This window comes from Delphinus delphis, chromosome 4 (assembly GCF_949987515.2).
Source record: "Delphinus delphis chromosome 4, mDelDel1.2, whole genome shotgun sequence".
Taxonomy (NCBI): domain Eukaryota; kingdom Metazoa; phylum Chordata; class Mammalia; order Artiodactyla; family Delphinidae; genus Delphinus; species Delphinus delphis.
In genome coordinates, this window is record NC_082686.1 from 64,532,682 (window position 1) to 64,604,770 (window position 72,089).

General features: G+C 40.4%; 1 pseudogene; it reads left to right on the plus strand.

Moving 5' to 3' along the window:
- The first annotated feature begins 36,221 nt into the window (after positions 1-36,221).
- LOC132424086 (glycine cleavage system H protein, mitochondrial-like) lies at positions 36,222-36,921 on the plus strand (annotated as a pseudogene).
- Positions 36,922-72,089: the final 35,168 nt, after the last annotated feature.

The following is a 72,089-nucleotide window of genomic DNA, read 5'->3' on the forward strand; positions in this document are numbered from 1 at the left end:
TGTGCTCTCTCTCTCAGATGCTTGTTCTTGGACCCCAGTCACCATGCTGTGAAAAAGCTGAAGCCACATGGAAAGGCCCACAGGAGAGATTCTGAGACCCTGGCCCTCATCCCTAGCTGAGATCCCAAATAGTGATATCCTGTTAAATGTTGAAACATTGATTCTCTGGAGGTTGAGTGGGAGCTCTGATTTGTAGTATTTGCCAATTGCCATGGTGTACATACTCCCACTATAACTGGATTTGAGAAACGGATACACACAACTGGCTCTGCAACTCAATACAAGCGGCTGCCAGTAGGGCACTGCTCCCAGGCCTCAGCCTGCACCCACTTAGCCCCCATGAGACTGAACCACTTCTTAAGCAAACACTCCAGCCCTCAGTCCAGCTGCCCCAGCTGACGCCAGTTAGAGCACACACTGACTTCCCCTCCAAAGCCCTACCCAAATTTCAGGTTTATGAGTAAGTGATTGCTGGGTTTTGGTAAGCTTTTAAGCTACCAAGTGCTGGAATGGTTTGTTATAAAGCCTGAAACTAGCAAAACAAATGAATAAATGTGAAGGAGAGGAAGACCACAAGATGATTCTGAGGTTGTAAGCCCAAAAGATTGAAACAGCAATTATATAGTTGAAGCTAAGGATTCTGCAGCTAAAATTTATGTTTGAAAATCGCAATTGTAGACTCAAGCAAAGCAAATAGATAACAGAGCAGCTGATATTGGCTAGACATTAGGTGATTATCTGATTAAACTAAGATGTTACTGGAGCCCAGCTTAACCTCTAAGGGTATGTTTATATTTTAAAAGAAGAAGCTACAGAACAAATCAGTAGTCCTCCATCCATGCTAGTCAGAGGTGTTCTGTTGCTAAAATCAAATAACGGTAGTTGTTTGTACCTGAATTCACAAGGAAAAGACATTTCAATGAATACAGTTTTCTCAGTTTAAAATGTCCCATTAGAAAACCGAAGATCTTAAATCTTTCATGACCACTACAGTTTTGCTGTTGCTGGGTCCTAGCAAATAAGATAAATTATTTAAGTACTACATTGATGTGACCAAAAAATTTAGAAGTGTCCATAGTTCCTTGGCATATGTGATTATGGGAGTGATTTCATATTGCAGCATACAATACAGTCATATTTTCTGCTGGTTAGACGTTCTTAGCTTGTAAATGGCATTAAGTATATCAATAGTTCGTGGAGTTCTTCTCAGAAGATGACTTGCTCTATAGGTGTTTTGCCAAGTGAACAAGACTGAGAACCACTAACTTAAATGAATTTGTCATTCGTGGAACGTAAGAGACGATATTTTTTAACAGGTTGGGAAGGCTAGCTGTACCGTCCTTGCTCCGAACGACTGCCAGGCCTTCACCACAGGACAGAGAGAATAGTAATCAGCAATTTGCATCTTATTTCTGAATGGCTTACTACTCTGGCCTTAAGGCAGCGGAAAGAAGCCAGAAGCTTTCTGAAGGCAAAGTTAGCTTGAAGACACAGAACCATATGGTGGTCCAAAGAGACTTGTGATTATAAGATCAGACTGCATAAATATAAAATGAAAATTGTAACCAAATCTAGGGATGAAATCAAGGTGATTGAAAACAATTAAGGAAAGTGAGAAGGGACCTAACATGAGTAATCCTAGTTCTACCATGCTTAGTTGCTTTGAGAAAGTGTGTGTGTTACATCAAAGTCCTAAGAACTGTTTCTCAAGCAAGACTATGTAATAAAATAATCTATCATCAATAGATAAAAAAGCCCAGCCAATTCCAGAAAAAAAATCATTCCTAAAATTTATGCTTTTTATACAAAAAGTATAGAATGAAAACGAAAGGTGCAAAACACTGAACAGTGTTATGGACCTCAATATAATCACTCTGATATTCAAAATTGTGATGGCTGAATTTTCCAATATTTGGACCTCCTAATAAAAATACTAGTTAGCCAGAGGATTCTGAGTTTATATAAAATACAGTGATAATTATTTATTGATATTCTTTGTGGTTTACATTTCACTCATTTCCAAAATGGATTTGAGGCAGCATTCTTTTTTAGATCAAAATTGACTCTCAATCTCTCTCTCTCCTACTCTCTGTCATTATAAGATTAATAGGTCTTGATAGCTTCTTTTCTTTATGGTCACTTGACACTTCTTAATCATTTAAAATACTGAGGAAATGAAACTCCTCTGAGTTTCTTAATCAATCCTATTGCAGCACATATTCTTGCTAGAGCTATCTTCTTTCTAACACTGGCTGGGGCAGAGAGGTGCGGAGTGGGGAGGAGATTGGTACCCCCTGCCTTCGAAGGAAGCCCCTGTCAAAGACTTTAAAATAAAACAAAACTCTTTGCTAGCAAGGGTGTGATAAATTCATGTGCTTATACTACTATTGGTCTAAATGTGACAGAGCTTCAAAATTGCCCTTATTCTTTGACCCAATAATTCAAGTCAAGGAATTTGGTCTGAAAAAATTTCCAAAAAAATCTTAAAAATTAAAGTAAAAGCATATTCATCTTATTGCTAGATATAATAGAATTTTAAAGTGACATAAATGCCAATAATACAAGAAGTTTAAATACATTCTAGTATATATCTATACAGTGTAATAATTTACAGCACTCACATGCAGTATGATTTCATTTGTGCGTGTGTTTGTGAGTATATGTGTACACGGATCAAAAAGGAAATAAATAAAAATCCTAACAACAGTTATTTCAAGTATAAGAATTACGTTATTACTATTTTCTTCCTTACATTTTTCTATGCTTTCTAAATGTTCTGTAGAATGGACAATATTTTCATAATCATAAACAAATGATACTATAAGCAAGTTGCCCATTCCTATCCTTAAAAAATCAATCAGAATTATTCTCTGAATAATTCTCTGAATTATTGCAGACAGTCTGATGCTGGCCTAGCTTATTTCCTTTTTTATTGGGTGTGCTCTGCCAGGACTTTGCTTCAGCTTGGTTCTCCCTTCATCACACCTGCCTGAGTGCTGCCTGCTCCAGAGGCCGCAGCCCTCTGTGTACCAAGTAGGGCAAAAAGTGTATGGCTTTCTCTCTCCCATCCACACTGCTACTCTCTACTTTCTGCCTTTGCTCCAGCTTTGCAAGCCAGGAACTCGGCATCTTACTTGTTACTTCTGAATGGCTTACAACTCTACTTGCTTTTCCTCTCCCTTTGTCCAGGGCTCGCCCTAGCAAACATACTGGCTTTAATAACGTTCTTTCTTTTTTTCTCACTGTCATGAACAGGCTGAGAGTCAATTATCTTTCTGGGTTCACACACAAGTAGAAACTGTGGGCCCTCACAATTATTTAATTAAGAAAGAAATCTGTCAGAACTCTGAAGTTTGATTCAAACTGTCCTTCTTGTTTTTATCTTCTTTGACACCTTTATGCAAAGATCTGCAGAAAAACATTCGTCCTTTGAGGTTTCTGGGCCTCTCATATGTATCAAGAGGCCATGAATATTTATATTCTCTAACCCAATATTCCATTTCTGGGAACATAGCCTCCCACCCCAAATCCAAAACTTGTGGGGAGGATAGGCTATGAGATATTCACTGTAGTATAATTTGCAATAGCAAAAATGAGATGTAACCCAAGTGACCAAAATTGAGAAATAATTAAATAAAATGAGGCACATCCATAAAATAAAGGGTTTTTTTTTTTTTTTTAGTTATAGCCATTAAAATTAATGACTAAGACTAGGTAGCAATGGGCAAACATTTAAATATAATTTTAATGTTTAAAAAAGCAGGACTTAAATAAATTATAATCTAAGTAAAAGGGTACAAGCAAATCTGGAAGGACAAGCAGAGATTGCAAAGAAAAGCATCATTTTTTTCTCTCCAGTTAGTTACTTTCATTAGTTTGGAATATATTCAAAGCCCAATAAAAAGGTACATATTAACAGGTCTAAAACTTCCAGTATTGTAGGATCTTACTACCCACCTGTGGATTGAGGTGAAGTTTCCTTCCTTCCCACTTACCCCATCCCAGCAGGGCAATGGTGACCTCCTTCTAGAGAACACAAAGTTCCGTGTCACAAACCTGGTGAAGCATTTCACTTTCCTCCCACCCAAATACCTCTGCTTTGAACAAAGTGAACTGAAGACCAAAGTTTCCCACTGTCCCACCAATCATTTGTGATCCAGTGTCTCTCCCTAGATCTGCTGGTGCCTCGGGCTCTATTCCTACCATGGCTGTGTCTTGTACAATGGAGTTATTAGCAAGTCTGCAGGGAGGGACCTCTAAGTGCCAACTGGGCAGTCTTGAGGGAAGGGATTTCCCATTACCTTTTGGAGCTAATACGTCTGGTCTAGCACTGCTAGAGGCCAGCCCCCAGGGAGTGGAGGCTACACTCACCTTTACTACTGCTGGAGGGGATGCTTTAGCCCTCCTGTGACCCATGTGACTCCTGCCAGACCTACTGCCTCCTCTGTTCTCCACTTGCTCCTTAGCTTTGCGGCTCTCTTCTGCCTTCCACTAGAATGTTCCTAACACCTCTCATTAAGTCAGCTAACCATTTTTCTGTTTCTCAAGGTGCTTGTATTAGGTTGGCCAAAAAGTTCGTTTGGGTTTTTCCGTAACATCTTACAAACCCCGAACGAAATTTCTGGCCAACCCAATACTTGAGGCTTCCCCCCGGGGTGTTCAGCTGAAGAAAGACAGTTCATTCATCCTGATAGAACTCAGAACCTGCTGAGGCTCCAGCGGTGCCGGTTCCCTCTCGTTCCCATTCTGTCAGTGCTTCTGGGGAGCACAGAGGACCCAGGTAGGAGCAGGTCCAGATTTACACTTAGACAACCAAATCTATATGCATCACCACAAGGTCATTTTCCAATGCTGCACAAATTCCCCAGCCTTCCAGCAAGAGGAAAATCCCTCATTAATCAGAGTGTTTTAAACTCCCAGGAGAACATATAGAAACTGTGCTGAACGTATTCACTCCTAACTCCGCTTGCCTTTTTCCCAGCCCTCCTTGGGCCCAAGCCACGATTTTCCTAAAGTCCTGAGTTGTGGGTTCCCAGGTCCCTTATGTGCACATTTTGTTTTGAACTTTAGAAAATGACATGTATGTTTTTAAAAAATGACTTGGAAGAAATACATCCAAGTGATCACTATAAATGTTAGTGTGGTGGAATTATAGATGACCTATTTTTCTAAATCCTTATTTTCCAAATTTTTGTTTTACATTTTTCACCCTAAAACATAGAGGGCAAATAACACAAGAATATTTCAAGATCTTCACCACTGATCAAAACTCCTTACAAAACCAGAATATTTCTTTTATTTGATCTTTGTTTTGTTTTCCCCAACTTCTTCTATCCTTCTCCTCTCTGGTAGGGATACCTAATTGTGGTCTCATCCATCCATCCATCCATCCATCCATCCACTCACCAATGCATCCATCCATCCCTTTTCCATTCCTGCTTTAGCACAACCAAGTAGGGAAGCCATGAGCTGCCTTTTAAAAAAAAAAGAAAGACAAACACTCAGTGGCAGCCACAGGCACTAATGTGAGAAGCTGGAGAAGGTGTCATTTTTCACTCAAACTGACATTTAAGCTGTTTCATAAATATGAAATCAAACTTGAGGGTCCAGATGGGCTGCCACCCCCTCTGCCTTTTGCTGGAATGACATGCTATTTACCAGCCTCAGAAAGGGGGATTGAGGAATGAAACTTTCAGAAGATGAGTCACTGAGGGAAATGACTGATGAGTGATGAATGAACTGGTGATTTTTTCATACAGAAATCAGGAGAGAGTCACTGCACGATGGACAGCGGTCCCCAGTGCGGACTACAGCCACAGTCGAACTGTGACAAGGAGCAAGGCAGTCACATTTTCCAGGAGCTGCACAGAGAACAAGTCAAGATTATCCCCGAGGTACATGGAGACATTTCCAAGAGAAGAGGGTCATGTTTTTTGTGGATGATCCCATAGCAGCAGCTGTCCCATATCATACATGCATCATAAGAAGAGCATCACATGAAGTCACATATAAAATTTGAGTTTTGGGGCTTCCCTGGTGGCGCAGTGGTTGAGAGTCCGCCTGCCGATGCAGGGGACACGGGTTCGTGCCCCGGTCTGGGAAGATCCCACATGCCGCGGAGCGGCTGGGCCCGTAAGCCATGGCCGCTGAGCCTGCGCGTCCGGAGCTTGTGCTCCGCAACGGGAGAGGCCACAACGGTGAGAGGCCCGCGTACCGCAAAAAAAAAAAAAAAAATTCTTTGGAGATACCAGCTTTGTATGTATATGAGCACCCAGGGGGAAAGAGTCTTGTTATATTTCGATAGATCAGCAATACCATAGAGCTGCTCTACCTACCTCTTCCAAGCACTCTTCCGCAAAACAAAGTCCTCCAGAAGGGGCCTTAACGTTAGCACAGTGTTAAGATAGGAAAAATTCTCTCCCTCTGCTCCTCCCTAGACCAACAGCACCATAATATAATCCTTGCCAAAGCAGTACCAATGTCTCCACCCTGCTCCAACTCCAAACTGCCCCACCCCATATGCCACCATTGGGGGTCTGATCAGGGACAGCGTGCACTTACCTAAGAGCAAACAAGGGGGAGAGTAGCTACTGTGTCACCTGAAGAAGGATTAAGAAAATCTACAGTGAGAATCTATGCTAGTAAAATAAGAAAATTTGTAGGAGAAAGAAGGAGGCCAAGAGGTAGAGACAGAAATATCTAGCCAAACCTGTGACACGCTTCATTTCTCTCTAAGGTCTTCGGTTTTTAGTGTGTCAGTGGTTTACTTGCAGATAAGTGTCTTTTGTCTTGATTGAGTTTAGTGGCAAAAATAAATTTTCATACATACATATATTTCATATATGGATATATTTCATATATATATAGTGGTATGAAAATTTACTTATATGTATATATAAAGTTAACTCAGAAGGTATTTATTGTTTAGATTGATTTGATATGATTTATACAACTTTCAAGTTGTTCTAAATGAAAGTTTCCCTTGAATGGGCCATTTGGCTTTCCAGCTGCCAGGATTATTAATTCCAGACACATTGTCTTATGCTCACATGCAGATGTCTGTGGCAGGGGTCCCATTACGGCTATTTGAGAGAATCACTCAGGCATGTTTGGACTAGAATATCAGTAGTTTCCATTACAAAGATGGGAAGATGTGCACCAATTCAGGGCATATAGAACCCAAATGTAAAGCTGGTATAAAGAAAACGTACCACTTAAAGAGAACTAGTCTCTTTTCTACTATTTAGGATCCTAATCGTTTCATTGAGATACTGGGCCATATGCTGGCAACTTCCACACTGGAAGAAATTCAAAGGTTTAGCAAAAGAAAGTTTTATCTCAAGCTCACCGGTAAATATTAAAATCTACATTCAATTTATTCAGAAAGCATATCTTATTTGAATACTATGTGCTTAATCCTGTGCTAGGCATTGAACAGGGTTTTTTAAAACATTGGGTTTTTTCCTACATCTAATGGCATAATATGTTTGCTATGAAAAAAATAAATAACAGTAAAAGGCAGTAAATAAAGTACTCAGCCAGTTCACACTGTAGAAAAATTCTGTTTTGTTTTCATAGCGATTGTATGATCTCCTACGAAGGACAATGGAAGTAAAGTAGGGGTTGGTGGGCAGGCATTGAGGTCAAAGTTGCTACCATAAGATAAAAGAAAATGACTAGGAATGGTCCCACCAAACACACCCAAAATATCAGGATTAGCTACAGTGGAGAAACATCTAAAATTAAGTACTTCTCCAGGAAGTATCAAGTATCCACAGAAGATGCAGTAACAGACAACAGGTGGGAGCCAAGACAAGCAAATGGCCTCAGAGTCCTGCAATTTCAAATGTATCAGTGGGACAATGGAACAGAATGGTGGCAGTCCTAGGATGAAGCAAAATGCAGAAACGCCAACAGGCAGTATCAGGAAAATCTGAAAGCAGGAGGCAAAACCTCAGCCATAGGGCTGGTCTACAAGGCCGCTGGGGAAGACAGGAAAAGCAAAGGTCTTAACCGTAAGAAATTGGGCATGACAGGGCTTCAAGACAAGGCATAAGATTTGAGAGAACAAGATAGGAACCTAGCCACCAACACAGGGGTCCAGAGGCAGGAAGCAGTCTCAGGAACCAAAGGACACAGGATGAGAGCCAGGCAACAACACTAACTAATATTAATACACTGCACTGAATAGTTTCGAAGTATTTTTACTTTCAGTATCACATTGTACGGGTTCCCAGGTCTTCTGTTTAATAAATTCACCTAACATGTGCCAGGACCCATGGCAGGGATGGAGCACCTACAAATAAGGAACTTAGAGATGAAGAAGGCACGACCCCAAGACTTAGGGGACTATCGTCAAGTGTGAAGTACTGATGGATGAAAATGCAGTCCCTCCTGAGCGTCACAGAGTTCAAAAGGAGAAGGAAGGCATCGTGTCCTCTGTCCTTTTTCTTACTCTTGGTAATTGAATGAAAAGTTCACAGTGACAGCCTTGGATCTAATGGTAATGACTTAGCAACATTACACATACCAAACAACTAGAATTTAAATTTCCATACAAGTGAACATTTAATTTTTGTCCCACAGGGCTGCACTTAGAGCAAGGGATCATTTTAAAATTCCACAGAATATGCCCTGCCATGCAGAGCACCAGAGAACCTTGAGGTGGACAGTGGGCTGCCATGTGACTTGGGTAATGTGGAGTTCTGAGAAAAGACCTCTTACAAATGTTGGGTAATGAAATTTAGAAAATAACATGGAAACCTCAGCTTCAGTGAGTGAGGGAAGACTAAGAGAGTGAACACATGGGGTTCAAGCCTGGGAGTACCCTAGGATCTGGGGAACTTTGAATAATATGAACCCAGTTTCCCTCTTCCCCCAGTCCTCCACCCAACTGTTCTGTTGCTAAGACAACAGGATGCTGGCAGGCATATGCATGTGTCTGCTCCTTGCATGCTGTTGCCTAGCAACAGGACTCTGTAGAGCTTGGGCTCTTGCTCTTTACACCTACCCGGCTCCATCCATTGCCTTGACTTGCCAGTTGCTTTCCCAACCCCCCAAGGCAAAGAAACAAGAAGCAGGAGAGTGCTAGAGGCTCAGGATCTGATCTTCTCGTCAACAGCCTATTATCAATACCAGGAGAAAACCCAACCCGGGCGTCACTCAGCTTAACCCCTACATCATGAAGTTATCAAATGTAAACTGACAATTATAGCTGAATGAAATCAAAGGATGATTTGATATTCTTTGTACTTGAAATCCCTTTATGGAGTCCTAGTCTGTAATAACCAAAGGGATGAGTCCTAGTCTGTAATAACCAAAGGGATGTTGTGATAAGAAAAATACTAAACCACTGGGGCAAAATTAACAGAAGGATTTTACATCTGGAATGAGACAGGAGAAGGTGGAAGATAAAAAAGGAAGAGAGGGAAGGGGGAAAAGAAAGAAAGGAGGAAGAAATAAAGGGTGGAAAGGAGGAGCAAGAAAGAGATGTGGGGCTTTTAACTCACAATAAATAATATCCCTTTGGAATATGTCAAGTGTGTAAACTGGAAAAAATCTGCAGCAGTGTGTGGAGTAGGATCTGATGCCTAAATGAGTAACAACAGAGCTTTCTGAGCTTCTTTTCAGTACCAGGCATTACGTTAAGTGCTTTACATAGATCACTTCCGTCTTCATAATAACCCTGCAAGATGGATGTAAAGGAAAATAATTTTGTAGTTCAGTGACTTGACCAAGGCCACACAGCTAGTAAAAATGCCAAAGCTAGTAAAAATAGAGAGTATTCAAACCAAAATTAGTATGACTCAAAATTCCACATGCTTTCTCGACAGGTATTACAATAAATATCTGGGAAAGTATGCACAAAACTTGTGAAATCACACAAATTTGTTAAATTGGGGACCTTTTAAAGGAGCTATAAATATGCTTTATCTAACATTAAAGGAATGGCTTTTTCTTCAAAGCTTCAATGCAATAATTTGTGAAAAGAAAATTATCTTACCAAGTGGGAAAGAAAAAGTTGATCCTTTAACATAGTGCTCAGTGAAGAAGTCTAGACTCTTTTGGATGAAGCTGGAGAAAGGAAACTCCTGGGTTTACTCCCATTGAAAAGAAAGTCCGAATTTTGGAAATGCTATGGAATTATGGGAAACTTTGTGTACAGCAACCAGTATATACAGAAAAGCAATTGCTCCAGGAAATCAAATATAAACAAAAAATAAAGTTCCGCTAAAACCTTGGTGACCTCTGCTGTGGGTCTTCTTCCTAGCAGCAACACGACACCCTTGGTTGGTGAACAAGGAACAAAGCACTGACAGCAGGGATGGACACACACATATTCCTTTTCTCAGACCCTCAAACCTCCATGAAAATAGAAGGCATATGGCACACTGGTCCCATCATTCTGGTAGCTGTCCCCAGGCTTACCTGGCCTAGGCTTAAGCAAGTAACCACGCCAAAGACATTTATTTCTCGTTCTGAAGGGTGAGTTCAGGCATGCTCAGAAAATTCTTTTGTTATATTCATTAATTCCCATGATAAAGAACCCTCTCTAAATATTCATAGGAACCAGGTCAACCCCACTGGACTATTACTCTCAAGATCCTGGTATCCTAAGTGCATAAAATCAGGTTCACAGGTTAGTAGCCCCATCCATCCCCAAATGTAAAGTGTTGTTGTTATTATTTTATCACATATGACAGCTATTCTCCAGAAATAACTTGGCTTTTCTTAGGGATTAGGGCCAAACATGAAACAGGCTTTCCTGCTTTCCTACACGGAGCTATATGAGTAACTATGCCGCAGAGCTCTGAAGTAATAAACTACGTAATTTGTAATAAAGGAATGCTTATCATGGATAACAACACAAGGTGCAAAGACTAGTGTTTGTCCCACAATATCCATTCTGTCTTTCTTTCCTAGCCACAGGACTTTTAGCCCAGCATACAGCCACTCAGGCCAAAGTCTGGCCAATAAGATATAAGTACATTTGTTGTGTAGCAGTTTTTGAAACTTTGAGGAAAAACTATTGCACAAACTCTGCCCCTCTTCTGTTCCTTTCCCTTCTCCACCTTCTGGAATGTGGAGGATGTCATCTGGGAGCAGGAGAAAGAGAGCCACACAAGGGATGGCAGAGTAGGAGCTAAAAGGAGCCTAGGTCCCTGGGGACAGAGTGGAACAAAGCCACTACAGCACCTCGGGACTCATCCCACCACATTTTATACAGGAGAGACGACATAAGCTTCTATCTTTTTAAAGTCTCTATTTGTTGGGTTTTATTGTTTCCTTCAGCCAAATCCAATCTTAAGTAATACACAGAGATTACAGCATAGCTCTTATAGCCTAATTGGCTATCTAGGCAGGTAATAATGCGAATGACCCATAGCAGAGAAGCAATCTTGAATAGAAATGAGGATCTCAGCTGTCCCAAGGGGAGACTCTCTCCTCCTTCACTGGTAATCCAAGGAATTCTTAACGTTTTCATTAAACACGTAATTTTTCTTGTAGAATGCAAAATATGATGCTCTCTTCCAAAAAAATAAAATTTTATCCACAGACAAAAACTCGCCTTTCGAAGTTTCTATGCCACTCCCTAGAGGAAGGAAATCCCCAACAAATCCTCCTGAGCAAATACCTAAAATGCACACCCAGTAGGTGCTGTGTCTCCAGACATTTCCAAGAAATGACATCCAAGAGGCCTGTCACCAGAGCTCTTGTACAGATAACAAAGCAAACTTTGGGGGTAATGATGAAACTCATCCAGCCAAATGGATGAATACAAAATATGACTTAATGTCTTTTCAATGTTTAAAGAAAATCTGTGCACTGAAAGTGTAGGATTCACATCAGTCCTGTCCAACAGAAATACAACACCTGCCACAAATGTGAGCCACATATGCAATTTTAAATTTTCTAGAAACCACATTGAAAAAAAGGAAAAGAAACAATTGAAAATAATTTTAACAGTATGTTTTATTTAACCCAATATGTCAAAAATATTATAAACATTATATATTATAATCTATATTAAACAAAACAATATATTTGATGTTCCTTTTTTTTAACAAAGCCTTCAAAACCCAGTGTGTATTTTATACCTATAATGTATTTCAGTTTGGGCTAGCCACATTTCACATGCTCAGCAACCACTGCGGCTAGTGGTTACTGTACTGAAAGGTATAGATCTAGACTATGCCATTCACTGATTAGTAGAAATAATAACATCAATGAAGTGACTTGGGCCTCTAAAGTTTTCCAATGCCAACCAAATCCCCTGCCTTCCAGTCATAATTTTATGTAACCATAGATAATGAAGGAGATTCTTTGTAAACAGCTACTGAAATGGTTATGCTCTTACTACCACTCACAATCATTTATTCAAATCTTACCAGTCATGAGGTTCTCCTTCTATGCTAATCTTATGTCTACTGCTGCACTTAACCTTATTCTTCTGATTCTGTCTTCCACAGAGGAGAGACACAGTGACACAAATCTCCCACATAATAACCCTCCATGTTAGGAAGCAGAAAACTCCAAGGGCAATTTCAACTTACCTCCCAAAGGAGGCGGCAACGTAGAAGAGCCACATCCAAAGCCCAAAGCATTCAGTCTCAGAGTTCCTTTCTGCCAACTTGCTCACAACTACCACCATTTTCCAGTCTAGTTCTAAGACCAAGGCCACTCTGAAAGCTTTTCCTTTAACCACAAGGCGATACTGAGTATAGCTTCTGACTCCAGGGTCTACCCAGATCTTTAAAAAGAAAAATCTGAAGAAAAAAGGGAATAGAAGGAGGAAGAAGAAGGAAAGGATACAGAAGAAGCAGCAGAAGAGAAAAGAGGAAGGCAAAGAAATGTGCTATGTCCAGTCACATGATTTGAGGGCTGACACCAGAACATAAACCTGAGAAAAATATCTACCTCACCTACTTGCCTGGTTGGAAATTCAAGCATCAATAATTTATTTCCTTGAGCTAAACCAAGAGTCCATGCATGCCCAGTTAAAGTGAAAATAACCCTAGAAAGTAAAATACCAAACCTTCAGGTCTTACTACAGTTTTAATTCATCAAATATAAGCAATTTGGTCAACCAAGCAAGCCCTGGTCAGGCAGGCACAAGTCTGGTGAGTATGACATGTGGGGTGGGAAAGAGCCAGGAAATGGGAGCCAAGCCTCCAGGTCTTAGTGTGACAACCTGGGAGACCTGAGGGGAGGGGCCCCAGCAGCAGCAGAGGATGCCCTCACAACCATCGAGGACCGAACCCTGACCCTTTCCACCAGCCAGAGCCAGCCCTGCATGGGACCTCTACTACTTCACTAATCAGTAAAAATACAACAGTTCTCCCTTCTTTTTCCAAACTCCTGTTTGATCTTTCATCACTTTACTATGAATTGGCTGCTTTGGGTGATCTATATTTACATCTTGAAAATATAAACAATGTAACATGTCACTGTCACTTCAATTCTCATGTTTTATTAAGATCAGCATCTCTTCCTTGAGCCCAGTGAGCTTCTGGTCTTCCAGTTTACTTGACCCAGTAATAATGAAATAAAACATGAGATCTTTGGACTTTTAAAATTCAACTGCACAGTCACTTGAAAGCTAACACTTGACGACAGAGCTCAGAAATTTAAGAATACCTGGAAAGGTCCAACAGTCAAAATTTTTGAAAAAGGATGTCTATCACTTCATAGTCATAAGAGGTTACTCATTCAGTCATTCAACAGCAATGGCTCAGTAGCTACCATGTACCTGGCACTGTGCTCAGAGAACCGCAGTTAGTAGACAGGATAACACACACCTGTGTTGGGTGCCATCAGATACGTCCCCAAGGAGAAAGGGGGAACAGAGGAAGATGCCGGTTCAGGAAACTGGTTGGCCAAGGGCTTGGTCCCTTCCTTTCTCACAAGTCCAGTGTCTCTCTCTCCCCAAGCTGCCTTCTCAGAGGAACAATGTTCACCAGCCATGAATATATAAACAGCTGTACTTCCCTGTTAGCAAGCAAAGAATGAGGACAGAGAAGATAAAAGAGGGGAAGAACTAGAGTCAAAGCTCCTTCTAAGTTTTCTTTTCCAGTTATTATCAAACAGTGAACATCCCAGAGGTAAAATTAGTTCAATTCAGCTTTTTGGTTCCATGTCTTTGCCAATCTTCCTCAAGCAAGTGCAATGGAATAAATAGGACCAGTCTTAAGGGTAGGCACCCCACCCAGTGTCAGTACAAACTTAGTGTCATCCTCAAGCATCCCTAGAGTTGGGGGCTCTGGCAGTAACCTCTGGACTAACAAGAAGATACTGGGATGGTCTCAAATGTACCCAGTAGAGGAAAAGGTCCTCTGTATGCTAGTCCTGTATCTAATCAGATTTTTTAAGTGATTTCTACCTTCAATTCCAACACATGTTCTTGAGAGAAATAAGGAAAGGGGATAAAAAGCTCCAGTGCATTACAAAAATCACATTCAAGAATCCTAATACCCACTTCAAGGTGTATTCCTCTCTGGTAAACATGCCGTCTGTTTGCATTTAATTCTTCTACACAAGCTCTGCAAGAAAGTTAGCCAAATTGATAATCGATTCACATGATCTTTGCTCACTCACTTATTAAAATACACCAAACAGTTAATTCCCTTCTCTGTTGGGAGCTCTCACTGGTTCCATGCAGTTTGAATGTTAAACAGCCACTCAGGGCTCCAGGAATATAGTAGAGCCATTAGGTGGTAACTATTTCAAACCACTCAAAGCAAGTCTCTGAAATGAAGGGCCTCGCCGTCCCTTCAATGAAATCTTTAGTGAATCTTTATTGATCTGATGACCAGCAGATGAAAAAGAAGACCTAAAGATCTCAAAAGGACCTGATTTAGTTGACCAATCCATCTTCCGCCTCTCACTCCCTCTTCTTGAATAAGGGGAGAGAGAAGAGTTTTTGAATACACTTCACTCCTCCAGCTGCAATATAAGACCACTAAACACAGTGGCCAGTATCTTACCAATACACTGTGAAGAGCTTCTCTCAATCATCCTCCTGTTTATCCTGGTCCAGGGGCTGATTATCACATCAGAAACTGTAAGTACACTGCAGTGCTAGAAGGAAGCCAACAGATTATATAGGCAAGTACCTTATCTTTACAAAGGAGAACCCTTGGGCCCCAGCAGTGATTTGGTGGCCAAGCTGTGAGTATTAGCTAAGCTCCTCAACTCCTAGGGTGATACACTAGTCCCTCTAGCACTTCGGCCTGCATACAGTATTGAAGGCATAACCTGGAACCTTTCTGAAAATCTTGGTTTAGTTTTCCTACCTTAGAGTGTGGTACAAATGTTCATGTTAAGCTTTTTTCTGACCTCCGCTCATTCATTCATTGGACAGTCACTAATGGAGACCCCATCAGGGACAACGTGCTGTGGTAAGTCCTAGGGTATATCCAAAATGAATGAAAACTTTCCAGTATGTGGGGAATGTAGATAGATAATGAAATAGTTAAATTACAATTCGATAAGTGATAATGGAGATGTTTACAAACAATAAAAATGCATAGATATGATAACCAAACAAGGGCACCCTAAAGCACGCAGTAGGTGCCCCATAATGCAAGTTCATCTCCTCTATACAATAGTTAACCTTTAGGTTAGTTTGTGAACACCTGCCTCAGGATTTTCTGGGGAGCTTCATTAATATACTGGAGTGTAGCTCTAGAATCTATATTTTTAATTATTCCCTAGGATGTTCTAATACACAGTAAGTTTTAGAACTACTTGCCTGTAGTAATAAGGGAGAAGAAACAATTCCTGGGGAGCTTCACAGAGACTTCACAGAGGAGATGATGTTCAAATTAAGTTTTTAAAGATAAGCAGGGGCTCCAGACAATTATTTGCAGGATTATAATGTAAAAAGGAATTACAATTCTTCCATAGTTTTTCATATGGTAGAATTAGGACCAGTGTATAAAAGTTAATATTTAATAAGAATTTTTAGGGAGCTGTTTTAAAATGTATGGCTCACTCTGGGAGGTAAAGAGCAGCCCATCACTGGAAGCATTCAAGCCACATTGGTTGATTAAAGTCCCCAGTTCTTTTCTACTGGTCTTCTCCATTATCTACTGTGCCTGTCACATTATATGCTCAACTGATTTTGTCAGTGAGTGAATCATATAATGAGTATATGAATAAATGAATAAATAAGTATAATTTTTTCTTTTGTAATATTGAAGCCAGTCTATATCTACCCCTATTATTTCTTAAGAAACCAACACCAAGGACTGAGTCTTATGCACTGTTGCAAACTCATTCTCAACTAGCTTTTCACAAAGGACACATTCAAAAAAATTTAATAGAATGTTGACTGAATCCCAATTAAACCCCACCTTATTAGTTTTACCCATTGTTTCTAGATTTTGAGACTCTTCTTAGCTCAGTTCTGAAGGCAAGTTTAGAGGAACTGAAGTCCAAGATCTCTTCAAAGGCTGAAATTGATGATGTTATGAATGGACAGCATTTCTATGAATTTATTAAAATCAAATTAGGCCTACTGAGTACCTTAATAACTGTCCACTTATCCTCAGAGTGAAGCTTCAGGGAATGAAAGAGAAGTTGCCCTTCGAGGTGCAGACTTCAGCTCAATAACCAGGTACCGAGTATCTCTTCTGTGCCATGAATGAAGACTCACAGACATAAGCAAGGCACAACCTGCCTCAAAGAGTTCACTTGTCTAGTTTCCACGATAACTATCTTCCATGAGATATCTATACCTTTAGCAACCAAACACAGGTCACATCCTTTGAAACTAAAGGAAAGATGATTCCATTGTTAACTTCTCAGAGTTATTATGTGCCAAAACGGTGCAGAGAATAAATGATATAACAAACAAATAAATATTGACTATTTTCCATTCAAGAGAATAATATTTTTTCAGTGTCTGCCAGATTCCTATCAATCAGTCCAAGACCTACCCAAAGCAAAAAGAGGGAAATGAAATAGACACAACTGAGGAGCCCTTTCTCTGTAAGTCACAATAGTAGACATATAAGAAAGTGATTGGGGGATGAGGAGAGAAAGTATTAAGAGACTCAGGCTCTGCACTCCTGACACAGAAGCAGGTGGATGCAAACACACCTGCCCGTCAACTTTTGAAGCAGTAGCCATTCAGCATCCTCCACTCCACCTCCCAACCCCAGGACCACCACCAAACACCACCGACAAACAGTGGCCTGATGTCCCCGATATTTTTTCTGCAAATAAAAAGGCTTTGGTCCTTTCCTTGTGCACGTGTCTACTGCCTACCTGAGCCCCAAAATATATAACTTAAAATGAGATGATTTTGCACAAAAATAGTAAAGACCAAGAAAAAGTTTCAAAGAACTGCCTTTTCAACTCAATGGGGAAGATGAGAATAATGTCTTCATTAAACAAAATTAAATATTTTCCAAGCTCTTATCCTTTTCACTTTAACCCCCTTCAGGTTCAAATCTAATATTTTTTAAAGAGCCACCAAATTGATTGTAAGAGAATAATTGCTAAGGCGTGAAAGTACCACCCGTAGCCTGGAGACAAGCTGTGCCAAGAGTTGTTTCTTAATTTTCACTCTATTAGGGTAACTTCCTGCCACTCTGGGGTTTTTCCTGTGGCAGTTCCTGCACACTGGCTTCCTGGCTCCTTCACAGCTGTTTTGTCAAAGCAGAGGGAAAGGAGACCACTGACATCTTTCTGGAAATAGATGCAACAAATGTCAGTGTCCTTTTAGCCTACAACAGGGGAAGGACAGGGAAGGAACCAATATTGTAACATGGGAGGGCTTGTCCCCTTCACGAACTTGGCTGCTGTGGTTATTTGACCTGCAGTGACACAATTCATAAATCCACTGTCCTAAAATAAAACAGACAATTCTCAAATAAAACTAGAAAACACAATTTGCAAAAATGTTCACCTTTCCCAATTTAAGCAACAAAATACAAGTTTAAAAAAAAAAATCACAGTATCATTTTTCGGCCTCTTAGCATTTTTTTTTTTTTTTTTTTTTTGCGGTACGCGGGCCTCTCACTGTCGTGGCCTCTCCCGTTGCGGAGCACAGGCTCCAGACGCGCAGGCTCAGCGGCCATGGCTCACGGGCCCAGCTGCTCCGCAGCATGTGGGATCTTCCTGGACCGGGGCACGAACCCGTGTCCCCTGCATCGGCAGGCGGACTCTCAACCACTGCGCCACCAGGGAAGCCCTTAGCATTTTGTAAATGATAAAATCAGGTACAGATGAGGGTCCAGTAAAATTGATATTTTCCTACAATACTGATAGCATTGTAAATTTAAACAGCCTTTCTGAAAAGCAATTTAGCAATAAGTACTAATGACCATAAAAATATTCATACTCTTTGACCCAGTAATTTCACTTATTGAAATTAATCCTAAGAAAATTGTAAAAAAAAAAAAAAAAGCTGTATACCCAAATATATTCATTGCACATCTATTTATAATAGTGGAAAAATGGGGAGGGGACATACATCTATAGATAAATGATTGAGTAAATCATAATCCGTTGACTGAACAGACCATAGAAAACAGCCTAGATTAGCACCTAGCGTATAGGAGGTGCTCAATGCTGACTCTGTAGAAATGTATAAAAATGCTTATAAAATTAAATGGAAAATGTCTCATACAAACATGCATGCATGTTTATTACAACTCTAACAAATATGTATAAGGAAAAAGAAAGACAATTTTTAAATTTTTCAGTAATGTATTTTTTAAACACTTGCATATAAGGTAAAAAATTTGAAAATAAATGAATCAACTTGTCTCCCTGGATGTCAATAAGCTGGGCATCCCATTAGATGGAGGGTAGAAGAATGCATTGTCACACATCTCTCTCATTCAAACTGGCCTAAAAGTCACACAAAGAGAGGAAGGAAGAGCACAAAGCACTTATGACAGGCATGGAAGATGACCAGTGGCCAGGCTTTGAATTGCAGGTGGACATGATGCAGAAGCCGTTAGTGCGTTTTCTCTGGGACCAAGCAAAAGAGAACCTCCTGGTGAACCTTCCTGCTGCTTCAATTCTAGTTTGGCAGCTGAGACCCCAGTAATAGATGCATAGACAGCTAGGTGTGATGCCATTAGGGCTATGAAGAGAATGTCAATAGGGCCCTTCTTTCAGGAGTTTAGATCAACTCTAGAAATAAGACACCCAAGTTCGATGCCATGGAAAAGCTACTAGGCTAGGAATCTAGAAATCTGAGTTGGATCTAGTTCTGCACACCCTTGAGGAGTTCCAGCAAATCATGTAACTTCTGCCTGAATCTTAATTTACTTATTGGTAAAATGAGCAAAACAATCCCTGCCCCTGTCTACCTCACAAGGCTGTTATAAAGATCAAAGGAGCTAGCACAGTAGTGTGTGAGTGTCTTGTGAACCAAGATGTGCCATGTGAAGGTAAGGGATGCTGCTCAAGAAAAGAGACCTTGGAGTTTGCCACCTGGCGGCTCATCCTGGGGTTGACAACTGTGGGGCTGCACAATCAGAAATCAAAGAAACCTCCATGAAGTCCCAGCCTATGGATGAAAACCACAAGCCTTGTCCAGTACTCCTTTGTTGCCCTCTGATTGCTACATGGAAGAAAATCATATCAAACAGTAAGACTGACAAGGAAAACCCTGTATATAATCCTGTATATAGTGGTATTTACTGACAGTAGATTCAGAAGTGCAAGGTCCCATTTTCTTCCTGCCCTCAAGTCCAGAAAACCATCAGTGCCACTACAAAGCTATTCCTTCTACGAATGGATCTGAGAGCACAGGTGATAGTAACTCACAGTCAGTGGGACGAGCAGTTAAATAGTGACCCCAGAGGAACTACAACAAAGAGGAACATCTGCTATATCTGAGACTCAGGAAGTAAGAGTCAGTGATTTCCTCTTAAAGAGAACGCTTTTCAACTATCCCTTGCTGGAATTGTGTTCTTCCTACCAAATATCAAGGCTGTTTATAAAACTCGTCCTATCACCACCTCCCAGTGCAGCCCAGAAACAGAGGACCCAGGCAGCAGCAGCATTCCAGGGTAACAAGAGGCACACCTCAGTGCACCAAAGAAGAAGAAACCTCTATTTTTTTTCAGTAAATATTTACTGAGCAGAAAACAGAGAAGCAGACAGACAAGGTCTCTGCCATTGTGCCACATGCATAGTAGCAAATTAAGGACACAGAGACATAGTTTATGAAGTTTTGCAATTAAGGTCTAAATTCCGAGTGGTCATGAGAGAATGAAAATTCTCTACAGTTGGAGTAAACCTACCCATACAAAGAACTGTCCATTTGGAGATAAGATATAAATAATACAGAATAAAGAAGTGAATCAATGATTTGACTGTAGGACACATTCCTGTCAGCATCTACCACCCTCAGGTGATACCAAGTGAGAATCCCCTTCATTTGGCGATCCAGCCTCCTGGACCCAGTCTGTGTATTTTCAGTAAAGCAACTCCAACCACATATACTGGAGTGGAGCATGTGACCCAAGTTAAGCCAATCAGCATATTCATTCCCTTAGCCACAGTGATTGGTTCAGGGATGGGCAAGTCAATGAGGGCCAAAAAGACTCAATTAATTCTAAGACATTAATCTAGGAACATGAGAGGAATTTTCCTGGTCCCTTTCTCTCTGGAGATGACTGAGAGAGCTGCTGTAGTGAACCTGAGAACAGGTAGGGTCTCATTACAAAGCCAGGCTTGAGGAAATGAGGCCAAAACAAGAAAAAGAATCTAAGCCCTGGTGATACCACGTGAGCCCTGGATCAAGCCACACCTTAGGGACTTCCCTGGCAGGCCAGTAGCTAAGACACTGCACTCCCAATGCAAGGGGCCCGAGTTCGATCTCTGGTCAGGGAACTAGATCCCGCATGCCACAACTAAAGATCCTGCATGCTGCAACTAAAAAGATGTGGCAACAAAGATCCCATGTGCCGCAACTAAGACCTGAGGCAGCCAAATAAATAAATAAATATTTTTTAAAAAGCCCCACCTTATCCTTTCCTTGTAGGTGTTTAATCACGTGAAGCAGATACATTTGCATTACGTATTCTGTCGCTTGCAATGGAGAGTGCCCGAACTGAAATGATGACCAAGTCAGAATCAAAACACAAGAAGGAGATGATCTGGGCAGGGTCTAGGCAGAGATATTTCACTAAACTATGCATATTACTGAGGTTATACTTTTGACTAATTTTTAAAAATATATATGGACTAGGGTGGGTTGCACATAGGATATATAAATAAATAAATGAATAATAAGAGTGGTTCTAAAAAGCAGTAAAAGAAGTCCTAAGACCCCTTTCTGTGCCAAGTATCAATCCTGCAGGTGGTGAGGAGGTCCAGGAGACTCCAGAGTCGGAACACTAGAAGCCAGAGCAGTAGATGAGGGGAGCAGTTATTTGCTAAGGGACTTGAACCAATGACTATGTAACAACAACTACTAACATATATTTCAGTATTTTAACACCTTGCAGGGTCATTCCAGTGCACACTGGGGGAAAAAAAAAATCAATGCAGTATATGTCCCCACCTTTCCCCGCCACTCAGTTCTCTTGGACCCCCCTCAGTAGCCGGGTAAATGCAGCACCAGAGGTGCCACAGGAGAAAAGCACCAGCTGGATTACAGGGGCCCTTATTTATTCTCTGCTGCATTACCATCTGTCTCACACCTGGCAAGGAAAAGGTGGGGAAATAAAGAAGAGAAAGGGAATGAGAAATTAGAAAGACAAGAGCAATTGATTATTTTATCTTAAAACAAGTCAACCAGAACATACCTCCTCCAGTTCCTAGCAGGCTGCAATTCCATGTAAGAATAAACTTAGTGAGATGGTGATAATGTCACTAGAGGAGCTGCTTAAGCAGAAAAGGTTACGTTGCACGGAAGCGAAAAGCAAGATGTGCTACAAGTAAACCTCAGTGTGGATAATCAGTCCTCCCCAAATTAACAGTTGATTATATTATATCTATAGCATTTTAAAGATAAAGTATTAATAATAAATTCAGACACTGAAAGGCGATAAAATAAACTCAAACCCTCAGACTAAACCATCATTCCTCCTGATCTTGGAAAATTTAGATTGGCTTTTGTGCAATTATTTTTAATCTTCACAGTAGTTTCCAGGACAAGTGAAGGCTTTAGGCCTTCACATTCTAACAGCACAAATAAAATCCTTTCTTATGAGATTTTAAGTCCAATATGCAGGCCAAGAAATTTTTCCAATTGCATTGATCATTTGAACTCTAGAGCTCCTGATCCCGAGGGCACACATTTGCTTCTCATTAACCCCCAAAAAAGTTAAGGATGGTGTAACACTTATTTTAAAGGCTGTCTTCTAAAGACTGACTATGGAAAACATGGCCATTTTCCTTCATTTGAGTACGATTTCTTCTATTTGCATGTAATTTCACAAAATGATTATTTTTACACTGGTTCTGCTTTTAGCCATAACCTTGCAAGGGGTAAAGCAATGTGGGAGGGACTTTGAAAATGTGACATGTTGAACTGGACTCCAATGGAAGGTCACGTTTGGATGTTGGAAGTGACACCATAAGCCCCTTGATGGATCCATGGGAGATCTCACTGGTAATAATCTATACTGACCACTAGAATGGTTTTGTTTATAGACTATTTTCTACTCTTCGTTTCTCCTACTGAAAGGTTTTTGGGGTTTTGTTTTTTGGCTTTCTTTTTTACAGTTTGGAGAAATACATTCTTGTCCACGAGTGCCACTTCTTCCCTTTCAACTCTTATTTCCTATTAAATGCCAAGTGTGAGGCAATGTATCAGATACTTAGAAATGTGTAAAACCCAGATTCTCCCCTCAGATTGCTTACAGCATAGTCTTTCTTCCTCCTTATTTTGTACCCTCCCCATCCCAAGTCTGCTAAAGATGAGTATCCTTTCCTCTTCGCTCCTGTCTTCTTTCCTTAGAGAAACCTGCCTTTCCACAGCCTTGCTTATAACGTGTTCTGTTTTCACCTGCCTGGCTGATTACACAACTGACCCATGTTGGTCTGGGAAGTGTTTCTCTCCTGGAAGGTGGGAAATGGATCAAAAACACAGAGTCTAATTGTGACTGCCTGGAATGAGAACCCAGATGATTCAGGGTGTTGGCTACATCACACCAAAGCAGAAAAGACTGGTCTACAGACATGGACGTAGAGAGACATGCAATGACAGGAACCCAGGAGGTTCTGGAGTAATGAGATAAGGTGCTTGGGACTGCCCTTCCACTCCCACAGGGGGATACACTCCCTGCGGTGGGCCTCTGTGGGATGGATGTCCCCAGTGCCCCTGGATCTTCCCAGTAGATTTTCTCTTACCAGCTTACATTGTACTGAATGGGATTCTGTTCCTTCCTTGTCTAACACACAGCTGGTGGATTTAAGATTACCACAGAAAAAAAATTCCAGCAAGAGATGACAAAAAGAGCACTTTTTGTGAGTGAGAAGTGTGTAGACATCTGAATTTTATTTTAGGTTTTTCCACCAGCATGATAGTGATCAGACGATCCAGATTTTCTAGGAGAGTCATGATGTTCAGAAAATCTCATTCCATTGTCAAAAGGGCAATATTATAAAAATACATAGAGGCAGTGAGTGGTGTGTTGGTAAATGGTAACAACTCTAAGCTCTCCAGCAAATAAAAACCATGCCCTGGTCTGTTATCTTTGCCAATTTCCATGATGTAAATACTTTATCATGGCTGATTTCAAGCTACTAACGTGATATCACCGAACACTGATTTCGGAAGAGATGATAAAAAATCAGCTCCCATGAACCAAATGAACAAGATGGCTCTAGTACCCCACTATGTAGGGCACAAGTTTTGGAATTAGAGAGACAGATTTACAACTTAGCTTTGCCCTATTTTTATTTATGAAGTGGATTTCTGTCTGAGCCTCCCTTATCCATAAAATTTGGATAAAAAATAATAACCTACCCCACAGAGGGTTGCTAGGAGGACCAAATAAGATGCAATGTACCTTGTACAATGCCTGGAGTTATAGATAATCAATTAACAGCAGTGATTATTGTTGTTGTTGCTGCTATTATGATTGTTATTTTCAGATCATGAGTCTCAGTATTAGATTGGAAAACATAGTCCCTGTAGTTATTACCAATTTCCTGAGTGATCTTAAATAAATTACTTCACCTTTATATAAGTCAATATCCTCACTTCTAAAATGAAGTTCTAAATTATCTCTATTTTTGCCTTCAAATTCTAAACTTCTGTAAGGACACAGAGTGAAACTATGTGTATGTGAAAGAGATTGGGGTGTCAGGGAAAAGGGAAGGAAAGTGATGGTTCCTCTAGGGTTGGGTCACCTCCCCAAAGCAAAAAGCACCTCAGGGGTGAAGCCATTAAGCGTGATGCCCAAGGAGGGCAGTTACTCTCTGCCTCTAGCATTTTCAAGAGTGTGTATAAAATGGGGCATCACCCAAAGGCTCAGCCCATGCTTTTTTTTTTTTTTTTTTTTTTTTTTGCGTTACGCGGGTCTCTCACTGTTGCGGCCTCTACCGTTGCGGAGCACAGGCTCCAGACGCGCAGCCTCAGTGGCCACGGCCCATGGGCCCAGCCGCTCCGCGGCATCTGGGATCTTCCCGGACCGGGGCACGAACCCATGTCCCCTGCATCGGCAGGCGGACTCTCAACCACTGCGCCACCAGGGAAGCCCCAGCCCATGCTTTTAAGTGAAGCATCTCAATGGCTTGATTAGGAGCAAGAAGATAGATTAAAATGAAAGTAGAGAAGGTACAGAGAAGAGGATGAAGGGTTTTCCTCTTGCCATTTACCCCAAGAGCAAAATAAACACATTATACTAGGGCCAGTGGCTATGCTGAGGACTCTGACCCATTTATTTGGTGCCCCAGGATATGGTGTTATCAGTCTCATTATACATTCCCTCTTTGTTTCCTATTTCATACACACACATACCCTTAGTACATGAGTGTGCACACACAAAAGAAACAGACTAGTCAAATGGCAGCAGATTCATCTGCTCCTTTTGGGAGGGCGGGGGGCGGTGAGGGGAGCATGGGAGTTGATTTTAACCGAAGTTTTAAAATCAATCCAGTTCACTCCAGACCACACTAGTAGAAGCATCTCTGTGCCTTTTTAAGAGAAAGGGGTAAGGGCTTCCCTGGTGGCGCAGTGGTTGAGAGTCCGCCTGCCGATGCGGGGGACACGGGCTCGTGCCCCGGTCCGGGAGGATTCCACATGCTGCAGAGCGGCTGGGCCTGTGAGCCATGGCCGCTGAGCCTGCGCGTCCGGAGCCTGTGCTCCGCAACGGGAGAGGCCACAACAGTGAGAGGCCCGCGTACCGCAAAAAAAAAAAAAAGAAAAAAATAGAGAAAGGGGTAAACAAATCAGAGGCGTGACAATGGGCGTTGGGGCGCAAAGAAAAGAAACACTAACCTAAAGGGGAAAGAAAAATACACAGAAAAAAGCCGGCTTTGAAAAAGGAAAAGCAAAGAGGAGATCAAGTAAGAATGAAAAGAGGAAAGAGATTGCAAGCTATGAGAGGAGAGATATGAGGAGATCAAGAAAATGGACAAGAGGAGGAATTGGCCATGGATGAATTTTGTATGGACTTTCTTCCCCAGAGCATCAGGGTTTCCTAAGCCCCAGCAGGGCAGTGGTGAGTTCACTGGTGAATATACAGCGACTCGGAGGGTTGTTCTCTCTGTCTTTGATAGGGACCTAGGAAGTGCAAGGAAACACTGTTTTGTTATATAATTTTACATTCAAATAAACCTAGAAGGCAGAAGAAAGGCAAGCTGCCTGCTGTATCCAATTTACAATCTGAAACGCGGGAGCCAAGTACCCAGAATATTCTGGACAGATTAATCTTTGCCAAGGTCTATATAAAGATGAAGAAATGCAAAATTAAAGTGATTCTGTCACTTAAAATAAAAAGTAATTACTTATGGGAGGAAGGAAACCAAATAGAGTAGCAAGGAAATTCTCTGATTTAGTGAAATTCATAGAAATGAAAAGATTTTCTATAAGATCTGTTATATGAGCTGTAATTTCCCAAGACTGCAGACATGGGATTTGACTGGGACCTTTGATCAACTCTTGTTAAGGCTGTTGCTCCCACTTATTGCTAGCACAGGATAAAATGTCCACCTTCATACACAGCCATACTGCCCCATAAAGAAACACTGCCAACTTGTTTGAAATTGGGCCCCAAATTTAGCACCAGATGATTTGAGCCTTGCCTAAACTTATCTCTGGGGTCTGGAAAATAATATTTGTTTACTGCCTAAAACACATCATTTGTGAATGAAATGATCACCCCTGAATCACAACACTATAAAAATGTTCTCTCTCGGTAAAATCAAATGAAGAATTAAGTTCTTTTGCAGCGAACCTGGGACGATCCTTACGGTCAGTTTAACTACTTTGATGGAGTGAGAAGGCACACACGTAAATACAGTTAAAAATAAAGATTTTTTTTTGCCTGAGTTACCCCAAATACTCTGCAACTTCCTTTCTTAGGGTTTAGCTTTCACTTCCCATCTTACTTTGACTACGGGGACCTGTAGGATCTTCTGGCTTCACCTCACACCAGAACATGGATAAGTTACTGATAAGTTATTTGATAAGTTATCAAATAATTGATAAGTTATCAATTGACAAAATAAGAATTAAAGAAATGGAAATCAAAGAATTAGAGGCAGGAGAAATGAAAAAGTAACAGGCATCTCTTTCATGATAGCCAATAAATCTATTGGCTCAACACCTCAAGCATGTGAGCTAAGCTTTCAGAAAAGATGAAAATGAAGGAGGGCTTCTTGCCCCTCCTTTTCAAATCAGAAACAATGTGCACACAGAAGGATCTGCAAATAGAAATAAGAAAATTCCATTAACGTGATAATGATATCCTGAATGACCTGAACAAACAAAGGAGATTGGAACTTTGGATGTAATCTGTCGATCGGTTTCCTTTTCCAGGTTTTGTGAGCACCTGACTTGAAAGGTTTCAGAAAAGGCCGCTGCTTGGTCAGATCTCTTCCATCTGTCAGAGAATCCCTACAGGAAAAAATTAATTCAATAAAACATCATTTAAATCGTGACGTTAGATTGTTTCCACTTTCCATTAATTAAATGAATGTATTAAGAGTCAGCCTTAGCCATGCCTTACGCATATTAGAATAGGTGTGAATTGAAGGAAACCTGCCTCCAGCTTGAACTTCCTGCAGCCTGTTTTCTGCCTGAAATAAACCAATGGACCATGGCAGAGCCACTACTGAAATGCTTGTGTACCTGGGAAGGAAGGAGGTGAGGTTAAGTTTTTAACAACTTTGTTTAAATGAGACTCTAAATATCTGTCTCATTCCCAACCCCTGCATGGGACCACAGCTGGCCAGAACTGGGTCTGGTGTGGCTATTTCCCTGAAGTGGCTCAGAAGGAGAAGAGTCAGTAAGTAAATTCAAATGAAGTCTTTACCAAGGACTAAGTGGCAAATGAGGGGAGCTGATTTTTATCTTCAAGTCCAGGAGGCCAGCATGAAGGTAGAAACAGGGGTAAGACCACAGAGAGAAGCTGGTAGACAGTGAAGTGATGGACTGGATAAGAGCAAGGGTGAGAGTAAAGTGAGAAGGCTCCAGGGGTCCCAGAGACAGTCAGGAGGTAAAGGCTCCATATTATTTGCCCTGAACCCCATGGGGCAGATGGCCTGGTTCACACACAGATTTGAGGTAAACAGTTTCCCAAGAGAGGCTGGAAGAAAGTTCCAAGGCAAAAGGAGAAGTCAATTAAAGAACATAATGTTGCAAGAGCAGTCCAGATGCTGGGCATGGTTAGGTGGTCAACGGGAGAGCAATGGGAAGGTCTGTGTGTGGCACAGGCCAGTAGGAGGGGCTGTGTGTGAAGTGCTCTGGTCTCCTGGACACAGACGATCTATCTGGCCAAGTCACAGAGATACGGATGACTGAAAACCAGAGCAAAAATCATTCTGCTACAAGAGCTGACACAGCACAAGCTTTAGAGTGTGGGCTCTCAAGAAAACCCCCCTGGGCTTCCCTGGTGGCGCAGTGGTTGAGAGTCCGCCTGCCGATGCAGGGGACGCGGGTTCGTGCCCAGGTCCGGGAAGATCCCACATGCCACGGAGCGGCTGGGCCCGTGAGCCATGACTGCTGAGCCTGCGTGCCCGGAGCCTGTGCTCGGCAATGGGAGAGGCCACAACAGTTAGAGGCCCGCGTACCACAAAAAAAAAAAGAAAGCCCCCCTGCGTTTGAACCCTGGCTCTGTCACTTACCAACTCCCTGACCTTGGGCAAATAACTCAACCCTCCTCATCTCAGCAATAAGACCAGTATCTACATCAAAGAGTTGTTATGAAGATCAAATGTACCGGTAAATGGAAAGTGCTTAGACCAGTGCCTGGTACACAATGAGCACTCAATGTTAGCTATTATAATTTCTTATTAGGACACTAGATACTATACTGTGAGAGACAGGAAAGGGATCACAGCTAGGACCCTAGTCACAGGAGCTTACGTTTTTATATTACAAATGCCTAATGACCCAACCTGCTTTTGACCTTGGAGCAAACACCTTTACTCTACTTCTCTGCTTTTTCCTTGGTAATTTAATTTCAATAAATTAGAATCTCCCAATTCAAAGTAATATTTTAAATGGGAAATTACAATTTATGTCATTTTTAAGAAACTGTTGCATTATACAGTATTGTCAATTGATTCGTTGAAACAATTTCATATATAGTTTAAAGACACAAACCTCTTGTGCTGCAATAGTGCTGGAAAGGTTACTGGGCATGCATTTTATCCATAGAACCTTGAAGGACAAAGTATTACAGAGATACCTCCTAGTATCACCTGCTTTTGTTCAGAAGAAAGGCACAGTCTCTCCCTTGAACATAGGGATTTTCTTAGTAAATGGCTCCTTAAGCCAGTTGGTGATTTGTCCTCCTGCCATATTCCTAGAGGCGGGTCATGGAACACAGCAACCAGCCAGTCTCCCCAGCCCAACCTAAAATTGGACTATTAGCTAAAGCAGTGACACCAGCAAAGGGCCACTGCTACAGACCCCATCCCCAGACAATCTGTGTTCCAACCAGCTCGCCAAGTGATACTGATGCGCTCTCCAGTTTGAGAAACACTAGCCTGGAGAGCTTGACCACAACCTGACCACCTCCAGGAGTAACGAACTTGCCCAAGGTCACAGAGCTGATACGTGGGAGAGCCAAGTGCACTGGACCACATTCTTGCCAGTAAACCACTCTGTTTCACCCTTCTTTGTACCACGTTTTTCAAGGGAGGAGAAAAAAGCTTGGGAAATTAAACTATAGAAAAAGTATCAAATTCCATTTTAAAAGCATTTACAGTAAAAATGGCAATTTTTCTCAGTTTTCTACGACCTAGCATATTCTGACTCCCATGTCAACTAATCAAATATTTCTTCAGAAGCATTTCCAATGCATAAAACTACCAGATACAATCTGCCTTCTCCTAAGAAAATTCAGTACATAAAAATCTGCTTACAAAACAGTTAAATCAGAGTTTTAACTTTACAAAAGAATTTGCCACCTAATTTTTTCTTCCTTTAAAAAACTAGTTTCCTGATACATTTACACAGTGATTTAGTTTACAAAATTTTAATACACATGCAAAATTTAGGAGGCACATCAACTGAGATTGTGTTCAGTCTCTCACAGAATTGGATCATTCATTATATTTCTCATTAATTCTCTGTGGTTGTGTTCATCATTTTGCACACATGAAAATTTCACTTAAAATTTCTGGGAGATGCTAGGAGTCACCCCAATCTCTTAAGGCAGGGGCCCTTAAGTCTGAGATGCATCACAAAGTGGCCTACTTAAAACACAGATTGCTGGGCCCTACCTCCAAAACTTCTAACTCAGCAGGCCTGGGGTCGAGCCCAAGTTTGACATTTTGAACAAGTTCTACGGACAGCACTTTGAGGCCCACCGACTGCTTAGGGAATTTCCAGGGTAGAGATAAAGAAAAATTCTCCTACTATATTTTTCTTCAGTTTTCAAACTGTGCTGAGATACATTCTACTGACACTCACTGATTATGATAATTCAAGAAATAGTTCTTTCCTTTATATGTGTATAAATATAAAATTGTATGTTTATACACATAAAATTAAATGTGTATTTTTATTAAATACACATTTAATAAAATCTTATCATCACCCACTGGGAAACTAACTCAGGCCTCAGTTCAGAAAACGAAACAATACCAGATCCTGACCACCCAGCACCTAGTAAACACCCAGATTAAATCAATTGCACAAAGTATCCTCAATAACAGGGAAATGGACTGCCTTTCCTGCTTTGGGGGGATATTTTAAAGAAGTTACCCTTTGCCACCTATTCCCATTATGTCTGAGAAGGTTAAGATAGGGAGGTCTCTAGCTATCAGCATCTTGATGACCAGATTCTCCACAAAGCTACACAATTCAAAAAGAGATGCTGAAAGTCAGTCATTAAACTGAATAATCTCATTAAGGATAGCTGTTATTGAGCACTTGCTATATTCCACATATGATTATCTCATTTCATCTTCATGATGTTCCTGCTCAATGAAAGAGGATTAGCCTATTTTGCAGATACAGCCAACAAGACTGGGAGGGGTTGAGCCAGGACTTGAATCCAGGTTGTGAGACCCCAAAGTTTAGGATCTTTCTTTTACTCTGTGTTGACTATCATATAAAACAAGGCTTCAATTTTCCCATTTATCAGAGAATAAATGAGTGTAGAGGCTCTGAAGTCTCCTTGGCTTAGAGGTGTTTGACAGAGAACTCCCATGGGTTTTAAGGGCATATCAGTTTTCTATTGCTGTGTAACAAATGACCACAAACTTAGCAGTTTAAAATCATACTCATTGGGCTTCCCTGGTGGTGCAGTGGTTGAGAGTCCGCCTGCCAATGCAGGGGACACGGGTTCGTGCCCCGGTCCGGGAAGATCCCACATGCCGCGGAGCGGCTGGGCCCGTGAGCCATGGCCGCTGAGCCTGCGCGTCCGGAGCCTGTGCTCCGCAGCGTGAGAGGCCGCAACGGTGAGAGGCCTGCATACCACAAAAAAAAAAAAACCATACGCATTTATTAGCTCACAACTCTGTACCTCAAAAATGCAGGCAGACTCCACTGGGTTCTCTGCTCAGGGCATCACAAGACTGAAATCAAGGTATCAGTCAGGCTGGGCTCTTATACAGCCACCTAGGGAAAGAATCAAGTTCCAATCTCATTCTTGTTGTTGGCAGAATCCAGTTCCTTGTGATCGTGGTACTGAGGTCCCTACTTTCTTGCTGGTTGTCAGCTAGGGGCCTCTTAACACCTTCTAAAGATCACCTCCATTCCTTGTCACGTGCTCCTCCCATCTTCAAGCCAGCAACAGTGCATCAGATCCCTCTGGTGCTTACATCTTTCTGACTTCCTCTTCTGCTGCTAGCCAGAGAAAACTTTCTACTTTCTAAGGTTTCATCTGATAAAGGTCCACCCAGATAATCTCTGTATTTTGAGGTTAGCTAACGTGGGGGTTTAATTACATCTGCAAAATCCCTTCACTGCAAATACAAATACAAATACTAGATTAGTATTTGATTGAATACCCAGGAGATAAAAGTCTTTTGGGAGTGGGGACAGGGGATTATCTTTAGCATTCTGCCTACCCCAGAGGGCTAGAACTGTACTCAACTCCCAAAGGTCAAAGATTCCCGAACTGTACATGTTATCATATCCCCGTCTATACAGGGAACTTAGGGACTGTTTTTCTACCTCCAGACAAAAACCTTGCGATTTGTCATGCTCCCCTGCTGCATCATGGCTATTGACCAGCACTGTCCCTCAGGTGAAACCCTGCTCTGAGGAGGGGCCAGGATTGATTCACTATCCAATGGATAGTCATCCAAATTCTAACTCGAGAATCAGCCAATGAGACAAATGTCCAGGTTACTGAAGAAAATCATTTTCTCACGGATCATGTCCTTGAGTGATTATTTTACCTATTTGTTTTTGTGCAGACATGGTTGTTAGGGAACCTTTGACTGAAACCACCAGCCTCGGTCAGGCAGGGTAAAAACTGCTTGCCTGAGTTTCTCACACAGGAGGTCCTGGTAAAGAACATGGTGCTGCCATGGAAAACTAACCAGGAGAATTCCGGGAGGGGCCAAAAGAGGGAGGAGATGACCAACCTCCCAGAATCCATCACGCTGGAATCCATCTTGGCTGAGAGATGCATGTGCCACCAGGAAGGACGCTGAATCACCAAATATGGGCACAAGCAAGAGGAGTGGCCAGAGACAACCCGGAAACTAACCCCATTACAATAAAATCTGAGACTGCGAGCCATGTGGCAGAGCAGTCCTCCTGGGTTCCCTTACCCGGCTGCTCTCTGTCCCAGTGCCCCTTCCCAATAAAGTCTCTTGCTTTGTCCACACGTGTCTCCTTGGACAATTCATTTCCGAGTGTTAGACAAGAGCCCACTCTCGGGCCCTGGAAGGGGGCCCCCTTCCTGTAACATAATCATATTCTCCTACTAGACTGGGAGATCCTCCAGGAAAAGAACTGCATCTTAAAAATTTTTGTGTTCATCAAAGTGCCTAGCACAGAGCCTGATGTTCAGAAGATACTCAGTAGATGTTTGATGAATTCAGTTAGATACTTGACATTAATTAGGCCATAGGGAACATTGCTTACTACTCACTATGTGTTCATTAAACTTTATTTTCCTTTGCTTTCCCTCTGGATAAAAATTAGAGAAGAAGGCTTAAATTGAAAAATGAAAACCTATAGCTGTTGTCAGTATAATCATTCCAGGTATATGGTGAGTGCTTACGATTGTAAGGGAGAGGGATGACTGATAGTGTTAATAGTGTTTCCTTTACAGTTCATATGTAAGAATCTTAGGACTGCACGTTTAAACCTTTGTAAGGACAGTTCAGCTATTCATTTTTAGTGTCAAAAAATAGGGCTTGGTTATTTTCTTGTCAAGGAACTTATAACATTTGAATGAGAACCAGAGAATTTCACCTATTACAACTATTAAATAATTTGGGGTCTAAAGTCCATAAAGAACTCCCTGGCTGACTACAGAGGGATGCTGCTTTGAAGATGTAGCATATCCCATGGAAGAAACAAGGGAGCTTAAGCTTGAGCAGCCTACAATGAATCAAATATTCTACTGGCTCTCAAAAATTCGCTATCGTGTGGCCATGGTCCAAATGTTTGTGTCACCCCCTAAATTCATATGTTGAAATCCTAACTCCCAAAGATGAAGTGGGGCCTTTGGGAGGTGCTTAGGTCATGAGGGTGGAGCCCTCATGAATGGGATTAGTGCCCTTATAAAAGAGGCTCCAGAGAGATCCCTAGCCCCTTCCACCTTGAGAGGACACAACAAGAAGAATGCAGCCCAGAAGAGAACCCTCCCCTAACAACGCTGGCACCATGATCATGGACTTCTAGCCTCCAGAACTGTGAGATATAAATTTAAAACTTTGTTTATAAGCTACCCAGTCTCTGATATTTTGCTGCAGCAGCCTGAACAGCCTAAGATAAAAAATGTATGAGCGTATTTGCTGCTCCAGGGAGGTGGAAGGCAGCATGGTTCAGGTGCCTTTGGAGCCAAGTAAACCACCCACCTGTGATGTAAATCCCAACTCTGCTGATTACTAACCACTAGGCTTTGGTGATGGAACTTAACACTTTAGGACATTGGTTCCCTCATCTGTAAAATGGGCACAATAACTGTTACCCTTTTAAAATTATTACAAAGATTGGAAATAATGTAAATAAATTATGTGACACAGTAATTCTCTCAGTGGTAGCTACAATTATGATTATTTTAAGATACCTTTCACCAATTCTTAAAAGACTCTCCCTTAAATGTGAGACAGAAATTGAGTTTTTCCTCTTTCCCAGTGCTGGGTTTAGACATCACTTTCCTCCATACTCACAATTTCTCAAACTTTCAAATTCATAGAAAAAAAAATACAGAACAAATTTTTAAGTAGTGATGACTGTGCATGTGAGATACTTGTGCAACAACACATTTTCTGTGTGTGCTATACGTTATACTACATCGAGATGGAGGCAGGTAGAGGACATTTGTGGCAGGGTTTTTCTGCCTCATTTTGGTATGCAGCACACATGAAAGAATAATAATGGTCATCAGGAACGACTACTGCATATATACTCTACATAAAAGAAAAATCCAATTGGTGTTACAGAGCTCCTGGTCTTAGAATCTCTGTCTGCTTCAGCTGATATATAGTGTAAATCTAAAACTTATTTAAAAACCTGTCTGGGTAAGACAGATTTTAATTAATCTTCTCTTAGTTTTTATACTATATGGTACCTGGAAGATGCGAGATCAATCACCATCACATTGTAATGTCGAGTTGTGAGACAGAAAGATAAATGAGCTATCAAGCTTAGCATTTTGATAGCTAAGTTAATTTAACGAGCTCCAGAACACACTCTAGATTGGTAGATAAAGTTGTGAGGTGAGGCACTGAATGTGATAACTGTGAGTGCGGTATGTTATTAAGAAAACAAGAATTTGCTAGTTCCTCTCTGTCCTTTATGGAAATTTAAATCCAGGATCAAAAAGGTGTAGCTGGGTGATGAGGTCATATTGCTAGTTCTGTCAGACCAATTAAGACAGCTTTATTAATTCAGACTTTTAATTGAGCACTGTGACAAGGTCCTAGCTGAGCTGAAGTTTCCTTATGTAGTATGCATGAAGAAAAGCTTGGCCAAGCAAATTAAACTCAATTTATGCTTAAGGGCAGATCTTGAGTAGAATCTGTTTCCTTATGGGGCCTACCAGAATTTTGTAAAATCATAAACTGTACTTCAAATTGTGTTTTCTCAATTATAGGAACTTCGAACTGATTCTTGTCCTTGGAAGAAAGGATACCCCATGCCAGGGATATCCATTTATACAATGATGTTTCAAATAGCAAGAAGGATAAGAATAAAACTTCTAGCCTGGCTTCTCCAAACTACCAGTCGAAATTGTAACGAAACTTCAAACAAAAGAAAAATGCTTCAGAAGTATTCTGAGAAGTATTCAGATATGCTAATCACAGCTATTAAGGAATATCAACTTTGGAATGTCACATCTATCCAAATAAGCAACACTAAATGGAGCAATTTTGAAAGGTTCTCCCTTCCTTAAAAGATAATGAAATGAAATTGCTATAAGGCAAAACCTCAACCTCCACCAAGCTCCACACTTACCCAGCCCCAATCTAAGCTATGCCAGAGCCTTCTTTCAACTTCTTTTCATTCATTTGTTCATTCACTCTTTAATAAACATGTATTAAGTCCTTACTACATACAGTAATCCCTAAGTATCTGTGAGGGCTTGGTTCCAGGACAGCTGCTACCTACTCCCTACAGATACCAAAATCTGCAGATGCTCAAGTCCCTTATATAAATGGATGCATCCCTAGATATGGAGGGTCAACTGTATAGTTGCAATGTTAGTTATTAGCGAGTCACAATTCATGTCACCAAAAAGTCGCAGAGAAATGTGCAGTTCGTTACAAAATGGTGTGTGTGATGCTTAGTTTTATGTGTCAACTTAACTGGGCCACAGGTGCTCAGATATCCAATTAAACATTCTGGGTGTGTTTATGAGAGTATTTCTGTGAGAGATTAACATTTGCATTGGTAGTCTGAGTAAAGCAGATTGCCCTCCCAATGTGGGAGGGGTGGGGTGGGCCTCATCCAATTGGAGACCTGAATAGAACAAAAAAGAGCAATAAGGGAGAATTCTCTCTCTCTCTGGCTGTCTCTGACTGAGGGTATCTGTCTTCTGTTTTCAGGCTCGGACTAGGACTGGAATTTATACCTTTGGCTCTCCTGGGTCTCGAGCTTGCCTCCTGCAGGTCTTAGGACTTCTGAGCTTCCATAACCACATAAGCCAGTTCCTTATAATAAAAATATATACCACACACATTTTCTCTGGAGAACCCAGACTAATACAGTATGTAGGTGAGAACTACAACAACTGAGCCCGTTAGCTATACGATTACAAGCAAGACCATCTTGTGATTCACTTAACACTCCCTTATTCGTCTACAACCTTCCCTCACTGACATCAACACTTGCCTTCAGAAATCGATTAATTCAAAGATTCACCCACTTCTGATATTCTACCCTAAGAACTTCCGACCCCAACTCATATACAATCAAAAGCATCACTTCCGCTGCGAACATGGCGCTGCCAGTGGTGCGGAGCATGCGGGCCACGGTCTGCAGCCTGCGCGCCATCTCTGCGCCCAACGCGCCCTGCTCGCCACGGCCTCGGAGACTGCGGGAGGGCGCCGTCCAGGCGCTGCGCACCGGTCCCGTTCTGCTGTTGGGTCGTAAATTCACAGACAAACATGAATAGGTAACAACAGAAAACGGTGTTGCAACAGTGGGAATCAGCAATTTTGCACAGGAAGCTTTGGGAGATGTTGTTTACTGTAGTCTGCCTGAAGTTGGGACAAAAGTGAACAAACAAGAGGAATTTGGTGCTTTGGAAAGTGGGAAAGCTGCTAGTGAACTCTCTTCTCCTCTATCAGGAGAAGTAACTAAACTAATGAAGCTCTAGCAGAAAATCCAGGACTTGTCAACAGATCTTGTTATGAAGATGGTTGGCTGATCAAGATGACACTCAGTAACCCTTCAGAACTAGATGAACTAATGAGTGAAGAAGCATATGAGAAATACATAAAATCTATTGAGGAGTGAAAATGGAACCCCTAAACTAGTTTGAAACAACTTAATCTAGTATAGTTGTCTTAAATTAGTGGTGGATAGATTTTTAAAAAGCAACTTTTAGCAAAAGAAACTACTTGCAATAATGTTGCCTGAAGACAATACCCCTTAACTTCCTAATGATTTCAGATAAACACTATGCATCTTTGTCACAACAGCCTGTGATTTTTAGGCTAGTCTCCAGTTATAATACTCAGAATTCCTGAAATTATCTGTGGTAAAACTAGTTATAAAAATTATGTAATTCAAGGATAACATTGTTATCTTAACCTTATATAATATTGTAACTTGCTTACAGCCATCCCTGGATTTGGGTCAAAATACTCAATGAACTTGCCACTGGAAATAAATGGCAGTGGAGAAAAGTTTGTTAGTTGTATAGTGTCCAGTGAAGAACATTACTCTCTTAATTTTGCAATATACTGTGTTTGCTGGTGCTATTTTTATACAGTGAAGCAACAGCCTTGCAGGAAAATAAGAAACAGTTTAGTAATAAAATATTCAACTTCTTAAAAAAAAAAACCACAACATCACTTCCCTAATGTGCTGCCATTTCAAAGTTGCCTGTGTGGTATTCTCCTTTATGGCAGTAAGTCACTAAACCTCACTTTTGCTTATATCATAATAGGTTTCTTCAGTTAAAGAGAGAACTCTATATGTTTCAGGGTAGAGATGATTATTTTCACAAATGTATTAATGTTCAGAGCTCAAAGTCACTCTAGAAGCATTCTAATCTAACTCTCAAAATTTACTATCCTGTATAAAGGTAAGATGATCACTCAAAGTCATCCAGCCAGTTGGCTACTTTGCCACATGAGAACCCATATCTTGAGATTCCAACAAAAACAAGCTCCCTTGCTTTCATATCAAGTGTACTTAGAAAAATGCTAAAAAGATGTTCAGCTTTAAACCAATCTCTGATTAATTAAACAAATCTTTCTAGTTGTACTTTTACAAATAAAATGTTATTGTTTTCCAAAACTTCCACCAGGTGAAGTGTTAATTCATACACACACACACACACACACACACACACACACACACACACCACACATTCTATTTTAGCAGGAAGTGGCAGGATAGAACCCCTGCATTTGACATATATGTGTGTGTATGTGTATGTGTGTCACTATGATCATAAATTTACATAAAGGTTTTATAAGCATAGATATTCATATAATGTTGTTCAGTTTTGGTTTTACTAATATTCAGTGAATAAAAGCTTCAACTCCTAGTTTTAAATCTAAAATCTAAGCCTAAAGAATAGTCATTTTGCTGGGAGGTAGAAGTGGATAACGGTTAAGAACATGGACTTCAATATTAGCTACACTCAAGTTCAAACCCCAGCTCTGCTACTTGAAAGAGAATTCTTAAGGCTCCCTTTGTAACCATAATCTCTTAATAAGTGTAGAATGACGAAAAATAAAAGAAGACGGCCTCTTATGTTAGGATAGTCTCTCCAGGATTGAGGACAGGGAGCAGGTAGCAGATACTGCTGGAAGTAAAATCATAGTGACTATATTTAGATCTGATATATTTTAATATCATTAATAAAATATACCTCTGTATTATTCAGCAAGACCTACCTAAAAGAATATTTTTATTCCTAAGGGCTAACAAACCCTTAAAATCAAAATCCTGTTTCTAGCAAAAAGATAAAACAGTTGAACAAATAATTGTTGCCCCTATTCCTTCTACTGCATCTTGGCAGGAAATAACAATGCCAGCAAGCAGTTCTTGCTTCCTTGTAACAGCCTTGCAGGAGATGGACCAATCAGGGTCTGCTCTGGTGTGACGGACAGGAGCTGGTGGGACAGGGTATGCAGTGTGCTGATTACTATGACTGGTCTGAACCTGATCACAGACAGGATTACCCTTACACATCTCCACGGTTCACGCAACTCCTAAGACCAAACAGTAAGCCTCTGATTCTCCCAGAAAAAATGAAAGCATTAGAGCCAAAGCATAGTTCAAAACTAGCCATAAATATCACATCTGACTCAAGCTACCTCTGTCCCCAAGAAAAAAAAAAAATTCCCAGATATTAAAATTATCCTGTCCTCAGAAGAATGGAAGAGATGAATAGTTGGTACCACTTCCAAAACTGTTCACAGTATTCAGAGAAGAGGCCTCTTTTCTTTTTTTCTTTTCTTTTTTTTTCTTTTAGTGGTGGAGTGAACTAATTACAGAATTCATTTAGCATTACCACTTCCCAGCTCTGGACTGAGAGGATGCATATGTGTGTGTGTGCATGAGCGCACTTGTGTGTATTTTGGAGAGGAGTGTTTATTTTTAGTACCCCATTCTGGGGTTCTCTGATGCAGTGTGGGTGTTCAAACATGGTACCTTCTCAAGTGTAGTTCTTTCAAATAGAGCCAATGCTGGGAAAAAAAAAAAAACATACCTTGAGTATGTTATAGAGCCTCTCTGAGCCTCAGGTTCCTAATCCCTATACTAGGGAAGAAAAATTAAATTAAATAATGAATAAAACATGCTGGGACTTCCCTGGTGGCGCAGTGGCTAAGAATCTGCCTGCCAATGCAGGGAACACGGGTTCAAGCCCTGGTCCAGGAGGATCCCACATGCCGCGGAGCAGCTAAGCCCATGCACCACAACTACTGAGCCTGTGCTCTAGAGCCTGTGAGCCACAGCTACTGAAGCTCACGTGCCTAGAGCCCGTGCTCCGCAACAAGAGAAGCCACCACAGTGAGAAGCCCATGCACCACAATGAAGAGTAGCCCCTGCTCATCACAACTAGAGAAAGCCCGCATGCAGCAACGAAGACCCAAGGCAGCCAAAAGTAAATAAATTAATTTTTAAAAACATGCTTAACACAGGGTCTAACAGATAGTATGCGTTTAATAAGTTGTAATCGTTACTTATTTTATTCCCCCAAAGGCTTTTGTTTTATGAAAAACATACCCATTTTGCAAATTATATAATATTGTCACCAAGGATGATTTAAACCAGGTTTTATAATCACAATTCCAAATTTAAACTTGAACAATGAAAAAGATGAGATGACTAAATGAAGCAGTATTTACCCTTCTTTTACCCTGTTGTAGAATACAAACAGTTATAAAAACCTTTGTACTTTGTATGTAATTGGATATTGCTAATTTCAAATGACTTTTATTTATTCATTAAGGTAGTTTGTTATCCTGCCTGACTTTGTTAGTGATTAATTAATTGCAACTACATTGGGGGAAAACAAAAGTTCACCTTACAAGCATGTCAAGATCATCCCCAGTTCCAACCTTTCTGTACATCTGATTCTCCAGGACAGTGTTCCCTGCTCCTTCAGACAGAGGATAATGGACTAAACCCAAGAAGCACTGAGTCTTCAGCCTTTGACATCCTATTCCCCACTACTCACACCCTAGGCCCAGCCTTCAAAACCCAATATACCGAGTAGAGTGACAGGTGAGTTATAGGACCCAGTCGTGATCTCCGTGTCTACTCCTTCCTACCTTAATGATATTCAATAACTGTAGATGTTCATGATCAGACTGGCCTGCCCCGCTTTTACTCATAAAGTGGATCCTCAATAGAGACATTTTACTCTCCATCTACTCAGAACTAAACCCTCCCTCCCCTGATGATTGGACTCATCAGGAACTCTGTGAAGCTAGGCCTCTCTCTGCTCCAGGTACCCCCCAGGGAGAAAATGTTCAAAATCACTTTGCCCAGACTGTTGAGGAAAATGCCATTCAAATGCCTAATCAAAAGCACAATAAGCACCGAGCTACCTTATAACTTTCATGCTGTTGTAGGAAAAAAGTTAGATTAGTTTGACAAGATTTGTTCTTTTAAGGGTCATTTTGATTTTCCCCCACTACTCTGTAATCCCTCTCAGACTTTGAAAATTAATCCTCCTATTATTCTCGTATTTCTAGATATGAATTTTATGCTGTCTGGTTTATGGCATCTGGTATCATGGGCGTCTCGGCAAGCCTCTCAGAGTTTTCAGAAGGTTTTGTTTCAGTTAATTCCTTAAGCATCGCAGGATTCAAGTCACTGTGTCTTGTAATTTATTTTATTAATCCTAAGTGTACCTTAAAAGAAAAGAATAGAAATTAATGAAAATAAATTAGCATTTTTGAGTACAAAAGATACCTTCAAGGGCACTCTCATTTCTTGAAAGTGACTTTGCATTGTATAGTAATTAGTACTGGAGCAGAGAAACAACAGAATGGCCTAGATTCCCTCAGAAATGGATGGTGTCTCTTTTTACCATCCATAGATGGGGCCACATTAACCACGGACTGTAGAGGTTTGAAGCCAAAGATGCAGTCCGGATGCTAGAAGTTGGTGTTGGCCGTAAGCAAGAGCTGACAAGCACCCCTACAAGGCAAACCATAGCTGAACTCCAAATACCCCTCTCCAACTCTGGTGCTCCCACATCAGTCTACATCACGATCACCTTTCACCTGAACCATTACAACAGGTTCCCAACTAGTCTCTCGGCTTCAACTCTCAGTCCTTACCATAAACCATACCACCACACGAATCGTATCATGTTACTCCCCTGCTTAAAAACTTTTGACGGCTTCTCATTACCACCAGAAAAAAATACAAGTTCTTTACGTAGTGTGTAAGGCTATGTATAAGGATCTGCCCCACACCTATTCCAACCTCCCCTAGTACATAGGTTCTGCTAATGCAACACATGGATTCCTAAAATGTGCTATAGAATAAAAAGCATGCAATAAAAGCCACAGAGTTTATGGAAAACATGGGGATAGGGTCACAACACTCAAAAATGTCATCAGTGGTACATTAAATAAAGGTAAGAACTTAATAAAAATGGTGGCACAGTTTTAATTACACATTTTAAATGGTTAAGAAATACATATATACTACAATAAATATTGCACTTCACCCTAGAAAGACTAGAAGTTTGCTTGTAAAAGAGGATGCCAGAAGAGTTGCAGCTTGTGAATTATTAAGTAGTAGAAGGAGCGTTACCTGAAATCTGAGGAAAGGGTATAATACCTGATGGATGGAAGGGTGTGACTCATACACACATGGTGAATTGAGGCAGCTGGTAACTGTCTGAGGTATATGCATATGTGCGTTTAGTATATTCCGACACTGCTTGGTTCAGCTGGGTGCAGTTTTCTGCATTTATCTCGTGTTCCTCTCAGGCAAAGCCACACATAAGCAAATGTAAAATCCATGTAAAGATCAAATTGTTCCCTATCAATCATGTTGAAAGAAATTTGCATTTTGAAAGCAAGCATCATAGCAGAGCTTACTGACCCTCCTGGCATACCATCACACACCATCCACCCTGTCCTGCATGAGCATCTCCAACGGCCCAAGTTGTTCCCCTTTGCATTTGCTATTCTTTCTGCTTGTATTGCTCTTCCCCACATTCTTCCCATGATTGACTTCATCTCATCCGTCAAGCCTCAGTTTCAATGCTGCCTATTCCAAAAGCCCTATGCTGAAATCATCCTCTCTAATGTAGCCCTCCACTCTCATTACTCTCTATTGCAGAACCCTTTTTTGTTTATTTCTTTCGAGCTTCTATTACAAGAGGCAAATAATTTCTTCGTCTTTGTTATTATATCTCTTCCACTAGAAGGTAAGTTCCATGAGATCAGGATCCATGTCTCTTGACATTTTTTAATGTCCTGGCCCTGGCAGGTACAGTGCTCAGCACAAACACAAAATGAAGGCATGCGATATACATCTCTTGAAGGAAAAAAAGAATGAAGGAATGATTATATCTAGGCGAACACCAAATATAACCAGCAGGCTCTCACAGAATGGCCTTATTAATGCTGTTATGATACTTACTCTGTTAAACCCCTTACAATTTAGCTCTTGTTCAGATTTAATGCTCTCATTAAAAAGAGCTTGAAGGGAAACAGTACAAAATTTAATTTAAAAAAAGAATATATGAGAGAGTCTTCAAAGAAAAGAGTATTAAACTCACACAACGCAAAAATAACAACAGAAGAAAAAACAATACTGTCAAAACAGATAATTCATTCATGCTCTTTAAAAAAATGGACTCTAATACCAATGATGGTAAAAGAAAAGGCTCCTATTTGGCAAGTGACTAAACAGAGATTAAGGATTTGGTGAGGCTCTTATTACAACTCTGTGCCTAGTTTTGATATCCATCTTTTAAGAGGAATCTGGAGAAACTGTGAAGGATCTACAAAGAATCATGTTAACGGGATTAAAGAGTCACTATCAAGACAAGCGACAAGCTACTTAGAGCCTTTACTTTCCACCTCCTGCATCATAAAAAAGAAAGTGTGACTAAAATGTCTGAATATCCCTTCCTTCTTCTGTCTGTAGCAATAAAACGCTCAAGTTTTAGCAGGGGATGTGGCCAGGATAACTGTAGCTTTATTTTATCCCTTGTAGCTATGTCTGATGTGTGACCATCAGGCTAAATTCCAGCTAATGGGATATAAGTAGCTAATTTGAGCTAATGGCATGGCAGCTTCCATAAACCTTCCTTAAGAGAAAGCTATGTCTTCCCATTGCCCCATTACTATTCAGTTTTTCATCTTAGAATGCAGCTGTAACAGCTGGAGCTCAGGTGCCATGCTGGATCATGGGGTGACCTTGAAAATACAGGTCATGGTCAATGAAGCAATAAGATAGAGAGAGCCTGGGTCTCTGTAGACTTTGTGGAACAGGGCCACCACAGCATGAACTGTCTCACTGTAATACTTTAACATGAGAGGGAAGATATCTATCTGGTTTAAGTGAATTTTATTTTAGATTCTAACTTCAATAAGTCACAGAGGTTAATGTGCCCCCAATTCTTTTCTACTGATTAGTTAAAACACTAAGTTTTAGTGGGTGCTTTTTTTTTGGGGTGGGGGCTACGCAGGCCTCTCACTGTTGTGGCTTCTCCCGTTGCGGAGCACAGGCTCCGTACGCTCAGGCTCAGCAGCCATGGCTCACGGGGCCAGCCGCTCCGCGGCATGTGGGATCTTCCCGGACCAGGGCACGAACCCGCGTCCCCTGCATCGGCAGGCAGACTCCCAACCACTGCGCCACCAGGGAAGCCCCTTTAGTGGGTTCTTTTAGTAAAGAAAGTCAAGCTACCTGGGCACAGCAGAGTGAGAGTGAGAAGCCGAACTGCTCTGCCTAATCAGGGTTAGGAATTTGGGGATTTATATGGGACCCCCTCAGGGAAAAGAGTGGAGACATGAAGAGAGATGAGAGAAGCTCCTGTAATTGAAAGCAAGGCCCTAAAAAGTTCTCTGAAATAGGGATTTCTACAACAACATTTACTATAAAGTTGTCCTCCTCTGCTATCAATAATTGTCCTCCACTTTCCCCAAACTTTCAGTAAAAGTTGTTTGTGCTTAATAACCTTGTGTGCATGGTGTTTGGAGAGATGAAATAAGAGGAAAGGTGGGGCTAGGTAGCTGAGGGCAACAGTTTCAGGTTCTGAGAGCTAAGGTTACTGCCAGCAAAATTGCAAAGCATCTCTCAGTGTAGAATGAGTTAGAAGAGAATAAATGTCCCCTACCTAATGAACACACACACACACACACATTTCTGTCAAGGGCTTGATGATCCTCCGCAGAGAACGGAGCTCAATATTGAAGTAAAGAGGTTACCAGAGCCTGGAAGGCTTGGAAACATCCAGGCTGAAGACTTTTGAGCTACATAATAATATGAAATGGCCTCTTCCTGGTCTGCATAGTGACTTATCTATCCTTCACAATTGTGCCCCAATGTCACCTTTACAGAAAGACCTTCCCTAATCCTCCAGGATAGGATTTATCGGTCCCTTGTCCATACAGATACAAGGTATCTGAGACATTTCTCTTCTGAGATATTTCTCTTCTGTTGCATATCGCCCGTGATGAGCTATTTGAGACCATAATATCTTATATTTGTCTTATCTGAAGTGCCTAGCGCACAGTTAATACCCAAAAAAGCTTTAAAGAATTGAAATGAATCATGAGTTTTATGAAAAAACAACCAGTATGGTAGAAACCTTAAAGGCAATCTTCATAAATCTTTATTTTGTGAATAAAGAAACGAACAACTAGAGAGACTAACTGAATTTCCTAAAGTCACACAGCTGGGAACAGGCAGAATGAGGGCTAGGACACAGTTCTCTAGTTCCCAAATCACCCACTGTTGCCATCACATTATGTTCCCTGACACTAGGGCAAAACACCTCAGGAAAACCTGGGAAAATACACAGATATTTGCAATCACTCCCAAATTGGGTACTATTTTGTTGTATGCCAAACGATGCTGCTTCTATTTGCTTCAACTTTTAGGAAAGGAAAGCATGAGATTTGTGCTTCCTGTTTCCAGGGTTCCCTGTAAGTAAGTGCTGAATATGAATAATGAAGAGACAGATTCAGCAATGTACAGGTAAGTGCAGAGATGCATCAGCCCTCCTGGGGCTCAAAAGTTGCAGCGAAAAGTACACTTTTCAAACTCAATATTGTTATATGGACCTGACAAAAAACAAAAACAAAAAAACAAAAAATAAGGGAAAAATGGAAGAATCTGAATAAAAAACTCAGGCAATGCGGCACACACATTCGTATTATGTTCAGCACCGTGCACAGAAGCACACTAGAGCAGTTCTCCCAGCTCTTCATTTTCACCACAACATCTTATTTTATCTCCCTTATTTTTTTCTACTTTCCTGAACCCACTCAAGCATTTATTGCTTCTTGGTACTCTAGTGTGCTTCTCCTGTGCTTTTACTCTCTCCCTCCTTTCAAAGATAAACACCTCACACCTGGGAAACAGATGCCTTTAATTAGTACTAAAGCCAAAGTTTATGCCTGCCTTTGGTGTTTTCTAGGATGCATTTTGGTGAATAATGGTATGCTCAATTCAGAACCATTCAACACTTAATCAAAAGTCAGTTTAGCAAAGATATTCTAGCAGTCACCCATCATCATACCCTAGGACTAAGCCTGCTTGTTAAGGGTAGTGAAAGAACTATATTCTGAAATTAGAAAATGTCTTTCACAAATCACACTTCTCTGAGCTGATGTTATCTCCATAACATGGAGACCCCAATTTTATAAAATCTGAATAAACTTTTAAAACTTGAATAAGAACCACAGTTGAGGAGAGAGGGGAGTGACATCAGTAAGATGTTGGAATGAGAGTTTTCTACCATCATGCCCCCACGGAACATAGACCTTGACAACCACCCACAGACAAGAGTAACTTTGTGGGAATCCAAGAGTCAGCAGAGAAATTTCAGCACATCACTGGAGAAACTTATGAGAATAGAGGCATTGAAAAGGATAAGAAGAACAGTTTCACTTCATCCATGTCACTCCTACCCCAAGGGGGCACAGCTCAGTGCCAAGAGAGAGCCCCCAAGTCTGTGATTTCTCCCAAAGGAGAAAGTGAGAGCACAGTGAATGATGCCAACTTCCCCAGTCATGCAAGATGGTGCCCAACAGGTCCACTTCTTTCTCAACCCACCAAGAATATGGAGGTGATGAGCACAGTTGAAGAGTTGGAAGAGACTGGGAGCATAGCAACCAGGGCTCAGAACTCATCAAAGGCTTCAGGTCTTACTGTTTTGTAGACTATCAGGAAGCCTGCCATGGGACACCTGAGATGCCTTGCCTGCAGACCACCCGAACTGGCCCACAGGTGCACCCAATGCTCAGCACACCCTACCCTATCACCCTCCTCCCTGTGGCTGACTCCCCGTGTGCACCCCCATGAACTGCAACTGCAAGGATTTGCAGGCAGCTCATAAACACATGCTAAAATCCAGCCTAACTGTGGGTCTGGGAGAATGCACACAAACTTGAACAATTCATGGCATTGCCTGAAGGAAATTAAATGGGAGGATCTGAGCACTCAGTCTGGGTTTGCAAGATCAACAGAAGGCATAATCTTAAGAACTCCTCCCGCAAGAGGGAACAAGAGGTAGGGAATGGCTGCATCCACAAAAAAGGTCTGAGAGAGCCTTAGAATCTGTATCCAGGCTTACTGGTAAAGGCATTTCTCTACCAAAGTCAGTAAAGACGGGAGAAGATGACTGCTTCTTCAAATGCAAATATAGCAACACAAGACAAAGAAACATGAAAAATCAAGGAAACATGACAATACCAAAAGAACAAAATAATTTTCTAGTAACCAACCCCAAAGAAATGCAGATCTACAAACTGCCTGACAAAGAATTTAAAATAATTGTTTTAAAATAGCTCAGAGTCAATAAGAAAAAACATTAAAAATATGAGCTTGCTAAAGAATATTAACAATGACCTTGGTGTTATGATCATATTATGATTGACAAAGTACTAACAGATAAAGGAGAATGACACATGATGAAAAAATTTGCCATATTTTTGCTCATATCCTCACAAGCCTCAATATTGGAAGTCTGTGTGTTCCCCACAATTATCAAGTGAAAATTATAAATAAAACAAACATGATTATATATTTAAAAAAAAAAGATAGCTGAGAAAGTTACAAGAGAACACAGACAACTCAGTGAAAACAGGAAAACAATACATGAATAAAATTAGAAGTTAAACAAGGGACAGAAATCATTGAAAATAAAAAAGAGAAATTCTAGAGCTTATGAATACAGTGAATGAAATGAAAAATGCAATAGAGCATCAACACCAGACTTGATCAAGCAGACAAAGACTCTCTCAACTCAAAGACAATTTATTTGGAATTACCCACAGGAGAAAAAAGAAAAAAGAATGAAAGAGTGAAGAAGGCTACAGGGTTTATGAGACATCATGATAACATCTACTATACACATTATAACCTGCCCTCTTGGCGCAGTGGGCAGTGCATCAGTCTCATACTATACGTATTACGGGACTCCCAGAGGAGAAGAGAAAGGGACAGAAAGCTTATTTAAAGTGAAAATGGCTGAAAACTTCTCAAATCTGAGGGGAGATATGAATATTCAGGTATATGAAGCTCAAAAGTCCCCAAACAGATTCAACCCAAAAAAGGACTTCACCGGGACACATTATAATCAAACTGTCTTAAATCAAAGACAAAGAGCAAATTTTGAAAGCAGCAAGAGAAAAGAGAATAATCACTTACAGGGACTCCCCGTAAGGCTTCAAGCAGATTTCTTAGCAGAAACCTTGCAAGAGAGAGTAGGATGATATATTCAAAATACTGAAAGAAAAATAACTGGCAACCAAGAATAATTTACCCTGCAAAGCTATTGTTACAAATGAAGGAGACAGAAAGACTTTCCCAGATAAACAAAAGCTGAGAGAATTCATCAACACTAGACCTGCCTTACAAGAAATGCTAAAGGGAGTTATTCAAGTTCAAATGAAAAAATGCTAATTAATAACATGAAAACTTATGAAAGTATAAAACTCATTGGTAAAGATTAATATATAGTCAAATTCTGAATACTCTGATACTGTAAGGGTGGTATGTAAATTACCTGTAACTCTAAAATAAAAGTTAAAAGACAAAAGCATTGAAAATAATTATCTACAATAATTATTGTTAATGGAAATACAACATAAAAAGATGTAAACTGTGACATTAAAACATAAAATGTGGGGAAAGAAAGTAAAAGGGTACAGGTTTTGTATGTGATTGAAGTTAAGCTGCTATCAGTTTAAAAGACACTGTTATAAATATAAGATGTTTTATGTAAGCCTCATGGTAACCACAAAGGAAACATCTACAGTAGATACACAAAAGATAAAGAGAAAGGAATCAAAGCATAACACTATAGTTATCAAATCACAAAGGAATACAGCAAGAAAGGAAGAACAAAAGCACTACAAAATAGCCAGAAAACATTAACAAAATGTTAATACTAAGTCCTATCTACCAATAATTACTTTAAATGAAAAGAGATTAAATTCTGTAATCAAAAGACATAGAATGGCTGAATGAATAAAAAAAAACAATATCCAACAATATATCACCTACAAGAGACTCACTTCAGCTTCAAGGACACACATAGGCTGAAAGTGAAGGTATGGAAAAAAGATATTCCATTTAAATGGAAAACAAAAGATAACAAGGGTAGCTATACTTATATCAAGACAAATAGACTCTAAGTCAAAAACTGTAACAAGAGACAATGAAGGTCATTATATAATGATAAAGTGGTCAATTCATCAAGAGGCTATAAAAGTTGTAAATATACATGCACTCAATATAGGAGCATCTAAATATATAAATCAAATATTAACAGATCGGAAAGGAGAAATAGATAGTAATATAATAATAGTAGAGGACTTAAATGCCCCACTTTCAACTATGAATAGATTATCCAGATAGCATTTGAACTACGTTGTATGCCTAAATGGACTGATTGACATACGCAAATCATCATACAACAGCAGAAGAATACACATTCTTCTCACCTGCATATGGAACATTCTCCAGGATAAATCGTATGTTAGGCTACAAAACATGTCCTAAAAAATTTAAGAAGACTGATATGATATCAAGCATCTTTTCTGAGCACAATTATATGAAACTAGGCATCAATAAAAGGAGGAAAACTGGAAAATTATCAAATATGTGGATATTAAACAACATGTTACTGAACAACTGATGAGTCAAAGAAGAAACAAAAAGATAAATTTAAAAATATCTTCAGACAATTGAAAACAAAAAACCACATACCCAAACTTTTGGGACAAAGTAAAAGCAGTTCTACGAGGGAACTTTGTAGAGATAAATGCCTACATTAAGAAAGAAGAAAGTTCTCAAATAAATAGTCTAACTTTTCACCTCAAGGAACTAGAAGAAGAAAAAACTAAGACCAAAGTTATTTCAAGGAATGAAATAATGAAGATCAGAACAGAAATAAATGAAAGACTAGGAAGATGATAGAAAAGATCAACAAAAGAGTTTGTTTTTTGAAAAGATAAACAAAAAATGATCAAATTTTAGTTAGACTAAGAAAAAAAGACAGAAGACTCAAAATCAGAAATGAAAGAGGAAACACTACAACCAATACTACACAAATACAAAAGATCATGAGAGTTACTATGAACAATTACATGCCAATGGGCTGGATAAGCTAAAACAAATGGATAAACTCCTAAAAATATACAACCTACCAAAACTACATCATAAAGAAATAAAAATCCAAAAAAGACCAGTAATGAGTAAGGATATGGAATCAGTAATCAAAAACCTCCCAACAAAGAAAAGCCTAGGGCCCAATTGCTTCACTGGTGAATTCTACCAAACATTAAAGAATTAACACCAATTCTTCTCAAACTCCTCCAAAAAACTGAAGAGGAGGAAACATTTCTGAACTCATTTTACAAGGCCAGGATTATTTTGATACCAAAGCCACATTAAGGACACAATAAAAGAAGCCTGAGGGGGAAGATGGCAGAAGAGTAAGACACGGAGATCACCTTCCTCCCCACAGATACATCAGAAATACATCTATACATGGAAAAACTCCTACAGAACACCCACTGAATGCTGACAGAAGACCTCAGACCTCCCAAAAGGCAAGAAACCCCCCACGTACCTGGGTAGGGCAAAAGAAAAAAGAATAAACAGAGACAAAAGGGTAGGGACAGGACCTGTACCAGTGGGAGGGAGTTGTGAAGGAGGAAAGGTTTCCACACACTAGGAAGCCCCTTCGTGGGCAGAGACTGTGGGTAGCGGAAGGGGGGAGCTTCAGAGCCACGGAGGAGAGCGCAGCAACAGGGGTGCGGAGGGCAAAGCGAAGACATTCCCACACAGAGGATCGGTGCCAACCAGCACTTACCAGCCTGAGAGGCTTGTCTGCTCACCCGCCGGGGCAGGCGGGGGCTGGGAGCTGAGGCTTGTACTTTGGTCGGGTCGCAGGGAAAGGACTGGCGGTGTGAACACAGCCTGAAGGGGGCTAGTGCACCACGGCTAGCTGGCTACCCGGGAGGGAGTCCGGGGAAAGGTCTGGACCTGCCGAACAGGTAAGAGACTTTTTCCTGCCTCTTTGTTTCCTGGTGCACGAGAGGGGATTAAGAGCGCTGCTTAAAGAAGCTCCAGAGATGGGCGCGAGCCGCGGCTAAAAGCACGGACCCCTGAGATGAGCATGAGACGCTAATGCCGCTGCTGCCACCACCAAGAAGCCTGTGTGCGAGCACAGGTCACTATCCACATTTCCCCTCCTGGGAGCCTGTGCAACCCGCCAACGCCAGGGTCCCGTGATACAGGGACAACTTCCCCAGGAGAACGCACGGTGCGCCTCAGGCTGGTGCAACGTCACGCTGGCCTCTGCCACCGCAGGCTAGCCCCACACTGCATGCCCCTCCCTCCCCCAGCCTGAGTGAGCCAGAGCCCCCGAATCAGAGGTTCCTTTAACCCCGTCCTGTCTGAGCGAAGAACAGACGCCCTCCGGCGACCTACACACAGAGGCAGGGCCAAATCCAAAGCTGAACCCCGGGAGTTGTGGGAACAAAGAAGAGAAAGGGAAATCCCTCCCAGCAGCCTCAGGAGCAGTGGATTAAATCTCCACAATCAACCTGATGTACCCTGCATCGGTGGAATATCTGAATAGACAACAAATCATCCCAAATTGAGGAGGTGGACTTTGAGAGCAAGATATATTATTTTTTCCCCTTTTCCTCTTTTTGTGAGTGTGTATGTGTATCCTTCTGTGTGAGATTTTGTCTGTATAACTTTGCTTTCACCATTTGTCCTAGGGTTCTGGCCGTCCGTTTTTGATTTGTTTTGTTTTTTTTTTTTTACTTAAAATATTTTTTCTTAATAATTATTTTTTATTTTAATAACTTTATTTTATTTTATCTTACTTTACTTTATTTTATTTTATCCTCTTTCTTTCTATGTTTTCTCCCTTTTATTCTGAGCCGTGTAGATGAAAGGCTCTTGGTGCTACAGCCAGGAGTCACTGCTGTGCCTCTGACGCGGGAGAGCCAACTTCAGGACACTGGTCCACAAGAGACCTCCCAGCTCCACGTAATATCAAACGGTGAAAATCTCCCAGAGATCTCCAACTGAACACCAATACCCAGCTTCACTCAATGACCAGCAAGCTACAGTGCTGGACACCCTACGCCAAACAACTAGCAAGACAGTAACACAACCACACCCATTAGCAGAGAGGCTGCCTAAAATCATAATAAGTCCACAGACACCCCAAAACACACCACCAGACGTGGACCTGCCCACCAGAAAGACAAGATCCAGCCTCATCCAGCAGAACACAGGCACCAGTCCCCTCAACCAGGAAGCCTACACAACCCACTGAACCAACCTTAGCCACTGGGGGCAGACACCAAAAACAACGGGAACTAAGAATCTGCAGCCTGCAAAAAGGAGACCCCAAACACAGTAAGATAAGCAAAATGAGAAGACAGAAAAACACACAGCAGATACAGGAGCAAGATAAAAACCCACCAGACCTAACATATGAAGAGGAAATAGGCAGTCTACCTGAAAAAGAATTCAGAATAACGATACTAAAGATGGTCCAAAATCTTTGAAATAGAATAGAGAAAATGCAAGAAACATGTAACAAGCACCTAGAGAACTAAAGAGGAAAAAAGCAATGATGAACAACACAATAAATGAAATTAAAAATACTCTAGAAGGGAACAATAGCAGAATAACTGAGGCAGAAGAACTGATAAGTGACCTGGAAGATAAAATAGTGGAAATAACTACTGCAGAGCAGAATAAAGAAAAAAGAATGAAAAAACTGAGGACAGTCTCAGAGACATCTGGGACAACATTAAATGCACCAACATTTGAATTATAGTGGTCCCAGAAGAAGAAGAGGAAAAGAAAGGGACTGAGAAAATATTTGAAGAGATTATAGTTGAAAACTTCCCTAATATGGGAAAGGAAATAGTTAAGTCCAGGAAGCACAGAGAGTCCCATACAGGATAAATCCAAGAAGAAACAAGCCAAGACACATATTAATCAAGCTACCAAAATTAAATACAAAGAAAACATATTAAAAGCAGCAAGGGAAAAACAACAAATAACACACAAGGGAATCCCCATAAGGTTAACAGCTGATCTTTCAGCAAAAACTTTGCAAACCAGAAGAGAATGGCAGGACATATTTAAAGTGATGAAGGACAAAAACCTGCAACCAAGATTACTCTACCCAGCAAGGATCTCATTCAGATTTGATGGAGAAATTACAACCTTTACAGACAAGCAAAAGCTAAGAGAGTTCAGCACTACCAAACCAGCTTTACAACAAATGCTAAAGGAAATTCTCTAGGCAAGAAACACAAGAGAAGGAAAAGACCTACAATAACAAACCCAAAACAATTAAGAAAATGGGATTAGGAACATACATATCGAAAATTAGCTTAAATGTAAATGGATTAAATGCTCCCACCAAAAGACACAGACTGGCTGAATGGATACAAAAACAAGACCCATATATATGCTGTCTACAAGAGACCCAAATCAGACATAGGGACACATATCGACTGAAAGTGAGGGGATGGAAAAGGTATTCCATGGAAATGGAAAGCAAAAGAAAGCTGGAGTAGCAATTCTCATATCAGACAAAATAGACTTTAAAGCAAAGACAATTACAAGAGACAAAGAAGGACACTACATAATGATCAAGGGATTGATCCAAGAAAAAGATATAACAATTGTAAATATTTATGCACCCTACACAGGAGCACCTCAATACATAAGGAAAATACTAACAGCCATAAAAGGAGAAATCAACAGTAACACATTCATAGTAGGGGACATTAACACCCCACTTTCACCAATGGACAGATCATCCAAAATGAAAATAAATAAGGAAACACAAGTTTTAAATGATACATTAAACAAGATGGACTTAATTGATATTTATAGAACATTCCATCCAAAAACAACAGAATAAACATTTTTCTCAAGTGCTCATGGAACATTCTCCACGATAGATCATATCTTGGGTCACAAATGAAGCCTTGGTAAATTTAAGAAAATTGAAATTGTATCAAGTATCTTTTCCGACCACAACGCTATGAGACTAGATATCAATTACAGGAAAAGATCTGTAAAAAATACAAACACATGGAGGCTAAACAATACACTATTTAGTAACTAAGTGATCACTGAAGAAATCAAAGAGGAAATCAAAAAATACCTAGAAACAAATGACAATGGAGACACGACGACCCAAAACCAATGGGATCCAGCAAAAGCAGTTCTAAGAGGGAAGTTTATAGCAATACAATCCTACCTTCAGAAACAGGAAACATCTTGAATAAACAACCTAACCTTGCACCTAAAGCAATTAGAGAAAGAAGAACAAAAAAACCCCAAAGTTAGGAGAAGGTAAGAAATCATAAAGATCAGATCAGAAATAAATGAAAAAGAAATGAAGGAAACAATAGCAAAGACCAATAAAACTAAAAGCTGGTTCTTTGAGAAGATAAACAAAATTGATAAACCATTAGCCTGATACATCAAGAAAAAAAGGGAGAAGACTCAAATCAATAGAATTAGAAATGAAAAAGGAGAAGTAACAACTGACACTGCAGAAATACAAAAGATCATGAGATTACTACAAGCAACTCTATGGCAATAAAATGGACAACCTCGAAGAAATGGACAAATTCTTAGAAAGGCACAACCTGCCAAGACTGAATCAGGAAGAAATAGAAAATATGAGCAGACCAATCACAAGCACTGAAATTGAAACTGTGATTAAAAATCTTCCAAAAAACAAAACCCCAGGACCACATGGCTTCACAGGCGAATTCTATCAAACATTCAGAGAAGAGCTAACACCTGTCCTTCTCAAACTCTTCCAAAATACAGCAGAGCGAGGAACACTCCCAAACTCATTCTACGAGACCACCATCACCCTGAAACCAAAACCAGACGAAGATGTCACAAAGAAAGAAAACTAATAGCCAATATCACTGATGAATATAGATGCAAAAATCCTCAACAAAATACTAGCAAACAGAATCCAACAGCACATTAAAAGGATCATACACCATGATCAAGTAGGGTTTATCCCAGGAATGCAAGGATTCTTCAATATATACAAATCAATCAACGTGATACACCATATTAACAAATTGAAGGAGAAAAACCATATGATCACCTCAATAGATGCAAAGAAAGCTTTCGACAAAATTCAACACCAATTTATGATAAAAACCCTGCAGAAAGTAGGCATAGAGGGAACTTTCCTCAACATAATTAAGGTCATATATGACTAACCCACAGCCAACATCGTCCTCAATGATGAAAAACTGAAACCATTTCCTCTATGATCAGCAAGAAGACAAGGTTGCCCACTATCACCACTCGTATTCAACATAGTTTTGGAAGTTTTAGCCACAGCAATCAGAGAAGAAAAGGAAATAAAAGGAATCCAAATCGGAAAAGAAGAAGTAAAGCTGTCACTGTTTGCAGATGACATGATACTATACATAGAGAATCCTAAAGATGCTATCAGAAAACTACTAGAGCTAATCAATGAATTTGGTAAAGTAGCAGGATACAAAATTAATGCACAGAAATCTCTGGCATTCCTATACACTAGTGATGAAAAATCTGAAAGTGAAATCAAGAAAACACTCCCATTTACCATTGCAACAAAAAGAATAAAATACCTAGGAATAAACCTACCTAAGGAGACAAAAGACCTGTATGCAGAAAATTATAAGACACTGATGAAAGAAATTAAAGATGATACAAATAGATGGAGAGATATACCATGTTCTTGGATTGGAAGAATCAACATTGTGAAAATGACTCTACTACCCAAAGCAATCTACAGATTCAATGCAATCCCTATCAAACTACCACTGATATTTTTCACAGAACTAGAAGAAAAAACTTCATAATTTGTATGGAAACACAAAAGACCCCAAATAGCCAAAGCCATCTTGAGAACGAAAAACAGAGCTGGAGGAATCAGGCTACCTGACTTCAGACAATACTACAAAGCTACAGTAATCAAGACAGTATGGTACTGGAACAAAAACAAAAATATAGATCAATGGAACAGGATAGAAAGCCCAGAGATAAACCCACACACATATGGTCACCTCATCTTTGATAAAGGAGGCAGGAATGTACAGTGGAGAAAGGACAGCCTCTTCAATAAGTGGTGCTGGGAAAACTGGACAGGTAAATGTCAAAGTATGAGATTAGATCACTCCCTAACACCATACACAAATATAAGCTCAAAATGGATTAAAGATGTAAATGTAAGGCCAGAAACTATCAAACTCTTAGAGGAAAACATAGGCAGAACACTCTATGACATAAATCACAGCAAGATCCTTTTTGACCCACCTCCTAGAGAAATGCAAATAAAAACAAAAATAAACAAATGGGACCTAATGAGACTTCAAAGCTTTTGCACAGCAAAGGAAACCATAAACAAGACAAAAAGACAACCCTCAGAATGGGAGAAAATATTTGCAAATGAAGCAACTGACAAAGGATTAATCTCCAAAATTTACAAGCAGCTCATGCCGCTCAATAACAAAAAAACAAACAACCCAATCCAACAATGGGCAGAAGACCTAAACAGACATTTCTCCAAAGAAGACGTACAGATTGCCAACAAACACATGAAAGAATGCTCAACATCATTAATCATTAGAGAAATGCAAATCAAAACTACAATGAGGGGCTTCCCTTGTCGTGCAGTGGTTGAGAGTCCACCTGCCAATGCAGGGGACATGGGTTCGTGCCCCGGTCCGGGAAGATCCCACATGCCACGGAGCGGCTGGGCCCATAAGCTATGGCCGCTGAGCCAGTGCATCCGGAACCTGTGCCCCACAGTGGGAGAGGCCACAGCAGTGAGAGACCTACATACCACACACACAAAAAAAAACTACAATGAGATATCATCTCACACCCGTCAGAATGGCCATCATCAAAAAATCTAGAAACCATAAATGCTGGAGAGGGTGTGGAGAAAAGGGAACACACTTGCACTGCTGGTGGGAGTGTGAATTGGTTCAGCCACTATGGAGAACAGTATGGAGGTTCCTTAAAAAACTACAAATAGAACTACCATATGACCCAGCAATCCCACTACTGGGCATATACCCTGAGAAAACCATAATTCAAAAAGAGTCATGTACCAAAATGTTCATTGCAGCTCTATTTACAATAGCCAGGAGATGGAAACAACGTAAGTGTCCATCATTGGTTGAATGGATAAAGAAGATGTGGCACATATATACCATGGAATATTACTCAGACATCAAAAGAAACAAAATTGAGTTATTTGTACTGAGGTGGATGGACCTAGAGACTGTCATACAGAGTGAAGTAAGTCAGAAAGAGAAAGACAAATACCGTATGCTAACACATATATATGGAATTTAAGAAAAAAAAATTGTCATGAAGCACCTAGGGGTAAGACAGGAATAAAGACACAGACCTACTAGAGAATGGACTTGAGGATATGGGGAGGGGGAAGGGTAAGCTGTGACAAAGTGAGAGAGTGGCATGGACATATATACGCTACCAAACGTAAAATAGATAGTTAGTGGGAAGCAGGCACATAGCATAGGGAGATCAGCTCGGTGCTTTGTGGCCACCTATGGGGGTGGGATAGGGAGGGTGGGAGGGAGGGAAATGCAAGAGGGAAGAGATATGAGAACATATGTATATGTATAACTGATTCACTTTGTTATAAAGCAGAAACTAACACACCATTGTAAAGCAATTATACTCCAATAAAGATGTTAAAAAAAAATGGACACAACAAGAAAAGAAAACTACAGGGCAATATCCTTGATGAACACTAATGAAAAAATTCTCAACAAAATACTAGCGAACCACATTCAACAGCACCTTAAAGGTTCATACACCATGATCAAATGGGGCTTATCCCTGGATGCAAAAATGGTTCAACATGCACAAATCAATGTGATATATCACATTAAGAAAATGAAGGATAAAAATTACATGATCATCTCAATAGATGTAGAAAAAGCATTTGACAAAACTCAATATGCTTTCAAGATAAAAACTCTCAACACATTAGGTATAGAACCAATTTCCTTCAACACAATAAAGGCCATATATGGCAAGCTCACTGCTAATGTCATACCTAACAGTGAAAAGCTGAAATCTTTTTCTCTAAGATCAGAAATAAAAAAGTATACCTATTCTTGCCACCTCTATTCAACATAGTAATAGAAGTCCTATCCTGAGCAATAAAGCAAGAAAAAGAAATAAAATGCATTCAAATTGGAAAGGAAGCAGTAAAATTGTCTGATTGCAGATGACATGGTCTTATATATATATAAAACCCTAACGATGCTACTAAAAAAAAACCTGTTAGAACTAATAAACAATTTCAGTAAAGTTGCAGGATACAAAATCAGCATTAAAAAAGCAGTTGCCTTTCTATACCCTAATAAAGAACTATTCAAAAAATAAATTAAGGAAACAATCCCATTTACATAGCATCCATGTAGCATCCAAAGGAATACTTAAGAAAAATTTAACCAAAGGAGTGAAAGAGCTATGCACTGAAAACTATAAGACAATGATGAAAGAAACTGAACAGAACACAAATAAATGGAAAGATATCCATGTTTATGGATTAGAAGAATCAACACTGTTAAAATGTTCATATTACCCAAAGCAATCTACAGATTCATTGCAATCTCTACCAAAATTCCAATGGAATTTTTCACAGATTTTTAAGAAACAATCCTAAAATTCATATTGCAGCACAAAAATACTGGATAGCTAAAGCAATATTGAGCAAGAAGAGCAAAGTTGGAGCCATCACACTTCCTGATTTTAAATTGTATTACAATGCTATAGTAATCAAATCAGTAAGGTATTGATAAAAACAGACACAGACCAGTGGAACAGAATAGAGAGCCCAGAAATAAACCCACACGTATATGGTCAACTAATCTTCGACAAAGGAACCAAGAACACACAAGGGGGAAAGGACAATATATTCAATAAGTGGTGTTGGGAAAATTGTACAGCCAGTTGTGAAATAATGAAATCAGACCATATACTACACCATATACAAAAATCAACTCAAAATGGATTAAATACAAATGTAAGCCCTGAAATCATAAAACTCCTAGAAAAAAACAACAGGGGGAAAGCTCCTTGACACTGATCTTGGCAATGATTTTTTGGATTAAAAGCACAGGCAACAAAAGCAAAAATAACCAAGTAGGATATGTCAAGTTAAAAGGTTTCTGCATGGCACAGGAAATCAGAAAAATTGAAAAGGCAACCTAAAGTATGGAAGAAAACATTTGCAAGCCATGTATCACATAAGGGGTTAATATCCAAAATACATGAGAAACTCATACAACCCAATAGTAAAAGAAACAAATAATCCAGTTAAAAAATGGGTAAAGGACCTCAATAGACATTTTTTCAAAGAAGACATATGAATGGCCAATAGATATAGGAAAAGATGCTTGACATCAATAATCACTAAGAAAATGAAAGTCAAAATCTTAATGAGATATCACCTCACACCTGTTAGGATGGCCATCATCAAAATGTAAAAAGATTTTGTGTTGGCAAAGATGTGGAAAAGGGAACGCATTTGTGCTGTTGGTGGGAGCGTAAATTGGTAGAGGCATATGGAAAACAATATGGAGGCTCCTCAAAAAGTTAAAAATAGAACGACCATATGTTTCAGCAGTTCCACTTCTGGGAATAAATCTGAAGGAAAAAGAAAACCACTATGTTGAAGAGGTATCTGCACTGCCATGTTCACTGCAGGATTATTCACAGTAGCTAAGATATGAAAGCAAGCTAACTTCCCACCAATGGATGAATGGATAAAGAATGGAGACATATATATCACATTTTCTTTATACACACACATACATTTACACATACACACATACAATGTGTGTGTATATACAATTTTTGTCAGTTGTACCTAAATAAAGCTGTGGAGGGTGGGTTGAGAATAGAAAGATCTGAGAAACAGTAGCTGCTAATATTTGCTAAGTGACCATGTTTCTCCTTTGAGTTTTGAATTCACTTGAGACGTATTCCTATTAGACATATTATTTAGTGCTCTAAGTGTAACCTAGCATAGTAAGCATCAAAACGTTAAATAGTAAGAATATTGAGAAGCTTAAGCAGGGAGAACGTTCATACAGGAAGCAATATGGTGTCCATGACTCTGATCATTGAAGAAACTCTTCCATAGGTTAAAGTCAACCTAGAAAAATTTTAATCAAAAAAAAAAAAAAGAGGAAAAATTCCCTACTCAGTACTATGGCTCTGCATGGCAAAATACAGAAAGTCTTCAGATAAAGAAGAAAACTGCAACACCACACAGATAAAGAAGAAAGACACCTGGAGAAATAATTACATTTCTACTTTCTACAGTGTTTTGGGCAGTCTTTGGAGGCAAGAAGAAAACTGGTGCAAAGAAATTCTACACAAATAAAAATAGAGCTAACTAGGGCTATAGGAAGAGCTGGAAAAGAGTCTACTCAAAATATGAACGGCAACTTGGAGCTATAACAATGAAAATATTAGTGTTTACGCAACTAGTATTCTCTTTAATGACTACTCGAGTGGTCAGGTAGCTACTGAACCAAAACAGCAGAGGCTATAGAATAAGGGGATTAAAAACCAGGAGCAAACCAAAATATATTAAGCCCATGACAGAAATAATTCTTAGCTCATGCGGTAAGGGGTCCCCCATTTCCTTGGTGCAGAAGCTTTGGAAAATTCATATTGTCCTATGACGTGTACATGTAATGAAACTCTGTCTCATGTGTATATTAGTCGAGATAGGCTGTTATGCTACAATAACAAATTATTCCAACATCTCTCAACAAGGGTTAACTTCTTGTTCACACGATCCATCAGAGCAGCTACTGCTCCCAGTCTCAGGCTGATCAGAGTCACCTCCATCTGGAACATTGCTGCTGGTAGTCATGTGAGTCAGAAAAACAATGTGGCAAGCCTCCTCCTACCTCATGAAGCTTCTGCCCAGAACTGACATGCCTCGCTCATTGTGATGGCCCAGGAAAGTCAAATGGCCCTGCCTGAGTTCAACAGGGTAAGAAATATAACCCTCCCCTGCCCTCCGCAGGCAGGGTCCCTGATTATGAGCCCTACAATCCACCACAGTATGCTCAAGATAACTGTATATAGTAAATTATATAATTCTGACTCTATGGTGCCAAAGTTTTTCTGCACAAAAATTATCTTTACAAAATCTCCAAACAAGGAGCTCCAGGCATTATTATAACTAGCCATCTAAATCATGTAGGTCCTATTGGTAGTTACCATCAGTATTATGGTCAGCAGTTTCCCTTACATAAGGATGTCTTAAATTTTAACTCTGGCTATAGTCATGATTTTTAAGCCTTCAGGTTGTCTGCTAAGGTCCTTAATGGGGAGCAGCAATGAGGTGACAGGGCTTTTTCTTGTATGTGTATTCTAAAAACTAACACCATATTTAAGAGTTTGAATGAGGTTGAGTTGTAAATCTGCACGTATGAATTTTAATTATTTTTCATTTCATACCAAGGAACCACATCTTCAGACACTACTCTGCAACAAAATCTTTAATAAGGACAAAGGTCTCCTTAACCCCAGTACTTAACTTTAAAATAGAAAGCATAGATTTGATGGCAGAAACGTCGGTCAGGAATTTGCTAATTATTTTTCCATGATGTGAGCTTTAATTTGCTTAGTAAAGATAATGAAATCTATGTCACTGAAGTAGTTATTAATCTAATTGAAAATACCCATGTACATGTATCCCATCTTCCTACTACAAAGGATTCAGTGTGCTGTGGATCTGTTTACCCACCACTGAGAGGGGGTAACAGCCCTCAGGCAAGTATTTCTGGTTATGACTTCAAGTTAAAGTTCTCAAAAACAGCATTTATCCTGTCCTTTTAGCATGATGCTGCCTGGAGGCAAGAGAGAGAATGAAAAGTTCTCTTAATGTCCCTTTCATTCTTGTGGTTCTTTTTTTTTATAAATTCTTTAGCTTTCCTATTACTCAGTGAAGTCCCTTCTCCTCAGCCACTTTATTTATTTTTTATAATAAGTGGTCCTTCTGATAATAAGGACACCTAGGAGTTCCAGAACTGAGACTTGCCTCTCAGTACCAGAACCTCAGGAATCAGTCTGGAACAGCACACAATTCTGATAAATTCTAAGCTGCAATAACAGATCATATTCTCCTCCCATAGGTGTTGACTAAGGAGAGGGTAGATAAGAGAGTTGGCTGACTGACCAGCTGATTAAAGGAGGAGATAAGCTGGTATGGGTGACCTGAGAATCCTCCCAATGGCAATGTCAAACCCAGGTCATGAAGTAGAAGAAAGAGGTGTCCGTGTGGTTCTTGACCACCTCTTCCTCTTTCTTGACCACCTCCTTCACTTATCATTTGGTCAATCCCAACTCTACTTAATCTTGGCTTCCAGAACCACCACTGCCCTTGACCTTTGGGGCTGATCTTGGCCCTAATCAGCTTAATCATCTGTTCATTTGTTTCAGGTCTTGTCTTCAGCATACCCAAAAGCCCCCATCAAAGAAGTCACCCTTGTGAATGGGAATAAACAAATAAGCCTATGAATGGAATTGAAAAAGTCTACTTGCTGAATGTCTGCTGAAGATAAGACATAAGTTTGAGAGGGGCCAAAGTTATATTTTAGATAGTTTGGAAGATGTGGAGAAGTGGCATAATCACCCAATGTTGAACTGCCCCTCTATCCCCAATTTAAATTGCTTTCTGATAGGTACTGAGAGCTGCAACTTGACCTTCTTAAACCCTTCTCACATGTAAAAGTTAAACTCAGATGACAGTCCCATCTTGAAGCCTCCCTTTTCCCCTGTATCTGCTGCTAAGCAATACTAATTGTAAGGTCGGATCTTAACAAACGGCACCGCGAAACAGAGGAAAGCTTCAAGTGAGCTTTATTAGGGAGAGCTCCCGGGTGAGGTTCACTGGTCCGAGAGAAAGGGGCCAGAGAAGTCGCACCCAGGCGAGGGTCCGGCAAGATTTTATAGGGGAAGAAGGGAAAGCGGTGTGGTGAATCTGGGAGGGCGCAGGGTATTCCTTATTTGGTGGTCTTTTCGGGTATCCCGGGGGACCGTTAGTCCCGCCCCTAGAAAGGCGGGAAGGCTGGGCTGGGTTCAAAGTCCCCAGGTCAGTTCCTGGAACTGGGTGGTCCGGAATGTCTCCAGGGCAGTTTCTGGGTGGTCTGGAGAATTTCGGTCTGATGCAACCTGTGAATCTGATTGTGTTCCCCTGCCTCGGGCCCGTTGGCCTTACACTAATTGTTCCTTCTTCCATGATCTTTAATACTTAATTCACAAACTTATTGTGGCATTTTCACATGTTACATTATTTAGCTCTGTGCATCTATATATCATCCTTGCAAAAGAGCAATCTCCCAAAGGCAAATTTAAATCTTATTTATCTTTACATCTATGATGCCAAGCAGAACGTTGGACACATGGTAGATGCAAGAAGATTTTGCTCACTGAATTGAAATTTAGTTGAGGGTCAGTGTTGTGAGTAGCAGAAGCTGCCTACAAAGAGGTAATATGGAACAGAGTGGGGAGGGCTTGAGCTCTGGCGTTAGAGAAACCTAAAGTCAAATCCCAACTCTGCACCTAACAGCTATGATGCAACCTTAGACAATGTTATTTAACCTCTCAAAAACTATTTTTGCCCTTGTAAAATGGAGATAATGATCCCCATCCTGCTGGATTATGCTGCAAATTAACTGTAAGGCATGCACAGTACTTGGTACACTATGAGTTGCGATGACCATGATAGTTGCAATGACCAGATGCCCCTGGATGCCTCTTACTGGTTCTGTGTGCCCATCCTCCAGCCTCTGTGTGCTTCAGTCCTAATGGATGACACCCACAATTTTCTCTCAGGGGAATACTTTGGGTATTCTGGGCTCTGTCCTAAACACAGAGAACCTGGAGATTGGAGTACTTACATTTGCGGCTGTGGCCAATAACTGGTGTAGGAGGGTACGAGCCCAACTCCCTTGCGTGTGGGACAGATAAACACAGAAGTTTAACCTGTGCTCTCAAGCTCCCCTTGGGACCAGGCTAAGGCAGGGGCATCACCTATAATCACACCCTGGCTTGGCTTCTTCCCTGTTTCCTGTCATTCTTCCCTACTCTCCTTCTGTCTTCTCCTGGAATCAATGACTTAATCAATTATGTGACATAAATCCTTGCCTCAGGGTCTGCTTCTGGGAATCCGACCTAAGACATGAGTACTCCCAAAACAGAAATTATCATTACAACCCAGAATGGTTTAAAAATGAATATAAAAAATTGCTACCCTAAAAATATCTCCCTGTTGTCAACTTCCACCTACTTTTCCTATATTGCCCTCACTGCATTTTACCTTTTCAACATGTTCATCGCAGGGAACAGGAGAACCAGCAGACTTATTTTTTTCTTTTGATAAAACGTATGTGCATTCATATTCTTAACTGGGTGACTGCCTCTTTAGAGCTGGTTTGCTCAGTGCTCAGCATCTTGAAGGTGATTAACAAATGTAAAAAATAAAACAATGTTAAGCAATGTCTCACAGAAATGGGGAAGATGCCTTCCACGAAAATCTTGTCCAAGAGATCCAAGAAAACAGATGAGTCTATTCTGAGACTGGCAAATTCCGTCACATCTTGAAGACATTTTCCCCAGGGGAGTGGGTGATTCTGAGGGGTAAATTCATTTCACAATGTGCCATTTTGCTGAGACCAATTTTCAGTCACATGTCACAGAATTTCAAAGAACTACTACTGAGCTCTTTGAAGATGTTTTTCTTTCACCAAAGCAGGCTTGGGCAATGCTATCACTTAACTATGAAATGATATCTCTCAACTTCAAATGCAGGCTGTGCTACTTACTACCTGAGTGACTTTGGGTAAATTAAATCTTCCTAAGCCTCAGTTTCCTTATCAGCAAATTTGGAAAAATAACAGTCTTTACCTGCTAAGGTTACTGTGGATCCAGTGAACTGATGTACATAAAACATGTAGTTCAGAACCTGGTCCAAAATAAACACAATCCAAAAGTTAGCTATTTCTTGTTGCTATTATTGTTCTTCTTGTTGCTTTAACACTTTCTTTCCCCTACTCTTCTAAAATGAACAAGGAAAACAAACCTAACTTGACAAACCTGGGATATCTCTGCTGGACAAAGAAAGCTTAGAGGATGGGACAGTAATTATTAAGGATGAAGGGCTATCAAGTAGGAGACAGAACAGACTCAATCTGTTTGAAGGCATATAGAACCAGTAACCATTTATGGAACTCACATGAAGCTCTTTCATCTCAATATGAATAGAATTACCAAATAGTCATCATTTCCCCACACTGGAATGGAGTCCATGGGAGACGGTGTGCTCCCTCCCACTAGAGACTTTCAAGCCGGTACTAAATGACCACTTTCTGGGAATACAGGTGCACCTCGTTTAATTGCACTTCACTTTATTGCAGTTTGCAGATGTTCCATTTTTTACAAATTGATAGTTTGTGACAACGCTGCACTAAGCAAGTCTAACAGCAGCCATATTTCTTTTTTTTTTTTTTTTTTGCGGTACACGGGCCTCTCACTGTTTTGACCTCTCCCGTTGCGGAGCACAGGCTCCGGACACACAGGCTCAGGGGCCATGGCTCACGGGCCCAGCCGCTCCCGGACCGAGGCACGAACCCGTGTCCCCTGCATCGGCAGGCGGACTCTCAACCACTGCGCCACCAGGGAAGCCCACAGCAGCCATATTTCTAACAGCATTTGCTTACTTTGTGGCTCTGTCCCATTTCAGCAATTCCACAATGTCTCAAACTTTTTAATTATTATTATACTTGTTATGGTTATCTGTGATCAGTGATCTTTGATGTTAACATTGTAATTGTTTTGGGGCACCATGAACCTTACCCATACAAGGCAAATTGAACTGATAAATGTGTGATGTTCAGACTGGTCCACCAACCCACTGTTTCCCTGTCTCTCTCCCTCTCCTTGGGCCTCCCTATTCCCTGAGACACGACAACATTGAAATTAGGCCAATTAATAACCCTACAATGGCCTCTAAGTGTTCAAGTGAAAGGAAGCGTTCCATATCTCTCATTTTAAATCAAAAGCTAGAAATTAACTTTAGTGAGGAAGGGATGTCAAAAGCCGAGAGAGGATGAAAGCTAGGCCTCTTGTGCCAAAGTCTAGAATTAAAAGGAAAAGTTCTTGAAGGTGATTAAAAGTGCTACTCCAGTGAATACGTGAATGATAAGAAAGCAAAACAACCTTATTGCTGATATGGAAAAGGTTTCAGTGGTCTGGATGGAAGATAAAAACAGCTACAACATCCCCCTAAGCCAAAGCCTAATCCAGAGCCAGGCCCTAACCCTCTTCAGTTCTGGGAAGGCTGAGAGAGGCGAGGAAGCTGCAGAAGAAAAGTCTGAGGCTAGCAGAGGTTGGTTCATGAGGTTTCAGGAAAGCCATCTGTATAACATGAAAGTGCAAGGTGAAGCAGCAAGTGCTGATGTTAGAAACTGCTGCAAGTTATCCAGAAGATCTAGGCAAGATAATTAATGAAGGCTACACTAAACAACAGATTTTTAACGCAGATGAAACAGCCTTATATTGGAAGAAGATGCCATTTAGTACTTCATAGTTAGAGAGCAGAGGTCAATGCCTGGCTTCAAAGCTTCAAAGGATAGGCTAACTCTCTTGTTGGGGGCTAATGCAGACGGTGACTTTAAATTGAAGCCAATGCTCATTTACTATTCTGAAAAGTCTAGGGCCCTTAAGAATTATGCTAACTGTATTCCGCCTATGCTCTATAAATGGAATGACAAAACCTGGATGACAGCACATCTGTTTACAACATGGTTTACTCAATATTTTAAGCCCACTGTTGAGATCTACTGCTCAGAAAAAAAGATTCCTTTCAAAATATTACTGCTCACTGAAAATGTACCTGGTTACCCAAGAGCTCTGATGGAGATGTACGAGATTCACAGCTTTCATGCCTACTAACAAAACATCCGTCCTGCAGCCCAAGGATCAGGGAGTAATCTCAACTTCCAAGTCTTATTATTAAGAAATACATTTCATAAGACTATAGCTGCCCTAGATAGTGATTCCTCTGATGGCTGGGTAAAGTAAAACTGAAAACCTTCTGGAAAGGATTCACCACTCTAGATGCCATTAAGAACATTTATGATTCATGGGAAGAGGTCAAAATAGCAACATTAACAGGAGTTTAGAAGAAGTTGATTCCAACCCTCATGGATGACTTTGAGGTGTTCAAAACTTCAGTGGAGGAAGTCACTGCAGATGTGGTGGAAACAGCAAGAGAACTAGAATTGGAAGTAGAGCCTAAAGATGAGACTGAATTGCTGCAATCTCAGGATAAAACTTACACAGAGGAGGAGCTGCTTCTTTTAGATGAGCAAAGAAGGTGTTTTCTTGCGATGGAATCTACTCCTGGTGAAGATGCTGTGAAGACTGTTGAAACCACCACTAAGGATTTAGATTACATAAACTTAGTTTATAAAGTAGTGACAGGGTTTGAGAGGACTGATTCCAATCTTGAAAGAAGTTCTACTGTAGGTAAAATGCTAACAAAACAGCATTAGTATTGCATGCTAGAGAGAAACTGAGAAATCGTTCACGAAAGGAAGAGTCAATCAATGCAGCAAATGTCACTCTTGTCTTGTTTTAAGAAATGGCCACAGCTACCGCAACCTTTAGCCACCACTACGGCGATCAGTCAACAGCCATCAACATCAAGGCAAGGCCCTCCACCAGCAAAGAAATTATGATTTGCTGAAGGCTCAGATGATGGTTAGCATTTTTTGGCAATAAAGTATTTTTTAATTAAGGTACGTACACCGTTTTTTAGGCATAATGCTATTGCACACTTAACAGACTACAGTATAGTGTGAATATAACTTTTACATGCACTGGGAAACCAAAAAATTAGTGTGACTCACTTTATTGCAGTATTTGCTTTACTGAGGTGGTCTGGAATCAAACTGAACCTGCAGGTATGCTTGTACTATATATATATATACACACACACACACACACACACACACACACACACACACACATACATATAAATTGAGCTTCTTTTGGTTTTAATTGGTTGCAATTTGGTGCAATTACAAAGAAGTTAAGCCAAGAGAGAATATATCATAAGGTTACTGGTTGTCTTATGAAAGCCATGAATAGGAATGCAGACAGGACCCCACTGCCATCATGTATGTGTATTTCTTCCATCACTATGTGTCTGCTTTTCTCTTCCCTCTGGCCACAGAAAGGCTTCCTCTGCCTCAGTTTCCATGACTGAATGTGAACCTTAAAACTTCCCCAGTTTTACACCTTACAGGCCAGACACCCAAAATGGTAGGTGACCCAAAGTTCTCTGGTTGTCACAAATCCAAATTCCTGTGGAAGGAACTATGCTCCATTCAACTGCAATCTGGACCAGAAAAATGTGGCCATGGGTCAGGATCCCACTATAGTAACACTGTGCTTCCCACAGTAACCATGGAAGAGAATGAAAGGAGGAGAGACGGCGTCCCAGAGAAGAAGGCAGAAGTTCCTAGAAGTGGGAAGAGAGCCACAGGGTACTTCTGGACAGAAGAAATAACAGGTATTCACTATATGCTAGAATGGATGAAAAGTGGAACCAATTTCCTTTAACTATTTTCTATTCCTGCAATTCTATCAGTCCAGAGTAAGACTTATTCTCCCAATGGATTCAAAGTAGTGATTAGTTTGAAAAGTTAGTCTGAAAAACTAAAAATTATGAAAATCACTCACTTATTTCTTCAAATTAACAATAAGGAATTTAGCCATACGAAGGCATCCGCCACATTTCATTGAATATAACATACCATTGATTTTTAAAACATACCATGTTTTATGGAATACTAAGAAAGAAAAAACATGCCAAATGTAGTTGTAAGATGTGATCAACTGTAAAAAAGTATCCCAATTTCAAAGATGTTAAATGAAGATATGCGCATCTTAGAATCGATGAGATATGAAAAATGAGTTTGATAATTCTGCATGCTTTGACATAGGCTCCCTGCTTTCCCTCAGTTAACAAATGAGGTTTGAGTCAGTTAGGCAAACATTTAATGAGCGTATGATAGGCACTGTGATAAGCAGGAGGGATGCAGAAATGCTTAGGAAATCCTCTCTCTCTTCCAGAAACTGATAGGGTGAGAGGAGACAGCCATAGAAACAAATAATTGCAAAAGAGATGCACACGATAATAAGCATTCTTTACGGTTTTGAAATGCAAGATGATCCTTCCTAGCTTAGGGCCTTTTAATGCTGTTCTTTCTGCCAGGAATGCTTCCTCTCCTTTACCAGGCTAACTGCTATTCATCCTTTGATCGCATACCATTCACTTCCATAAGGACACACACACAAGAGCCCTGTCACTACCTTACAATGACACAGTTCTTTTCCTTTAAAACTCTTACCCCCACTGTACCTGAAATTATTGTTGGCCTCCCATAAGCTGTAAACTCTATAAAGGTGGAACTTCGACTTGCTTAGTATTGTAATTCCAGCTTTAGCATGGGAAGGGTATGTTGGATGAATGAATAACTTCAAACCTTGAAAATTAAATGCTTTTATGTTTCTTTTTGGCTTCTTTTCTATTTAGCTGGAGAAATTTTTTGCTCATTTTCCAGGAATACCTGAATGTACATCCTAACAATATGCAAAGATATTTTGGAACAATCCCTGTGAAAACTGAGGACACTGGGCACTAAAGGAGTTCAGACACAGGCAAGCTCTCATCTGGTAAGGGGAATCAGGGAAGGTTTCATGGGGAAGTAGAATTTGATCTAGGCTTTCAGGGATCTCAGTAGGTAAATGTTGGGGGAAGGTATTCCAGGTTGAGGTACTGCAGTGATTCAGGGCCAGAAGTGGGAAGATAAAGGCGTTTCTGGGGAAAAATTATTTGTCAAGTTTGCAAGTTAGAAAGGTAGGCTGAGGATGGATTGAGAGAAGAGGTGGATTTAGCATTAAGTTAATGATGCTTAAGCTCTGAGCCCTTCCCATGCCTCAAGCAGCAGCCTTAGCTGCCTATGGAGGCCTTCTCGCAGTGGCCTGGGACTGCCCTTCCGGAAATACCTCCACATCTACCTGTGCTCCAGCAAACTTGCCTCTGGTGGACCTTCATGAGCATCTGGACACCATCTCTGATTCTAAGAAGAAGAGATGCTGCTCTTTGAAATCCAGAAGGAAAGTGCTGCGAAAGGATGCGTATTGAATACCTGAGGAGCGAGGCCAGCTGCTGCTGCGGCAGCTCTGGAAGCCAGGACAAGAGAGATCAAAAGAACAGCCTTCTCCAAGGTCTGCCCTGGGGTGAGAAGCACCTTCTGTGTGAGATCCTGCAGAGGAAGTTACAAATGCAGCATTCCCAAGATGACGTTCTGAAACAGAAAACCCACTTCCAAATAATTACAAATTTCTATCACCCATGTTGGAGGAAAAATAAATGTTCTCTATAGAAAATTATATTATAAAATTGTTGTCATATGAAAAGATGATCAAAGAGCATGCAACCAAACATATAGGCAAAGACTATCATAGAGGTGTAGTAGGCAGGAAATTAATAATGAGCCATTTCCTTGGATTTTGTGATGACTGCGATGTTTGTTGTCTTTTAAAAAAAATTATAATGGGTGTGATTTCTTTTCTCATTTAGGATAAGTGTTCACTTTTCTCCCTAACTTTTAAGTTGTTATTTCATATTTTTCTTAAAGAGGGCTCCCAATATTATCTAAGCTTCAAGTCCCCCAAAGCCTGCATGTGACCCCAGTTGAAAGCCTTGTCTGCCCAGGGCTGAGATGGCATTTGGTCAGAAACAGAGGAGCAGAGAATATGTCAGCTAATCAGTTTTCATGCTGATTTGTATAAGAATGAACATAAATCTTCATGTATCAGAGTTTGCAACTTTATCTTCCACTGAGAGTGTGGATAATTCCTTGGAAATTAAATGCCTTCTTTATTTTTTTAAAAGTTTTCCTTCTAACTTTATGATTTTGCTGTGGGAATTTATCTGCTGATTCTCCATTTTGAAACAGAAAGACGTGCCTGTAAAGTATAACTGTTTTGCTCAGATCGAAGTTCCTTCCCTAGCATCATGATGTTATTAATACATCACATCCATTTTATCCATATCACTTTTCCTGCATTTGGCTACCGGCACAGATTAATAGTTGCCTTTGCATTATGCAGTGGAACTTAATTTCTATTTGAATGTTTAACACCACTGTAATGATTTTATTGCAATTAAGAATGATAAATGTTTCCCTTCCAGTCTCAGAATCAATATTCACAAAGTGGAGAAGATAGGCAGGAATGTGGCAGTTAGTAGAACAGGGGGCTTTCAAGGAAATGAGGGAAGATGGAGGGAAGCTGAAAGGTACTAGCAGTGATTAAGCGCCTACTGTGTGCTGGACACTCTGCTAGGTATTGCACAAAATAGAAATGGTAGTAGCAAAAGCCATAGCAAAAACAGCTAACATTCACTGCACATTTACTCTGAGGTGAGCACCTTCCATATGTTTCCTCAGTTGGGCTCCCAACTAATTCTAGGCTGAATCTGAGGCTCACAGAGGTTATTAAGTAACTTGCCCATAACCCTAAAAATGGTGAATGGAAGACTCAGGACTTGAATTCAGGTCTAATTGCAAAGCCCCATAAATTTAATATTTATTGTATTAGTTTGCCATGTCTGCATAACATATTACCACAAAACTACACCCACTTGTCATCTCACAGTTCTATAGGTCAGATCTGAATGGGCTCAACTGGGTTATCTGCTTAGATTCTCACAGGCTGAAATCAAGGTATCAGTTGAACTGAGCTCTTATCTGGAAACTCTGGGGAAGAATCCACTTCCAAGCTGATGCAGGTTGTTGACAGAATATAGTTCCTTGAGGTTACAAGAAGACAAAGGTCTCCATTTCTTTGCTGGCTGTCAGCCAGGGTCTGTTCCCAGCTTCTAGAGACCCTCCTCATTCCTTGACACATGGGAATCTCTATCCTCAAGCCAACAAGAGTGCATCGAATTCTTCTCACACTTGGAATCTCTTTGACGACTTCTGCTGCTGGTAGCTGGTGAAAACTCTGCTTTTAAATGACCTGAAGTTAACTGATTAGTAAACTTAATTACATCTGCAAAATGTTTTTGTTGTTTAATGCAACATAATCCTGAGTGTGATATCTCAGGATAGTATTTACAGTCCTGGGGAATAGGGCAGAAAATCTTTAGGGGGAATTCTGGAATTCTCCCTACCACACCCATACCATCCTCTGTACCAGGTATATGCTCTATCATTCAGTCTGACCACAACCTTGTCAAGAAAAATTAGTATTTACTTTAGAACAA